At 32.3% G+C, this 72,089-nt stretch overlaps 1 protein-coding gene across 1 annotated transcript; it reads right to left on the minus strand.

Annotated features, from left to right (window-relative positions):
• Nucleotides 1-12,049: 12,049 nt before the first annotated feature.
• On the minus strand, nucleotides 12,050-41,198 carry LOC114332089 (uncharacterized). Its single transcript, XM_028281798.2, has 3 exons — nucleotides 40,994-41,198; nucleotides 27,374-28,233; nucleotides 12,050-12,785 (listed from the first exon to the last, which is right to left on the minus strand). The coding sequence occupies exons 1-3, from the start codon at nucleotides 41,073-41,075 to the stop codon at nucleotides 12,354-12,356; spliced, it is 1,374 nt and encodes a 457-aa protein (XP_028137599.1). The 5' UTR covers nucleotides 41,076-41,198; the 3' UTR covers nucleotides 12,050-12,353.
• Between the last annotated feature and the right edge of the window lie 30,891 nt (nucleotides 41,199-72,089).

A 72,089-nucleotide genomic window follows, 5' to 3' on the forward strand; every position in this document is an offset into this window, starting at 1 on the left:
AAATTCACCTCCAAATAGCTGGTGAAAACAATATCGAAACCGAAAATATCGCAATCAACCGGGGCCTGTTTCAAGGAGACTCGTTGAGTCCACTGTGGTTCTGTTTAGCTTTGAACCCCCTTTCCCAACTATTAAACTCCACTGACTCAGGTTTTAGCATTAAAAGCAATAATACTGTAGTAGCGAAGCTCAATCATCTGTTGTATATGGATGATTTGAAATTAATGGCTTCCACTCGAGAACACCTAGAAGAGATGCTAAAAACTGTAGAAACATTCTCTAATGATATTAGTATGCAGTTCGGTCTAGACAAATGCCGTGTTTTGAATATAGTCAGAGGAAAGGTACAGCCCGGTGGATTCGATATGCAAAATGGCCAGAACATCGAGGCCATGGGCGATAACGATATGTACAAATATCTTGGAGTAAAGCAGGCGCGGAAAATTGACCATAAGCAAATGAAAAATGAGATAACAACTGAGTTTATAAGAAGGGTAAAACAACTGCTTCGTTCACAGCTTAACAGTAAAAATTTGTTTAAGGCACTGAACACCTACGCTTGTTCCGCGCTTAGCTATTCATTTGGTATTGTTAAGTGGACAAAAACGGATATAGAAAATCTTCAGCGAAAAGTACGAACACACCTCACAAAGGCACAAAAACACCACCCTAAAAGTGCAGTAGAACGAACGACATTACCCCGGTATTTAGGAGGAAGAGGACTTATGGATATAGGTGAGCAATTAGATAAACAAATTGCTAATTTAAGAACTTATTTTCAGATGCAGGCTGAGACATCTACTCTACACCGCGCAATTTGCGCAGTAGATGACACAACACCGATCAAACTGAGGGAACCAGAAATGCGCATAAACCACCTTACTAAGGACGAAAAACTGCGCACCTGGATGGGTAAACCTCTGCACGGGCGACATCCCAATGAGGTTAGCCAAGACTATGTCGACAATACAGCGTCGAACTATTGGTTGACATCAGGAAAGATGTTCCCTGAAACGGAGGGTTCATTACTGGCCATTCAGGATCAGGTTATACTAACCAGAAATTACCTGAAATATATCGTCAAAGACCCTCAGGTTCAAAACGACAGATGCCGATATGGATGTCAAGCCCAAGAAACCATCCAACATATTACAGGGGGCTGCCAGGCATTTGCTGCAACTGAATACAAGGAACGGCATGACGCAGTGGGAAAAATCCTTCATCAAGAGATAGCTAACAAGCTGGGACTTCTCCAAACGGACCGTCTCCCATATTATCAATACGTTCCTGAGAGTATGCTTGAGGATGGCAACTACAAGCTATACTGGGACCGCAGTGTGCTCACAGACCAAACAGTGGCACATAATAGACCAGATCTCGTACTAGTTAATAAATTAACAAGACAAACAACACTAATTGATGTGGCGATACCTAACAACAATAATCTACGTAGTAAATTTACTGAAAAGATCGCCAAGTATAGAGATCTGGAAATTCAAATACGGACACAATGGAGAATGCAAAGTACCCAGACGATACCTATTGTTATGTCTACTACTGGAGTCATTCCGAAGACCCTCCTCGAAAGCATAAAAAAGCTGGGTCTCAATGAACATATTTATAAGACCATGCAGAAAGCTGTACTACTTGCGACGGCCAGAAGTGTAAGAAAATTTTTGGGAGATACACCTGCATTCCAAGTCACCTAGGGCTCGATAACACGGAAAGAGTCCCACCAGAGCTCAATCCTTTTGATACCGTAGGTATCTGGGATGAGTCAATTTTCCCCTCAGAGGGAGTGTGAGCCGTATGGCTAAATCTGGATAATAATTAATATTATAATGTTATTATTATACTTATGACATCCCTCAGTTAAGTTACTGAGAACAACACATCTTAAATTAGATTAATTTATTTCAACAATTTCCTATGTGTCATCTCCTATACTTTGACCTCTGCCCGCATCGTATAACATCTACGAGCTAAGACCATCACATTTGCACAAGAGTCTAGAATATCATTTCATACTTTGCTACAATCAATACGCAACCCCTGGAGCATTGTCTTTCTCCATTCGAACAAAACATCACCCGTTTCACATACGCATCTTCCTTCAGGATCCATTCCAAATTCGAAATCTTACTGTGTTTTAACCTACGTAACATGTCTGTTTAACCTATCACTATCCTAACAAACCAATTAGCATAATTTGGACGTACTAATATGACAACAACTAAGTTGCAACGAAATCCTTGTAACGGCATCATTTAACTACTTGTAACGCCGACCTGAAGATGATCTGTATATTGTAGAGATCGAAACCGGTCGTCAAAGTATAATTAAATGATTGTGAGTATGTCTGTGTTTCATTACTATATTTAATATGTATTTATTTCCGAAAAATTATTTGTGATTGAATATTTTGTTGTTGAAATTAATGTTTGGCTTGAATCACCAATAACTCACAAATTAAAGCAGTTAGGTATAGAGAATGTTTAAGAAATAAAAAAGTAGAATAACATATCATTTTATTGCAATAATAAAATATAGGGTGTTCCAAGAAATCTCAGAAAATACTCTTTCCGAGTTTCGACCAACCCTGTATAGTACAATTCAATATTTAGCTATACTAACAATTTTTAACAATAGTAGACTATATTAAAAACAATTTGAACATAAATAGAGTTTCTGATGTCAAACTACTACAATTCTACAGGGTGTGAATTTTGCTAGGAAATTAAGAAAAAAAACGTAATTATCTTTTAAACTACCCTGTATAACATTACAAACCTCATATTTTAAGAAAGAAGACATCCAGGAGAATCCAAAAATGTAAAAATATACAGGATGTTCCATTAAAAAAAACGAAGTTATAAGCAAGTTCCGGTATAACCGGAAGTAGCAAATCGATGAAAATATTTTCATTAAAGAGATCACTCTTCAAAACCCAATTCCAATTTTCATGATTCTGTTTCCTTTAGTTCTCGAGATATTTCTAATAGGACTTTTATCTGCCTCACCCTGTATACACCATGTTTTTCACTTTTTTACGTGCTATATTTTTGATACGATTTTTTTTTCGACCAAATACTTTTCGAGTTTATTTGCGAAAAACCGTTTGAAAACGTGGTTATTTTGTAGAACAATTAACATATTCACTCGCAAATAATAGTCTAAGAGCTAGTGAACCCTCCGACTAACGGTCTCACTGTAAGTATAGAAATTTGTATAGTGATAATTCATAGCGCACCAAGGCTAAAAACCATGACCTGGCAGGCATCAGCCCTGCACGTGTATCTACCAGGTGAATCGAAAAGTGCATATTTTAGGGGGAAAATAAACTTTCTCCTGTAAAGTTTAAATTTAAGTATGTGTTTGAGTAAGTCATTTAGAAGAAATGTGTACAGTGGCAGACGATTCTGAAGAGCATAAGACCTTGCCAGGCGAGGGGAAAGATTAGGAGTTTTCCCTAAAATTATTTTTTTTGCATCAAACAAAGTTTTTTTAGGTTTTTTGAATCATTCCAAACAGAAAAGGTCTTTAGTGATTTTTCTCTTAGGTTAATAGTTTTTGTTATATAAGCGATTAAAAATTTTGAAAATTGCGAAATCGGCCATTTGTAACCCTAAATCGAACATTTAACTAAAAATTTCAATGTTGCCAAGTAGTATGGTATAGTTAGACCTAAACCCAGACATCCAAAGTGAAAGTTATCCTCCAACACCAAATTGTTCTATATGGTCCACATAATGTTCAGAAAAAAGTCACACCATTTTGAGCGTCAGGTTTGGGGGGTGGGGGGAGAAGGGGGAGAAATCTGCAAATTCGTAGTTTTTTACGTTTTTCGTCAATATTTCTAAAACTAAGCGGTTTAGCATGAACAATCATCTACACAAAATCGTTCTACATTAAATTTGAAATAAAAAAGGTCCTATAAATAACCCTTCTAAAATGAACGGTTCCAAAGTTACGGAGGTATTGTAATATAATTGGTCCAAAAAAAGGCCTAACCCAGACATCCAAAGTAAAAGTTTTCCTTCAACACCAAATTGTTCTATATGGTCCACATATTGTTCAGTAAAAAGTTACACCATTTTGAGCGTCCGGTTTGGGGGGGGGGGGGGGGGAGATGGGGGAGAAATCGGTAAATTAGTAGTTTTTTATATTTTTCGTCAATATTTCTAAAACGATGCTTTAGCGTAGGGAATGTTCTATAGAAAAATGTTCTACATAAAATTAAAAACAAAACAGGTTCTATACATAATTGTTATAAAATCAACGGTTTCAGAGTTACGGAGGGTGAAATTGGAGGTTTTCGATACTTTTTATATTTACCGATTTCTCCCCCTCTCCCCCCCCCCCAAACCCGACGCTCAAAATAGTGTGACTTTTTTCTGAACATTATGTGGACCATATAGAAAAATTTGGTGTTGGAGGATAACTTTCACTTTGGATGTCTGGGTTTTTGGTATAGTTATATCATAAATATTGCCCAAAAAATATAAAAAGTATCGAAAACCTCGACGTTTCACCCTCCGTAACTCTGGAACCGTTGATTTTATAACAATTATGTATAGAACATTTTTTGTTTTAAATTTCATGTACAACATTTTTGTATATAACATTGTTTACACTAAAGCATAGTTTTAGAAATATCGACGAAAAACTTAAAAAAACTACTAATTTACCGGCTTCTCCCATCTCCCTCCCAAACCGGACGCTCAAAATGGTGTAACTTTTTACTGAACAATATGTGGACCATATAGAACATTTTGGTGTTGGAGGAAAACTTTTGCTTTGGATGTTTGGGTTAGGCCTTTTTTTGGACCAGTTATACTATACTACCTCCGTAACTTTGGAACCATTAATTTTAGAAAGATTATGCATAGGACCTTTTTTATTTCAAATTTAATGTAGAACCATTTTGTATGGAGGGTTGTTCATGCTAAACCGCATAGTTTTAGAAATATTGGCGAAAATCTTAAAAAACTACGAATTTACCGAGTTCTCCCCCTCTCCCCCAAACCCGACGCTCAAAATGGTGTGACTTTTTTCTGGACATTGTGTGGACCATATAGAACAATTTGGTGTTGAAGGATAACTTTCACTTTGGATGTCTGGGTTATGCCATCTTTTGGATCAACTATACTATACTAAAGGTAGGTTTTTTAAACTATTTTTAAACATTGATTGATGAAATCCCGAAGAGTTTTTTGCATTACAATATCGAAAACCCTTTGTTTTTTAATTGCTAATCAAGCGGGCGCGACACTGTAGTATAAGTTGGGACGTTTGAGTTTGCATAAATTCATTATCTCGAAAATGGGAAAATTTGAAAAGAGATCCTCAGACAGGATAGCTCATTTAAAAGGTTATTTAATTTTCAATTCAGTAATATAAACATTAACATAATTATTTATACAGTATGTACAAAAAAAATTTTTTTATTAAATTAATTTAGACAAAAAGAAGAAAAAATTTTTTGTACACCCTGTATAAATAATTATGTTAACGTTTATATTACTGAATAGAAAATTAAATAACCTTTCAAATTAGCTATCACACAACCCCTACTCTCATCTAAAAAATCCATCGATTACGTCATCACGCCCAAATGGATGACGTCACTGGTATTATATATATGCTAGAAAGTCCTAATTTAAGAATAAAAATCGACCTGTCTGAGGATTTCTTTTCAAATTTGCCCTTTCTCGAGATAATGAATTTATGCAAACTCAAACGTCCTCACTTATACTACAGTGTCGCGCCCGCTTGATTAGCAATTAAAAAACAAAGAGGTTTTCGATATTGTATTGCAAAAAACTCTTAGGGATTTCATCAATCAATGTTTAAAGAATATCTACCTACCTTAGCAACATTGAAATTTTCAGGGATAAAATGGCCGATTTCACAATTTTTAAATTTTTAATCGCTTATATGTCAAAAACTATTAACCTAAGAGAAAAATCACTAAAGACCTTTTCTGTTTGAAATGATTCAAAAAATCTAGGAAAACTTTGTTCGATGCAAAAAAAATAATTTTAGGAAAAACCCCTAATTTTTCCCTCCGCCTGGCAAGGTCTTATGCTCTTCAGAATCGCCTGTCATTATACACATTTCTTCTAAATGACTTACTCAAACACATACTTAAATTTAAACTTTACAGGAGAAAGTTTATTTTCCCCTAAACTATGCACTTTTCGATTCACCTGGTAGATACACGTGCACCGCTGATGCCTGCCAGGTCATGGTTTTTAGCCTTGGTGTGCTATTAATTATCACTATACAAATTTCTAGCCTTACAGGAAGACCGTTAGTCGGAGGGTTCACTAGCTCTTAGACTATAACTCGAAAAGTATTAACTTGGTGAAAAAAACTTTTATAGAACAAATGCTGCTTAGAATTAGTCATTTTATTCATTTCCGGACATATTTCGAACATATATTTTTCACCCTCAAAAGGGGGTGAAACTCACCCCTAGGGCAAAAGCACACATCCGCACAATATCACTTTTTTTCTATGACTTGTTAGCTATGTGTATGCCAAATTTCATGTCAATCAAAGCAGTTCTTTAAAATTTAGAGGTTTTGCAGTATTTTACAATAGGATAAAAAGAGCAAGGTTCTGAAATTGTTTTCTTGTGTCATGTCTAATTTAAGTATTACCTTTATATTGGATTTGCCACAATTATTGGTGTAATGAAAATTATCTCATACCGGAAATCGTTCTCAAAAGGAAAAAGAAAATTATTCTGAAAATTTCCGGAGTCGAAATAGAAACGTCAAAACATTAGTTAATTAAAATTGTAATTTTCATTCCACCAATAATTGTGGCTAAATGCCATACAAACATAATACTTAAGGGGAGAGGCGCAAAATGTCGCCTGTCAAAATTTTCAATGTTTTAAATGTATTTTTTAGAATCCTGAGAAAATTGAATCCAGAATGAAAGTCCCTTAAAATAAATAAAAAGTTTCTTTTGAATAAATTATTTGCAATTAAAAATCACACTAAATTTTTTCTTTTATTTTCACCACTGTAACTTATTAAAATAAATATTATAGAAGTTTTCAGGGACTTTCGGTCTTCAATAATAAAGTAATATTACATACTGCGTTTAAAGTTTTCAAAAATATTTACTTAGTTCATGTGGTGAGACCGCTCCCATCTGGAAAAAATTTCTGATTCGGTTTCTTTGTGGATTCCTATTCAAAAATGTCCCCTTTAAAAAAATCTGAAGGGTGCCGGGCAGAATTTTTGGGCAGAAATTGTTTAAACAATTTTTTTAAACAAATACAAAAGATCACCTTTTTTTATTCATAACATATATTTTTAAGGTTTGTGGGTCAAACAAGAAAGGTTATCTTGTAAATGTTCTCAACAATTGATAGTTTTCGAGTTATAGGCGATTTAACATCTGAAAAATGCCAAAATACGCATTTTCGAGGCCTAAAAACTCATATTTAAATTAGTATTTTTGAGGTTGCCGGATACTTAAATTGAAGTTTAAACATTCAGCTTCAAGATTCTGAAGAGTGATTGCGTCTAACCTTAATTTAAACCGTTGTTTTTTAATTATTAAATATGCATGTCCATCCGGTATTTTGCCGGTGCGGTGCGCTCTATTTCAAAAATCTCCAATTTCTCTCCGAAAAATATTTTTGCTAGATTCTTTGGGATATTCTAAATAAAATAATCTTTTTGACATTTTTCTCAAAAGTTAACAGTTTTAAAGTAATAAGCAAGGACCGGAAAAAATGCACCAAAAAATGTAAAAAAATGCGCATTTTAATGCAATTGATTTGTGAAAAATATGCAAGAGCCTTTATGAAAAATGCAATATTACAATGCAACATTAATAATCCTCAATTTATATCTATATGATGTTGGAATAATAACATTTAAACACAATAGTTAGTTTTGATCCACAAATGTTTAATACTTGTCACTTTCGGCATTTGGCGAAAAAATTATTCGTTACTCAATTTAAACTATATGTCAAAAATAATACGCAACAACGCACTGCGAATCAAAACACGAAATGAACTTCAGCTTTTATAAACAAATATTAAAATCTAAATTTCTGTACCTGCTTATCCCCCTACAAAGAGCAAACAGGTTTTTACAACCTATGTCAACTAATTGTTGTCCTACCGACCAAGTTATATTAGGGATTAGTCGGCTTAGACCCAAAAATAGATAATAGTATAAGAATATTAACCTGATTTAAACATTTTTCTTAAGAAATGGATTATACACAGTTATTGAATTTAGGACTGATAGTTTTTTAATTGGAAGTGAAAGTGAACCTTTAAGATTTAAAATATCGAATTAATGCAACTTTTCTGAATTTATCAAGAAAAAATGCAAAATGTTTAAAATGTTTGAAAAAATGCAACATTTTCTAATTTATCAAAAAAAATGCAAAAATATGCAAAAATGCAGTTTGAATTTAATCCGGTCCTTGGTAATAAGCTATTTAAAATCCAAAAATCCTTTTTTTGGCAATTTTCGGATTTTAAATCGCTTATAACTTTAAAACTGTTAACTTTTGAGAAAAATGCCAAAAAGCTTATTTTATTTAGAATATCCCAAAGAATCTAGCAAAAATATTTTCGGAGAAAAATAGGAGACTTTTGAAATAGAGCTCGCCGCACCGGCAAAAAATCGGATAAACACGCATATTTAACAGTTAAAAAACAACGGTATATATTAAGGTTAGACGCGATCACTTTTCAGAATCTTGAAGCTGAATGATTAATCTTCAATTTAAGTATCTGGCAACCTCAAAAATACTAATTTAAATATGCATGAGTTTTTTAGCCTCGAAAATGCGTATTTTCGCATTTTTCAGATTTTATATCGCCTATAACTCGAAAACTGTCAATTTTTAAGAAAAATTCCAAGATACCTTTCTTATTTAGAATGACCCAATTAATCTAAAAATATATGCTCCAGAGCAAAAAAAACGTGATCTTTTGTATTTGTTTAAAAAATTTTTTTAAACAATTTCTGCCCAAAAATTCCGCCCGGCACCCTTCAGATTTGTTTAAAGGGGACATTTTTGAATAGGAATCCTCAAAGAAACCGAATCAGAAATTTTTTCAGACGGGAGCGGTCTCACCACATGGACTAATAGGTCTGGATCCCGCGTATGAAAAAAAAGTTGATTAATAGCAAGCTGAAAATTTGTTAATAGCTTAAGGGTGTCTAGTTGGACAAACTTTGATATATGGGAACAGTGGAATAGGGGAAGTTTTAATTGTGGAACAGTTTAAAAATTTGGAACGGTCAGACCACGAAAACGTCAGATGTATTTTTTCCGACAGAACTTCCAATTAATTTGATACCCTTTCATAAACTCTCATGCAAAAATCAGGCTGCTATTTATCACCAAATGGGCATTATAATGAGTGGAACACGTAGAACATGTCAAATGACAGAAATTATGACATGTGATAAATAGCAGTCTGATTTTTGCATGAGAGTTTAATGAAAGGGTAACAAATCAATTGGAAGTTCTGTCCGACAAAATACATGTGACGGTGTCGTGGTCTGACCGTTCCAAATTTTTAACCTGTTCCACAATTAAAACTTCCCCTGTTCCAGTATTCTCATATATCAAAGTTTATCCGACTAGACACCCTTAAGCTATTAACAAATTTTCAGCTTGCTATTAATCAATTTTTATTTCATACGCGGGATCCAGACCTATAACTAGTTTTCTCAGGATTCCAAAAAAATGAGTACATTTAAAACACATTGAAAATTTTGACAGGCGACATTTTGCGCCTTTCCGGATAAAAAGAACTGAAACGAAAACGGACGAATATTGATTAATTAAAGAAAAAAAGAAAAGAAAATGAATAGAATAAAATAAACGGGGAAAATATTGATTTCATAGAAAAGGACTACAGGTCGACCGAAATAGGAATAGACGTGAACATATTTTCTCTGTCTATTTTATAGTAAGATCCTTCAACAAAACTCTTACAAATTTTATGTTTATAGGGCAGTCAATGAGGGTATGTGGCTCCGAATTGCATCCTACTATATCTATTTACGTGATATTTTCACAATAAGTAGGGAATAGCCCAAGAAACAAAGTCTACCCTATGCCGATGTGTGCTTTTGTCTTAGGGACGGTTCCCACCCCTTCTCGTGGGTGGAAAATTTTTTGCTTAAATAACTACGGAAGTTGCTAGAGAACCTAAGACTAAGCAAAAACTGTTCTATAACTTTTTTTCGAAAACTCAATACTTTTTCAGTTATTCCTGGTTGAAAATTGGCCATTTTCATTGAAACATAACACCTTTTTAAACGGTTTTTTTGCGAATACCTTAAAAACTATGCATCTAACTAAAAAAACCATATAAATCATTTTTGTAGCTTATAAAATAACAAAGAGATTCTTTCCTTTATGAATCTTCTAGTTATAACACAAAAAGAGATATGGTAAGTGAAAAAAACTTGTTTTCTTGGAGCATGCTCAAATCAGTGTATTTAACTTGAAATAACAGAGAAACTGTCGATTTTAGGTGTATAATACTATCAATAGCTTTTGTTGTGCTTGAAAAGATCTTTAAAATAAGCAACATTAAATGCCGATTACATTCAAACTATGGAAGATAAACTGTAAAAAATGTGATCACTAACGTATTTTAAGACAAAAATTGAGAAGAATATTTAACCCCTCATCCACAAGAATTTAAATGCATCGTTTTCCTTCTACAATACATTTTACTATAGTGTTCTTTTTATGTTCAAAAAGTTGGGCGGGTTTAAAATGAATGGTTTTTGAAAAAAATAAGATCAAATTATTGAGCGCATTTTTAAATTTTCTTAAAAATCTTCCTATTTCTCCATGTAACTCGAAAATGATAAAAGGTGCAAAAAAGATACCACACAAAAATGTAGGTTTCTTCTAGACAAACATTTTGATTTTATTTTTTATAACAGTATCTTTTATCATTTTCAAGTTACATGGAGAAAAAGGAAGATTTTTAAGAAAATTTAAATATGCGCTCTATAATTTGATCTTATTTTTTTCAAAAACCATTCATTTTAAACCCGCTCAACTTTTTGAACATAAAAATAACACTGTAGTAAAATGTATTGTAGAAGAAAAACGATGCATTTAAATTCTTGTGGATGAGGGGTTAAATACACTTCTCAATTTTTTTCTTAAAATTCGTTAGTCATCAATTTTTTGCAGCATATCTCGCTTAGTTTGAACGTAATCGACATTTAATATTGCTTATTTGAAAGGAGTTTTCAAGCACACTAAAAAGTATTGGTAGCATTATACACCTAAAATCGACCGTTTCTCTGTTATTTCAAGTTTAATACACTGATTTGAGCATGCACCAAAAAACAAATTCTTTTTACCTACCATATCTCTTTTTGTATTATAACTAGAAGATTGAAGAAGGAACGAATCTCTTTGTTTTTTATGAGCTACAAAAATATTTTATATAAGTTTTCTAGTTAGATGCATTGTTTTTAAGGTATTCGCAAAAAACCGTTTGAAAAGGTGTTATATTTCAATGAAAATGGCCAATTTTCAACCACGAATAACTCAAAAAGATATTTTAAAACATAAAAAAGTATTGAGTTTTCGAAAAAAAAATTATAGAACAGTTTTTGCTTAGAATTAGGTTCTCTAGCAACTTCCGTAGTTGTTTAACCAAAAAATTTTCCACCCCCGAGAAGGGGTGGGGACCGCCCCCAAGACAAAAGCACACATCGGCCTGGGATAGACTTTGAATAAGGAGATATTTTCAGGCTATTCCTAAAATTTCATTAAAATCCATTGCTAGTAGGATAGAATTCGGATGTAATAACCTGTTCTTGCTCTCATTGACTGCCCTATTAGTGGGCACTTGTTTTTCAATTATATTATAGCTGAAAAACAAGTGCCCATCATACAAAAATTTCGTAAGAAATTTGTTGAAAAATTTGACTATATATAAAGGAGACAAAGAAAGTATGCTCATGTCTATCCTATTCCGATCGGGGTGTACCTGCTCTAAGATAAAACAATGTAAAAATTTATTTCATAAAAATTTATTAGTGAATTTTATAAAATATACTGACAAATGTTAAAAAATACATATACACAAAAAACAAAATATCCCACATTTATATGCGTTTTACTAACTTACAACTAGGTACTTTTTATTAAATAATGGACTAGAAACGCAACAAGCACTTTAACATTTTACTAAAAGTAATTAACATTTCAACATACTTACTAAATTGCAGTTGATTTGATAAAGAAATTTTTACATGGTTAGAATTCGATAAAAATTTATAAAAAGGGATATTTTAAAACATAAAAATCTTTTATCCTACTTATATAAATCCATTTTGGTACATATGTTCAAGTAATGGCACTGTTCTCCTCTCGATTTCTTCTTCATCTGCCTCTTCCAAATGCTTCTTGTAATCCCTCTTTTCGATCTCAGTCAACATCAAATACAAATCCAGTTTGGCATCATCTTTGACGTATTTTGCTCTTAGAATTACCATTGCCATGATCCATCCAAACTTGGAGTAATCCTTCCATTCCTGTTTTAATTCTTCCAAGGAAATGAACTCGTCACATCCCATTACCGTGCAGGTATCAACTAGATTTTTGTGGTATAAGTTGAGGTAATGATCAAGATTATCGAAAACTTCTTTGCTTCCTCCCGAATAAATGCAATAGGACAGGTCGTAAACAGCTGATCCAACTTTGCATGTTTGGAAATCTATAAATTTCAAATCTTCTGACACACCAGTCTCCTGAAATTACAAAAAAAAAACAATATAAGAACATAACGTTAATTCAGTTCATAGAAGTAAAATTAAAACACACTGACGCAGTAGCTTTAAATTATGATTTTTTATCATATAATACTATATCATACTAGTGACGTTATCCATCTGAGCGTGGTGACGCAATGGATGATTTTTTAAATGAGAATAGGGACCATTTACTAGCTCATGTGAAAGGCTATTTAGTTTTCAATTTAATTATATAAACTTTAACATTAAACATACAATTTAACAATTACTGAAATATTGTGGAGTAGCAGTGAAAGAACAATTAATAACATTAATTAAAAAAGTCATTATCATTACCCAGCCTTAGAAGACAAACAAACAAGAACAAGGCCTTAGTAATTTCCGGAGGTTTGAGAGATGTGGTCTGGAATAACCCATATATGAGCATGGACAGCAAAGTTAGAATTTATAAAACTTGCATTAGACCTGTTATTACCTATGGTATTGAATCAAGAGAAGATACCAATAAAGCCAAAATAATGCTACGAACAACCGAAATGAAAACACTAAGAGCAATAGCAGGGAAGACAAAAAGGGATAGAATACGAAACAACATCATTAGGGAATAATGTGGCGTGCAAGATGTAGCAAGATGGGGTAGGCAAGGACAAAGAGAATGGTTCAGTCATATAAAAAGAATGGAAGAGCACAGACTACCAAGAATTGCGCTAGAAGGAAAACCAGCTGGCAAGCGTCCACCGGAGAGACCACCAAAAAGATGGAGAGATAGCTGGCAGTCTACCTCTCAAGAAATACTTCAACGTCGGAATTAACAGATCGACAGATCTACAACAAGGATAAGAAGAAGAAGAAGAAGAAGAAGAAGAAGAAGAAGAAGAAGAAGAGAAGAATTGACAAAATCGTAAATCACAATAAAATACCGGAATAATAGTACCTACATTATTTGACGGTTCTTGCTGTAAGTTTTAAAGAACCGTTTGGATTTACATAAAATTTGGCACACGCATAGCCAACTTGTCAAAGAAAAAAGTGATATTGTGCCGATGTGTGATTTTCCCCTGGGGGTGACTTTCACCCCTTCTCGGGGGTGAAAAACATACGTTCAAAATAAGTCCGAAATTCGATAAAATGCCTAATTCTATGCAACTTTTATTCTATACAGTTTTTTCACCAAGTTAATACTTTTCGAGTTATTTGCGACTTAATATGTTTATTTCTCAACAAAACAGACACGTTTTTAGACAATATTTCACAAATAATTCAGAAACTAAGTATTTTATCGAAAAAACCGTTGTTAGCAAAAGTATAGCTTGTAAAAAAGTGAAAAAAAATGGCGTATACATGAAGTCTCTAGACCCAGTAGAAGCAGAGTTATAACTAAAGAAAAATAGGTTCATATTCGCCAAACTTCAAATAAATATATTTCAACGTGAAATAACCAAAAAATTAAGCACTTTTTGGAAAAAACTCATTACAACTTTTTTAAAGAGTTTAAAAAGCTTTATGTCCATTTTTATAAAAAAATAATCTGGCATCAAATGTGGGCAAGTTACGCTCAAAATACAGTTGTAGGTCTGGATCCCGCGTATGAAAAAAAAGTTGATTAATAGCAAGCTGAAAATTTGTTAATAGCTTAAGGGTGTCTAGTCGGAGAAACTCTGATATATAGGAACACTGGAACAGGGAAGTTTTAATCGTGGAACACGTTCAAAATTTGGAACGGTCAGACCACGAAAACGTCACATGTATTTTGTCCGACAGAACTTCCAATTGATTTGTTACCCTTTCATTAAACTCTCATGCAAAAATCAGGCTGCTATTTATCACCAAATGGGAATTATAATGAGTGGAACACGTAGAATATGTCAAATGACAGGAATTATGCAGTGCCGCGCCAGCACGTGGTAGCGCCTGTGTGCAAAACATCTAATAGCTTCCAAAAATACGCAATTTTTTAAAAATCGTATCGTTAAATAAAACAATGTGAATAAAAATGGACAACTATTTATTGTAACCAAACAAAAATAACTAAAAATTCTCACACATGCAAAAGGAAAATAAAGTAAGTTAAAATAATTAAATAAAAATATTTGGAGTAACCACATAAAAAGGTAAAGATATACTCGTAGGTATGTACATAAACAAGAAATAATATTATAGAAGTAAAAGGCAGATATAGAGGACTAATTTTATTTAATCTTGCCCAAGTATACTTTAGCTCCTAGGTCATCTTCAGGGGCGTTTCGTCAAATTGGAAGGTATTAAAATGTCGTAACATTTGTGTAAATTAAATAATGGCAGAAATTAACATAATAGCACCGACTGGACAAAGGACAAACAGATTAAAATTAAATGCCGGTGCTACGTTAGGTACATATCTACATATACAATATAAAAAGATACCTTCTTAATTTGACGAAACGCCCCTGATGATGGTCTAGGAGCGAAAGTATACTTGGGCAAGATTTAATAAATTCTATTAAATATGAAATATGTAGGTATTTTATAAAAAAATCACTTTTTGCGCCTTGAGTTCGGAAAATCTTTTTGTAATATGGTGAATATCAATTTCATCTAATACTGACGACTCTATCGAGATGATGGATACATTTGTCAACCGCTCTTAACTGATACCTAGTCGATCTTAAATATTTTTTTAAGTTTCAGTTTAGAAAAAGATCGTTCAGTGGTGGCAACAGATATGGGCAGAGTGATCAGAATGCGAAGAGCTATTGTTAAATTTGGACGAACTGCAATTAATTCGTTTAAAAATATAAATTTTAAAATTTTACAAACATCATTATTTAATTCTTTTAACAAACGCTGAAGCCGTATAATTCCTTCAAATAAATATTCTTCCCCTATATCTAGATTCTAGATGATCACATCTCATTTTTTTTTCAAATTTGCACACAAAAGTTTTGATTGTGAGTTTTCTGTGCTGTCGTTCAAATTATGTAAAAATTTGAAAGTTTTAAAATTTTTATTTCTATTACATCATTTCATCAATGTTTGGTCGAGGTCGAGAAAACAATAAAAGAAATGAACTTTGTATTACGTGTGTGACATTTTAGGATCCAAAATCAGTTCGTCTTTATGTTCGTAATGGAACTGTCTGCTTTTATTCCGACGCCGACGCCGTGTGTGGCTGGTTGAAAACTGGGCTCCACATTCAGTTTCTTTGCAGTTTCATTTGCTGTAGTAATAACATAATTAAATTCGCTATCTGTCGTAAATTCAAGCAAGAATTGTTTTAACCCTTGTAAGCATTTAAGGCCTAAGGCCAGCTGCATATTCATTGGTTTTATTGTAAAATTTTGCTAACGAAGTTAAGTTTTATCGTAACTTCATACTTTCATACCATATGTGGACTGAGCATATGAATGTAAATGTTGATACATTTGATCTCCTAAACATTTTTTGGCTGCATGTCTTTAAATCTGCATAAACAATGCAGATTGTATTGTTGTGCCTACCTTTGAAGTTCATATATACAAGGTGGCAAGGTCGGTTAATGGGCAAGTGTTGTTTTGACCCGCGTAAAATTTTTGTAGCAACTCAGTGGCGCCCATTAATTGCTGGCGCCTGTGTGCGCCGCACATATTGCACACGTGGACGGCGCGGCCGTGGAATTATGACAGGTGATAAATAGCAGTCTGATTTTTGCATGAGAGTCTAATGAAAGGGTAACAAATCAATTGGAAGTTCTGTCGGACAAAATACATGTGACTTTTCGTGGTCTGACCGTTCCAAATGTTTAACCTGTTCCACAATTAAAACTTCCCCTATTCCAGTGTTCCCATATATCAAAGTTTGTCCGACTAGACACCCTTAAGCAATTAACACATTTTCAGCTTGCTACTAATCAACTTTTTTTCATACGCGGAATCCCTATTGGTCCGTTTTGATTTGGCATAAAAAATCGGGAAAATCACCCCCTCATTAACAACTTAAATAAAATTAATCGTTACCGCTTCACATGTTGCTTTATTTATGTTGTGTCTATATGATCTGTAAGTTCCATCGACTCAACGTGCTTATTTTTGAAAAAAAAATGGTTTTAAATCAAATTTTAAAAATTTTTAATTTTGAAAAAATGTTCTTTTTCAAAATAACTTAAAAATTATTAGTAATACCAAAAATCTCAAGAAGTAATAAAATGTACGTTTTGCTTTTCTGAATATTTTGGACTTTTTGTTTTCCTGTTAGACAAAAATCGGTTATGCTATGGCTGTTCAAAGTTTGCATACACTCGGGATTAGTGACTCATTCAAGCCATTTTAACTACAGCCTTTTCAAGAATAAGCACTTTAAACCGCTGAGACTTACAGATCGTATAAAGAATAAACAAGTTGGTAATTTGTGAAGCGGTAACGATTAAATTTATTTGATATGCTAATTAGAGGGTACTTTTCGCAATTCTTTTTATAAAAAAAATAAAAGGTACCAACAATGTTTTGAGCATAAATCATTTACTTTTAAGGTTAGAAGTTTTTTAAAAAACAAAACTAAACTTTTTTTAAACGCTTTAAAAAAGTTGAAACGAGTGTTCCCCGAAAAATGTTCCATTTTCTGGTTATTTCTCGATGAAATATTCGATTTGGAATTTGACGAATAAAAACCTACTTTTCATTAGCTACAACTTTGCTTTACTGGGTCGACAGACTTAATATATGCACCATTTTTTTCATTTGTTTATAAACATAAACTATATGTTTATTGAGAATATTTTTTCGACAAAATACTTACTTTTTGAGTTATTTGCGAAAAACCGTCTAAAAACGTGGTTATTTTGTTTAAAAATGAACAAATTCACTCGCAAATAACTCGAAAAGTATTGACTTGGTGAAAAAACTCTATAGAACAAAAGTTGCTTAGAATTAGTAAGTTTATCGAATTCCGGACTTATTTTGGACATATACTTTTTCTATCTGAGAAGGGGTGAAACACCCCCAGGGCAAAAGCACACATCGGCACAATATCACTTTTTTTCTTTGATTTATTAGCTATGTGTATGCCAAATTTCATGTCAATCCAAGGGGTTCTTTAAAATTTAGAGGTTTTGAAATATTTTACCGTTAAATAACGTACTATAATGGAGAACGAGCGAACTACTTCTACAATTCAAAAAAGGAGATCAAAAGCAGCCAGAAAACTACAGAGGTATCAACTTGTTAAATACTACCCTAAAACTTACAATCAAAATTCAACAAGAACTAATGAATTAGAGGATAAGTTTAACAGATGAACAACAGGACTTTCGTACTGGAAGATCGTGTACAGATGCAATATTCGCCATAAAGCAAATCAATAAGAAGCCACTAGAGCAGCGGTTCCCAAACTTATTTTTCCGTGGCCCGGTTATTTTTGTGGTCATCCTTTGTGACCCACTAATTTTTTTGCATATCCTGGCGTACGGATACAAGCAAACATATTTAAATATCTATTATAGTTTTATATACCTATTAATAAAAAATGTACACCCGCCTTAATAGAGAAGTTTGACGGGAGCATCACTGAGTCCTATGTTCTTTAATTTAACCATGGATGAAATCATAAAAAGCGTCAACAAAGGAAGAGCATACATAATGGGAAACAAAGAAGTAAAAATACTCTATCACGCAGAAGACGCAATATTAATAGCGCAAGATGAAGATGGTCTGCAAAGATTAGTCCACAGATTTAACATTAGAGCACGAAAAAAGAAAATAAAATACTCAATACTATGAAGGAAAAAAAAATGAGCTACTTTGGTCACATATTAAGAAATGAAAAATATGAGTTAATGCGATTAGTTATACACGGGAAAGTGGAAGGAAAAATAGGACCGGGGAGCCGACGCACGTTCTGGTAGAAAAATTTGAAGCAGTGAAGTAGAATAACCACAATAGAACTGTTCAGAACTTCTGCAGATAGAGTAGAGTGGGCCATGATGGTCGCCAATGCCCTTAAAGGATGAGACACATGCGGGAGAAGAAGAATAATTCTAAAATTAGTAATCTAGAAAGCTATTGAGAAAAAAACAGCCGCCAATAAAGAATTTAACCTGGTGTACGTAGACTTACAAAAAGCATAATGATAGCGTGCCTCTCAGCAAACTATGGTCAACCCTACATCAAACCAACATTAAACGGTCTTATCAAAGCAGTCCAAATTCTGTACAACGAAACGGCTGCAAAAATTAAAACTCTATCAAGGATGTCTGCGGTATTTAAGGTCACGAAAGGATGGAAGCAGGGTTGTTGTATTTCGCCTACGCTTTTTAAAATTTATCTGGAACAAGCATCTGGAATTCCCATGCCATTACATTTTATTTTCCTCAAGCTGAGGAAAAGAAAATGTAATGGCATGTGAATCCTTCTCAATGACGAGACAACACTATACACTTTATGTTTCGCTGATGACCAAATTCTGATTGCTCAAGATCATGACGACTTGAGTTACATGACGCGGAAGCTGATAAAAGAAAATAACAAATGGGGTCTCGAAGTCAACATTAAGAAAATTGAAGCCATGTCTATTGGAGGGACAAAGCAGTACATTGCATTAGACGATGGGGTAGAAATTAAACACTGTGATGAATACAAGAATCTGGGCATGAAGATAACTCAAGATGAAATACTCGATGCTGCTATAAAAGACAGAAACATACAGGGTAAAAAAGCCATATCCATGATGAACAGCATTCTGTGGGACCAAACAATAGACCTGAATCCCGGTTGCCAAAAAAAAGTTGATTAATAGCAAGCTAAAAATTTGACAACAGCTTAACGGTGTCTAGTCGGACAAACTTTGATGTATGGGAACACTGGAACAGGGGAAATTTTAATTGTGGAACAGGTTAAAAATTTGGAAAGTCAGGCTACGAAAACGTTCCATATATTTGGTCGGACAGAACTTCCAATTTATTTGTTACCATTTCCTTAAACTCTCATGCAAAAATCAGACTGGTGTTTATCACTAACTGGGCATTTTAATGAGTGGAACACGAAAAACATGTTAAATGACAGGAATCATGTTGGTTAGTAATAGCAGTCTGATTTTTGCACGAGTGTTTAATGAAAGGGTAACAAATCAATTGGATATTCTATCCGACAAAATACATGAGATGTTTTCGTAATCTGACGTTCCAAATTTTTAAACTGTTCCATAATTAAAACTTTCCCTGTTCCAGTGTTGCCGTACATCAAAGTTTGTCCAACTAGACACCGTTAAGTTATTAACAAATTTTCAGCTTGCTATTAATCCACTTTTTTTGGTACGCGGAATCCAGGCCTATAAAACGAAAAAACAGCTCATATACAATACCATACTTCAAAGGGTAATCACATATGGCAGTGAAGTTTGGCCACTGAAACAAAGAACGGAGAGAATGTTACTAGTAACAGAAATGGACTTCTGGTGAAGAGCAGCAGGCAAATCAAGAAAATATCAGATACCAAATGAGAGAATACGAGTAATGATGGGAGTCACACATACAATAATTGATGACATAAAAACAAAACCACTAGTATGGTACGGCCATGTACAGGGAATGCCAGATTACAGGTTTCATAAACAGATTATGGCATAGAAGCTGGAGGGAGGGAATCAAAAATGAACTAGAGGAAAGGAAAATCCCTCCAGGACTACGGTTAAACAGAGAAGAATGGCAGTTAGGAGTCGGAAGGCGTCGGAGAACGCTGTAAACCGATAGTAGTACAGTGGAACCCCGATAAGTCGGCCCCCGATAACCCGGAACTCCGGCTAACCCGGACCGATTTTTTCAGACAAACATTTCAACAATAAAAATGTATTGCTGTTACAAAATCTCGTGAACCTAATTCATTTATTTGGTGACGTCAATATATGAACGAAACGATTGAATCCGACATTACTGAACATATCAGGGTGCATATGGGACCCTGTCGCGCAATTCGCAGCAAATAAAATAGTCGTATGTTTTTGGCTTCATTTTATTTCGGTTATACATACGCATTTTCAAGGTTCACGAGGTTTTGTGCCAACATGTAATATAATATTTGAGAGATAATGGGTATTATTTGTGTAATTTCAACTACATATACCATAGTAAAAATGACTCATGGCACACCACATTCATTGTCGTGTTATCAAAAACAACAGGCACCTGTATTATCCTTTATTTATTTGAAACTGTCTTAGCATTGTTTAGAAAAGACTATTAAAATTATTTTTTTAACAATGGTCTTAGTCATCACTGTTATTAAATAACATAACATCAGAGAAGGTATTGTGTGTAGTAAAGTCGTATTGTTCGCTTCCGTTCTGTAATCGTTCGTAAATCTATTCAGATTTTGTGTGCGTGTTTTTTGTCTATAAGGGCAACAAAACGTAAAAATGTTGTAGTGACAATGGAAAAGAAACTAGAAGCATTAAGTAGAATTGATAAAGCTGAATCTTGCAGCATTATATGGTGTCGGTACATCTACAGTATCGGATTGGAAGAAAAATAGAACTAAAATCGAAAAAATTTTTTTTTAAAATGATAACAAAAGACAGTTTGGACAATCGATGCAAAGCTAATAAAGCTAAGAATGAGACTCTTGACGACGCTTTGTATATGTGGTTTTGTGTGGAATGCGAACGTGGTTTACCAGTGTCTGTGTGACAATTATAACGGAGTTTATCTGTAAGCATACCATATTTTATTAATTTTTACCATTTTCTCCGGCTAACCCGGATTTTCGATAACCCGGATCGGCCGCGGTCCCGATTAATCCGAGTTAACGGGGTACCACTTTAATAGCAATCTAGAGTATAATAGATAAGCATTTCTATGTTTGATTGAGTTGAAGAAAGAATTTGACAGAGTAAAGCTCAAATATGTAGCTATAATATAGCTCAAATATAAGCTATAATAGACAAGTTCCCTAGATATCATAAAAACTATTGCAAACATCTTCCAAAACAACAAAATGGAAGTCAGAATAGATACACAACTTATAGACATAGGCAGCGGAGTAAGACAGTGGGATTTATTGAGCCCTATGCTCTCCAATTTAATCATGGATGAATTCATCAAAAGCGTCAACAAAGAAAGATACAGAATGGGAAAGAAATGAGTAAAATCACTCTTTTACGCAGACGACGCAATATTGACAGCGCAAGATGAAGATAGTCAGGATCTTAGGATGAAATTGCTTCACTAAAATAATAGCAATCAGTAAAGAACCATTTAGATGCAAAATTTAAATTGATGGCATCAGTATTAAATAAATAATGGAAATAGAATACCTTGGAATTACACTGTCCAACTACGGAGACATGGACAAAAAGTGAGATATTGATTTGAGTACAAAAAGCTCATACACTAACAGGATGCCTAATAACACTATAGGCGAAATTGAGATGAAGTCAATAGTTTATAAAACCAGTGAAAGACCAATAATGACATTAGATGCATCAGAAATAAGACCCGATACAGCCATAACACAAAGACTTACGGGAATCAGCAGAAATGAGAATACTACAGAAATTACAGCAAATACGCTGATATATCGAAAAAGGGGTGAAGATATTAGAACAAAATGTGACATACAGTGCATAAACAAATTAAGACTAAATATAAAAAAGAATGGAATAATCATATATTCAGAATGGGAGAGACACGAGTGGTCAAAATAGCAAGGGATAAATCACCAATCAGTAGAGGAAGTAGGTATGCAAAGTCCGCAGATAGTGTGCTACTTTTTTTATAAACAAAATGGCGTCCGAAAATCGTGTTTTTTTTCAATTTTTGCTCTATAACTCCAAAGATTTTAGCTTTAGACCAAAAACACTCAAATAGAAATTCAACGTAATTAAATTCTACATAGGAGGTGTTTTTCCCGATTTACTACGACGAATATTTTTCCCGGAAAATGCGGGTTTTTCCAACAAAATCTTTAATTTTCAACTAAAATTTTAAATAAGTAGTTGTTTATCAATAATTAAATAACTTGGTAATATAAAAGCCCTGTTCATATATGTGATAATTCCAGAAGCCTATGGAAATTGAGTGAACATTTTAGCAACAATTGAATTGTTAATTAAAAATTTACGGTCACTATAAGAACCAGAATAATTATGATACATAAGAATTACTATGATTTTTATATAAAAAGATACTATGCCTATCTCATGTACTTTACAGAATTAAAATAGGACTATTTAAGCGGTCTCGGGAATATTTTAAAATTATAAACAATTTTTTGGCTTAAAAACAAATAAAATATCTCGGGAAATATTAAATTAAATTAAATCATGAAAACGGTATTGGTAAACAAGCGGCAGGACGCTTTATCTCAAAGAAAAACGTTTAATTTTGATAACTGGTTGCTGAGATACAACCGGTTAAAATTGACCGGCATTAACGGCAAAGATATAAACAATGTAATCATAATTTTCAAACCATCACCATTTTATTTTTGTCCCCTTTCTCCACACCAATTTTTTTATCTTTAAAATATTCGTAACATATATTATTATAATAAAAACTATCGATATTAGGAGTGAAAATTGCTAAAAATAGCAAAATTCCAATCAAAAATTAGGTTGGAGAAAATGTAATCTCAAAGTTCAAAATCTGTATACGTTAAAAAAATAGATTTTCTCGGCTTCCCATGGAGCAATTTTCTTCATTTTTTTTTTGTTCCCAAGTAACTCGAGTAGAGACATCTAACTAACGCATTATTAAATGTCGAACTTGCTTTTGTTTTGTTATAATAGATTAATTTTTTTATAAGAAAAGAAAACTACATATTTTTTCCAGTTGTAGTCTTTTTTTAGATAAACTTACTAGAGGTGTACCTTTTAACTTTAAGAACACAAATATTCTCATTTGAAAGCTGTATAATTATATAAAAAAATTTTATTTAAACAAATTAAAAAATTTTGTTATAATAAAAAAATTAATTTATTATAATAAAACAAAAGCAACTTTGACATTTAATAATGAGTTAGGTAGATGGCTCCACTCGAGATACTTGGGAACAAAAAAAGAATTATAAAAATTGCTCCATGGGAAGCCGAGAAAATGCATTTTTTAACGTATACCGATTTTGAACTTTGAGATTACATTTTCTCCAACCTAACTTTGATTGGAATTTTGCTATTTTTGGTAATTTTCACGCGTAATATCGATAGTTTTTATTATAATAATATATGTTATAAGTATTTTCAAGATATGAAAATTAGTTTAGAGAAAGAGGACCGAAATAAAAAGGTGATGGTTCAAAAATTATGATCCTATTGTTTATATCTTTGCCGTAAATGCTGGTGAATTTTGACCGGCTGTATCTCAGGAACAACTCATTACAATTAAACGTTTTTTCTTTTCAAAGAATCATCCTGCCGATTTTTTTCCAATACCGTTTACATGATTTAATTTAATTTAGTATTTCCCGAGATATTCTATTTGTTTATAAACCAAATTTTTTTTTATTACTTTAAAATATTCCTGAGGCCGCCTAAATAGTCCAATTTTAATTCTGTAAATTATATTAGATAGATACAGTGCCATTTTATACAAAAATTGTAGTTATTCTTATGTATCATAATTATTGTGGTTATTATAGCGACCGTAAATTTTTAATTAGCAATTCAATTGTTGCTAAACTGTTTATTCAATTTCTATCGGCTTCTGAAATTATAATCTATACGAAAAGAGCTTTTATATTACCAAGCTATGTAATTATTGATAAACAATTACTTATCTAAAATTTTATTTATCACCATATAAATCACCTGGAATGGACGGGATCTATCCAGCCTTCCTACAGAAGGGACAGGATGTGATTATCCCGTATCTAACAAAGATCTTTAAAGCTAGTTTGACATGGAGATATATTCCAACTGCATGGCGAAGGGTGAAAGTCACATATATCTCCAAGGTTGGTAGGGTAATGGACCAGACCCCCAAGTCATACAGACCAATAAGTCTATCCTCTTTCCTAGCAAAAACGCTGGAAAGATTGATAGACAGGTATATTAGGGACGATGTGCTGATGGAAAAGCCACTTAGCGATAGCTACAATACGCATACCAGCCAGGAAAGTCAACTGACTTGGCACTGGATGATCTTAACAGACTGCTCTCAAAGTCGCTAGATGACAAAGAGATAGCGGTGGCGACGTTTCTGGACGTGGAGGGAGCGTTTAATAACGTCTCCTTCGTGTCTGTAACGGAAGCGCTTAAAAGGAGAGGAGTTCCTGCCTTCATATGCGAGTGGACAAAGGCGACCTTAGCAAACAGGATCATGGTGTCCTCGTTAGGTGAAGCCACCATTGAAGCGAAGGCAGTAAGCGGCTGCCCACAAGGAGGAGTTCTATCCCCATTACTGTGGGCTACGCTTATGGACGACCTACTTAACACGCTGTCCAGGGAGGGTTTCTACTGTCTGGGATATGCGGACGACTTGGTAATTGTAGTTCGAGGACGCTTTACCAAAGTAATTTCAGAGAGACTTAAAGTCGCTCTGAGGATGGTGGACAGCTGGTGTGAGGAAGAAGGCCTGAAGGTTAACCCTCAAAAAACATCCGTTGTTCCCTTCACCAGGAAAAGAGCACTGCAAGGCTTACAGCCACTAGCGCTCAAGGGAGTAGAAATCCCATTCACAAGTCAGGCCAAGTACTTAGGGGTAATATTCGACCAGAGGCTGACATGGAATGCACACATTCAAAAAGTCACACAGAAGGCCATTATGGCCCTGAACAGATGTAGACGAATGTGTGGTAAGAATTGGGGGTTAAATCCTAAAATGAACCTCTGGTTATACACAAGGGTTATAAGGCCCATGCTAACTTACGGTTCAGTGGCGTGGTGGAACAAAACGCAACAGTCCGGGGCGATTCGATTGCTCAGTAGCACACAAAGACTTGCATGCTTGAGTGTTACAGGAGCCATGAGAACAGCCCCAACGGACGCGCTAGAAGTTCTACTAAACCTACCACCTCTACATATATACATACAGAGTGAAGCCAGATCAACAGTACATCGGTTGATCCAGGGCCAAGCTCCAATAAGTATGATGCAGGGAACTGATAACTTAAGGCTATACCAGGACATAAAGGCAGACCCCGTTCTAGGAATGCCTGTAGACCGAATGGTTACGAGGTATAGCTTTAACAAAAATTTTCAAGTCACAATACCAAAAAGAGGGGACTGGGAAACTGGTCCGCCGATAACGGCAAACTCAATATGGTATACGGACGGCTCCAAAACCGATATAGGTACAGGGGCTGGAATATATGGCTTAAAACCAAGGACGGAAGTCCGGGTATGTCTAGGGACATATGCGACCGTATTTCAAGCCGAAGTAGCTGCTATACAAAGGTGCGCTATGGAACTAATCAGTCGAAATCTAGATAACGACTCCATCGTTATCTATTCGGATAGTCAAGCGGCTCTGAAGGCTCTCAGTTCGGTACAGGTCGATTCATGGCTGGTATGGAACTGTTTGAGTGTCCTCTCTCAGGTGGGAAGTCGAAACAGATTGACACTTGCCTGGGTGCCGGGACATAAGGGTCATCGTGGCAACGAGAAGGCCGATGAATTGGTCCGAGAAGGCGCATCTACGCCACTGGTTGGTCCGGAACCCGTCTTTGGAATCGCAAATACGATCAAAAGAGCATCTATACAAAAATGGGCGTAACAGAAGTCTCTTGATGGTGGAACAACTCCCCAGGACAGAGGCAGGCCAAACAGTTCATCAAAGGACATTCGGCTAAATTTACAACAGACTTACTTTCGCGCAGTCGAAGCACTGTCAGAATCATAGTGGGTCTGCTGACTGGACACTGTAGACTCAATAGACACTTGAGTCTCATAGGCCTGACAGAAGAGGACACCTGTCGGTTCTGTCTGGAAGAAGAGGAAACCACTCTACACGTTCTGTGTCATTGCGCCGGTCTCGCACGAGTGCGGTTTCTAGAACTCGGTGAGGAAAAACCGGAAGCACCAGGCTACATGAAAAGGCCACTATCAAGGCTGTTAAGTCTCATTAAGAGGACTAAGCTAGATGAAGTGCTTTAAAAGAAAGGGGAAACACAATAGATCTACTAAGGTCGCAGTGTATCAGGCTCTATTGGCCGCCCCATTTTCTACATTCTACATTCTACATCTAAAATTTTAGTTGAAAATTAAAGATTTTGTTGGAAACATTCGCATTTTCCGGGGAAAATTTTCGTCAAAGTAAATCGGGAAAAACACGTCTCTATGCAGAATTTAATTACGGTGTGAATTTTTATTTGAGTGCTTTTAGTGTAAAGTTAAAATCTTTGGAATTATAGATCAAAAATTGAAAAAAACACTATTTTTGAGCGCCATTTTGTTTATAAAAAAAATAGCACACTATCTGTGGACTTTGCATACCTATATTATTAGTATATACAGTCATAAGATTCGATTTCAGCAATAAAATTTCTGGTAAATAACTTTTCCTAAAAATGTCCTATTTTCCGATAATCTGCCCAGACTATTTTCCGACCGGGCAAAATATGGAGTGACAACCTCAACAAAATGGAAGAAGAAGAAGAATATTAAATAAAAAAAGTCATAAGCAATTATAATAATGAAAAGTAACTTACCGTAAATTTAAATAACATATTATTACTCCAACAGTCTCCATGCAGGAATACGCCATGTTTTCCCTTATAGTTGTTCGACTGAATAAAGACATCGAGTCCAGTTGTATTATATTCTTTAATTTTATTTATAAGGTCTGGATTCTGAGGTTTCTCCGGTTTCTGTAGATATTTTATGCATTTAGTAAAGACGCCTGTGATCGAAACATTTAGTGGTACAATTTCCTTGGCTTGCTCCCAATACGGAACAAATTTCTGTGCTAGTTCATCGTATTTTCGTGGATCGCTCTTTTTAAGTACATATGACAAACCATGAAATTGTGCGTACTTTTTTACAATAAGTTCCATTATATCATTAGGTACGATTTCCCTTTTATTTATGTTGCGGAAACCTTTACTTCCTACATTTTCCAGTACAATGCATTCCTCTCCAGGGTTAACATTGTAATCGTAAGCCTTAGGGATATTATCGAAAAGAAGACGCCCAAGACGCCTTTGCTGTTGTTTCTCAAATTCTCTCCAAACAAGTTCGTAAAAATTGGCTTCATTTTTGTAAAAGAGGTTGACTGGAAAATATTCAAGTACCTTTTTATTAGTACTCGCCTGTTTAATGAGAAGTTCTAGGCGTTTATTACTATTTCTAGCATAGATATTTACAAAAAAGAGTTCTCCTGTGACACCTTGTCCTTTGCCAACTTGGCCGTAGCAGGTAATGTCTTTGTCTACAAACCCTTCATCTTGAGCGACTTTTTCTAACATTAATTTAGTTCTATCTTGTATAATCAATCCATTGTATTCTGCACGCGTACTCATCAGTCGACGCGAGGATCTTACTATCTCTGATACTCTCATTATGATGAATTCTGAAAAAAAATAAATGGTATTAAACTAAAAGTTATGATTATGGCGATTTCAACTATATGGCCCGAAAATTAATTGAAGAGTTAGACCAGGGCTCATCTGTAAAAATATTAGTAGGTACATTTGGATGTTAAGAGGTGACTCATATTTTTTTTCAGAAATTGCTTGAAAATAACTCATATATTAATTTGCAAAAATCAATCTGGTATTTATCACCAACTGGGTATTTTAATGAGTGGAACACGAAGAACATGTCAAATGACAGGAATCGTGTTGGTTAGTAATAGCAGTCTGATTTTTGCATGAGAGTTTAATGAAAGGGTAACAAATCAATTGGATGTTCTGTCCGACAAAAACCATGGGACGTTTTCGTAGTCAGACATTCCAAATTTTTAAACTGTTCCACAATTAAAACTTCCCCTGTTCCAGTGTTCCCGTACATCAAACTTTGTCCGACCACACATCGTTAAGCTTTTAACACATTTTCAGTTTGCTATTAATCAACTTTTTTTTGGTACGCGGGATCCAGGCCTATTTATATTGAAAATGTTTTCCGAAATACTTCTTAATCTCCGTAAAAGCAAAGGTAAGCGATAAAGAAATAAGACGTAAAATGGGGACAAATAGGAAAAACAGGTAAATAATAATTTATTGCGATTGAATTCAGGATGAATACAGCTACTCTACAGATCGCAAGAAGATGGACTCAACGATTAGAAAAAAATAAATGAAAATTAAAATCTTGACAACTTGATAGTTACAGATTTACTAAAAATATGAAAAATATGGAGAACTAGAAAAGTATTAAATGATGCTAACAAAAAAAATTTCATAAATAGTCAAATATCCAGCTTAGCCTCTTAGACCGGACAGTATCTTCGCCCCCGCTAGCGAAGTTATTCCGATTCGATTTTTTGCACAAACAAAAAGAGGTTCTATAACCACGGCACCGTCCGGCACAGGGTGCCGTGGTCGAAAAATTGTTTAGACAATTTTTTTAAAACAAATTCACAAAAATAATTTTTTCGTTTTGAACATTTTTTTTAGATAACTTGGCTTATTCTGAGCAAAAAAGGTCTCTTGTCATTTTTTTCTAAAATTGATTGTTGTTGAGTTATATGCGATTAAAAATTTGAAAATGCGAAAATGGCCATTTTCAAGGCTTAATCACTCGATTAAACATTATTATTATGAAATTCAAAAAGTGAACCAATCAAGTTTCAAACCCCTTCTTCAAGGTCCTGAAGAGATTTTTGTCATTATTTGATTACAAAGTTGTTATTTTTAATTATTAACAATTAGCGCTATAGTCCAGGATGTATCGTCGCCCCCGTCAGTAAAATTATTCCGATTCCATTTTTTTGCAGAAACTTACTCAAAACGAGGTCCTTATAATATATCAACAGGGTGCCGGGCGGTGCAGTGGTCTCAAAATTGTTTAAAACATTTTTTTTAAACAAATTCACAAAAATAATTTTTTCACTTCGAACAATTTTTTTTTTAAATAATTCGGGACATTCTGAGCAAAAAATGAATCTTATGATTTTTTTCTAAAATTGATTGTTGTCGAGTTATACGCGATTTAAAATTTGAAAAATGCGAAAATGGCCATATAACTCGACAACAATCAATTTTAGAGAAAAATCACAAGTAACCTTTTTTGCTCAGAATAACCCAAGTTATCTAAAAAAAATCGTTCGCAATAAAAAAAAATATTTTTGTGAATTTGTTTAAACAAAATTGTTTAAACAATTTTTCGACCACGGCACCGCCCGGCACCCTGTGGATATGTTATAAGGACCTCGTTTTGAGTAAGTTCTGCAAAAAATGCAATCGGAATAATTTCACTAACGGGGGCGACAATACATCCTGGACTATAGCGCTAATTGTTAATAATTAAAAATAACAGCTTTGTAATAAAATAATGACAAAAATCTCTTCAGGACTTTGAAGAAGGGGTTTGAAACTTGATTTGGTCACTTTTTGAATTGCCTAATTAGGGGAGTGCATTTAGATTTTCACTTCGGAAAAAATCAAACAAGATAGAACTTTCTGTAATTTCATTAAGAAATGTTTAATAAACAACATATCAAAAAGTTCTACTCGAGAAGTGGGTGCTTCATTTTTTATTAAACAAATGAACAGCGAAGTTAGATGTTTTTTTAAATAACTCCGAAAATATAATTTTTAGAAAAAAACTGACTTGCCCATTGAAAAATTCAGAAAATTTTACAAAAAAAACCTTATATAAAGATTTTTCTAAAATTAAATCTCTAGCTCCTGTAATTTTTTATTTATAACGCTAAAGTCACCCTTCTCACACACACTGGCGCACTGTAAACTAGCGTTGGAAGAAGTGCACGGTTGAGTTTTTTTAATGTAATTCTTTAACTAATGGATCAAAAGAAATTTTACAAATTGGATATGAAAGAAGATGAAATAAGCTATCTTATGGTTGTAATAAAAAGAAATAAAATGTATGGACATAGGTACGGTGTGGGCGGAAAGTGAGCCTTACATGAATTTTGTTTAAAAATGATTTAAAAATGTGTAACTAATACAATTTTACTTATAAAACTCTCAAATTTGCACAACTTAACTCTCAATCATCTTACTAAATGATGTTTTATTAAAAAAAATCTCAAAAATTTAATTCAAATAATACGATGTCTCAAAAAATGTAATTTTTGAAAACTTCGTAGTTTTACAGAATTCCCACCACTTTAAAACGGTATTACTCAAGTTTGAATAAATCTAATACAATTTTTTTGCTATTTTTTTTAAAGCTTGGGATGTAATCTTTAAAAAACACTGAATTATTTTAGTTTAAAAATGAAATAAACAATTTATTTTTGAGAAAACTTAGAAAGATAACAAAAATGTAATAAAAAAACCGAAAATTACCAGCTGAAAAAATGTATATACAGAGTGATCAAAACTTTTTTTTGTAAAACTTACCCAAAATACATTTAATAATAAGCTTCAACAATAATAAATGTTCAACAAAAAAATTTTTTTTAGCTCTTATACAGTATGTCTGCGTAAATTGGAACCTATTGATAACTTTTTAATATCAGTTTTACGAAAAAAAGTTATTCTTTATAAAATACCTTGCATCGTATATAATATAAGATGCAACCATCAAATATCAAATTTTGTTAATTTTGTACGAGGTATGTCAAAAATATGAATTTTACTCAAGAGTAAAGTACCTTTATATTTCACAATATCGAAAATTTTTATAAAGAAAAGTTGTTTGGAATTAAAAACTATGTTCCAATATGTAATTATATCCTTCTAGTCGAAAATTTGTTTTTCTTTAATATTCTTTCTAATACGTTTTAATTTTTAATATTATTGTGAAAATTATTTGTTTATCTTTTTTTAAGAATGAAATTCCATATTTGTTTGATTGAATTCTACTTGTTTTTCATTTAATTATCCGCCATTTTGGATCCGCCATTTTGAAATTAAAATTTTTAATCTTTAATTCAGATTCAACAACCTGTTAAAAATTAAGAAAATCAATGTTTTAGAAAAATGTTCTTTTTATGTTCTTTTATGAAAATCCGCATTTTGGATCCGCCATTTTATAGTTTATAATGTTAACATTTAAGTTCGGTTTATCAAAGCTCTCAAAAATAAATATATGTAGAAATAAATACATTTTGTAAAGAAATTATGATTTTACAACTATTTTTTAAGTTATCCGCCATTTAGGATCTGTCATTTTATAATTTAAATTATCAAAATTTGATTCAGGTTCAGCAACCTCTCAAAAATATCCACATATATGCAGACAAACACGTTTTATAAAAAAAATTCGGATTTTACAACTACTTTTTAAGGATTTTTAGGAAAAAATCCGCCATTTTGAATCAGCCATTTTGAATTTGCAAATTGTAATGTCAGATTCGGGTTCAGCATAATCAAAACTAAAATAAAAACATTTTTTATCAAAATAAAATGTTGAATTCACCCATATTCTTAACATTATTTATACAAAACAATTGTTATTGTTTAAACAATTAATAAACAATTAGCGGCGAAATTTGTGAGTAGAACTTTTTACTTTAACATATTTATAAACTAACAAAAACAGTTTTAGAAAAATATAACCTTGTTTGATTTTTTCCGAAACATTGTATCTTTTCGTTCTAATTGCACTCCCCTAAATAATAATGTTTAATCGAGTTATTAAGCCTTGAAAATGGCCATTTTCGCATTTTTCAAATTTTTAAGCGCATATAACTCGACAACAGTAAATTTTAGAAAAAAATGACACGAGACCTTTTTTGCTCAGAATAAGCCAAACTATCTAAAAAAATTGTTTGAAATGAAAAAATTATTTTTGTGAATTTGTTTAAAAAAAATTGTTTAAACAACTTTTCGACCACGGCACCGCCCGGCACCCTGTGGATACGTTATAAGGACCTCTTTTTGAGTAAGTTTGTGTAAAAAAATCGAATCGGAATAATTTCGCTAGCGGGGGCGACGATACTGCCCGTTCTATCTCTTCATCACGTGTTCATATACAAAAAAAGGGAACTATTAAAAACTACTTACCGATCTTTGAGAAAAAAGTCAAAACAAAGAAAACGACATAAAAACATAAAGACTTTGCATTGCCGGTCAATTATTCCACAGCGCTAAATATTGAAAAGGTTTGTATATTTTATAAACTACGTGTCAATCTCAGTAAAATCAAAAGTAAGCAACAATAAAATAAGAGGGAAAATAAGGACAATTTGGAAAAATAGATATAATAAAAATAGCAAAGAGAGGTAAATAAAAATTACCTACAGTTGAATTCAGGAAGCAGTGCCGCGCCAGTACGTGGTAGCGCCTGTGTGCAAAACATTTAATGGCGCCCAAAATTAACAATTACTTATTTTAACTAGTGGCGCACCCAGGGGGTTTTGTTGGGGGTTAAAACCCCTCTACGGCATATGTAAAATATATAACGAATAGTAGGAAAATGTAACTCGTCTTTCACAAACAATACAAAAAAAATTTGGTGCCCAAACCAACACCCCCCAGAAGATAATACTAGGTGCGCTACTGATTATAACCAAGTAAAAATAACTAGAAATTCTCACACATTCAATGGGAAAATAAAGTATGATAAAATAATTAAATAAAAATAAATCTTTGGCGTAACAACATAAAAAAACTAAAGATGTAATAATATGTAAACATGAAATAGCTATTTAATAAAAAATTAACATTTTGCGCCTTCAGTTCGGAATATCCTTTTGTAATATGGTGGATAGGTATCAATTTTAATTTAATACTGACTCTATAGAGATGATAGTGATAGATACATTTGTCAATCGCTCTTTACTAATGGTCGATCTTAAATAATTTTTTATAAGTGTCAATTTAGAAAAATATCGTTCACCAGTGGCTTCAGATATGGACAGAGTGAGCAAAATGCTCACTATTGTTAAATTTGGCAAACTGCAGTAGATTCGATTTAAACTATTAATTTTAAAATTTTACAAACATCAGGATTTAATTCAGGCCGAAGCTGTATAATTTCTTCAAACAAATCGTCTCCGGCTATAATATCTAGATGATCATTAGGATCACATTTTTTTTACAAATTTATAAAAAGTTTTAATAGGGCTTTTAATCGATTGTCATTTGTTTCGAGCTTCTGTCATATGTTGTATAATCTGTGTATAATATTAATATACACGGATTATACTACATATGACAGAAGCTCGAAACAAATGACTGTTGTTGAAAAGCCCTATTGTGAGTGTTCTGAAATGTTGTTCAAATTATATAAAAATTGCCAATTTCCAATATGGAAAATATTTCATTTAGTAAAATTAATGCTTGGTCGAGAACACAATAAAATAATTGAACTTTGTATGAGATTTTAGGATCCAAAATCAGTTCATCTTTGTGTTGTAATTGAACTGTCTGCTTTTATTCCGTAGCTGTGGCTGGTTGAAAATTGAACTCCTTATCCAGTTTCTATGCGGTTTCATTTGTTGTGGTAATAACATCATTAAATAAGCTATCTGTCCGAAACCCAAGCAATAATTGTTTTAACTCTTGTAAAGCATTTAAGGCATTTATTGTTTTTGCTTGTAAAATTTTGCTAACGAAGTTAACTTTGATCAGAACTTCATACCATGTCATATGTCATAACATAATATGGACTTAGCATACGAATGTAAATTTTGACATTTTATCTTCTTAACATCTGGTTTGATATTTTGAATCAAGATCAAAGTTATCCGAATGTGTTGTATCACATAAAGCATCATCAATTTCTGCCAAATTTTTGTACAATGGCTTTAAAGCATACATTCTGCTGGACCGGTGGCTTGATGACTGCATGTCTGTGCCTACATGATTTTTTTATTTATATGCAGATTGAATAAATCAATACGTAATGTGCCTACCTTTGAAGTTGAGTTATTCAGGGTGGCAAGGTCGGTAAATGTGTAAGTGTTGTTTTGACCGGCATAAAATGTTTTTAACAACTCTAGTGGCGCCCCTTAATTGCTGGCGCCGGTGTGCGCCGCACACATTGCACACGTGGACGGCGCGGCCCTGTCAGGAAGAATACAACTAGTTTACATGTCGAAAGAAAGAGGACTCGACGATTAGAAAAAATGAAAGAAAATTAAAATATTGAGAATTCGAGAATATCAGATTTGTCAGAAATATCTAAAATATGGAGAACTAGAAAGATATAAATAATCCTAACCAAAACTTTAATGAATAGTAAAATATCCAGCTTGCACCACGTGTTCTTCTCCGAAAAAGGGAAAAAGTATCGAAACAGTTATCTGTGCCAATTTATGGGAAAAAAGTGAAAGCAAAGAAAACAAAAAATATATTTAGGAACATACTTTGCCGGTACACTTCCACACAGCCAAATTAGTCCATGTGTTGATACCGCTCCCGTCTGAAAAATTTTCTGATTCGGTTTCTTTGTGGATTTCTATTCAAAAATGTCCCCTTTAAACACATCTGAAGGGTGCCGGGAGGAATTTTTGGACAGAAATTGTTTAAACAATTTTTTTTTAAACAAATACAAAAGATCACGTATTTTTTGTCCCGAAACATATATTTTTAAGTTTTGTGCGTAATTCTAAACAAGAAAGGTATCTTTCAAATTTTCTCAAAAATTGATAGTTTTCGAGTTATAGGCGATTTAACATCTGAAAAATGCGAAAATACGCATTTTCGAGGCTTAAAAACTCATATTTAAATTAGTATTTTTGAGGTTACCAGAACCTTAAATTGAAGTTTAAACATTCAGCTTCAAGATTCTGAAGAGTGATTGTGTCTAACCTTAATTTAAACCGTTGTTTTTTAATTGTTAAATTTGCAAAATCTCCAATTTTCCTCCGAAAAATATTTTTTATAGATTCTCTGGGAAATTCTAAATAAAATAAGTTTCTTGACATTTTTCTCAAAAGTTAATAGTTTTAAAATTATAAGCGATTTAAAATCCGAAAAATGCCAAAAAACGCATTTTTGGATTTTAAATCACCTATAACTTTAAAACTGTTAACTTTTGAGAAAAATGTCAAGAAACTTATTTTATTTAGAACGTCCCAAAGAATCTATAAAAAAAATATTTTTCGGAGGAAAATTAGAGATTTTTGAAATAAAGCGCGCCGCACCGGCAAAAAAAATCGGATGGACATGCATATTTAACAATTAAACATCAAAAGTTTAAATTAAGGTTAGCCGCAATCAATCTTCAGAATATTGAAGCTCAATATTTAAACTTCAATTTAAGTATCTGGCAACCTCAAAAATGCTAATTTAAATATGAGTTTTAGGCCTCGAAAATGCGTATTTTCGAGTTTTTCAGATGTTAAATCGCCTATAACTCAAAAACTATCAATTTTTGAGAAAATTTACAAAATACTTTCTTGTTTAGAATGACCCACAAAACTTAAAAATATATGTTTCGGAGCAAAAAAACGTGATCTTTTGTTAGTACGTTATTTAACGCTAAAATATTGCAAAACCTCTAAATTTTAAAGAACCGCGTGGATTGACTTGAAATTTGGCATACACATAATTAAAAAGTCAAAGAAAAAAAGGGATATTGTGCCGATATGTGCTTTTGCCCCGGGGGTGCTTTTCACCCCCTTTTGGGGGTGAAAAAGTATTCGTCCAAAGTAAGTCCGGAAATTGATAAACTGACTAATTTTAAGTAACTTTTGTTCTATAGAGTTTTTTCACTAATAGCCCAATAAATGACGGTTTTGGAGTGTAATTTCCAGGGGCAACTCCGAATTGCATGAAAATTTGGATTTAGGTTCTACTTACCCTCCACTTCAAAGTTGAATTTGTGCCGTTGGTTGCTTTTACTTGGGGGGTGACATTTACCCCTTCTCGGGGGGTGAAAAACGCGTGTTTAAAATAAGGCCGAAAATGGATAAATTGATTATTTTAAGCATCTTTTGTTCTATAAAGTTTTTTACGTAAGTCAATATTTTTCCAGTTATTCGCGATTTAAAATGTTGAATTTTCGACAAAAAAAATACGTTTTCAGACCGTTTTTCCCAAATAACTCAAAAAGTAAATATTTTATCGAAAAAAATATATTAAACAAAAGTGTAGCCTATAAAAAAACGAAAAAAATGGTGTACCAGTAAAGTCTACAAATTGAGTAGAAGCAAAGTTGTAGCTCATAAAAAATACGTTCTTATTCATCTAATTCCAAATCGAATAATTCAACGAAAAATCACCGAAGAAAGAAGCGTTTTTTGGAAAAATTCTTAATTAACATTTTTAAAGTATCAAAAAAATCTTATTATTTGTTTTTTACAAAAGTTTACAGCATCAAAAATAAACGAGTTACGATGAAAAAAATGGGCCCCTTTTTTTTGGTAAAAAAAATCGTGAAAACCTCCCTCTATTTAGTACCCTAAATGAAATTAATCGTTTGGCTTTACCATCTATTTTAATTGTATGTGTATTGTTTATATGATTTGTAAGTTTGATTGGTTTGAAGTGCTTATTTTTGAAAACATTTGATTTTATAATAAAAAAAAATTTCTAAAAATTTTTGAAAAATTTCATTTTGTCAAAATAACTTAAAAAGTATTAGTGATAAGAAAAATCTTAGAGAGTAAAAAAATGTAGGTTTTGCTATTATAAATATGCTAGTTTCATTTTGTTTCTCCGTAAGACAAAAATTGGTTAAGATATGGCTGTTCAAAATTTGCATACAATCGTGATTAGTGACCCATTCAAGCTTTCTAAATTATGACCCTTTCAAGAATAAACACTTTAAACCGGTGAGACTGACAGATCATATAAAAAATAGATAGGTAAGTAAATTGTTTGTAAATCGGTGGCGATTAATTTCATTTGGGGAGCTAAACACGGCGAGATTTTCATGATTTTTTACAAAAAAAAAGAGGGCCAACTTTATTTTGAGCGCAACTCGCTTATTTTTAATGCTAAAACTTTTGTTAACAATTAAAACAAAGCTTTTTGTAAACACTTTAAAAAAGTTTAAATGGGTGTTTCCCGAAAAGTGCTTAATGTTTCGGTGATTTCACCTTGAAATATTCGATTTGGAATTAGACGAATAAGAACGTATTTTTCATGAGCTAGAACTTTGTTTTTATTTGATTGATAGACTTTACTGATACACCATTTTTTGGGTTTTTTATAAGCTACACTTTTGCTAAGGATATTTTTTTCGATAAAGTATTTACTTTTTGAGTTATTTGCGAAAAACCGTCTGAAAACGTAGTTTTTTTGTCGAAAAATCTACATTTTCAATTGCAAATAACTCTAAAAGGATTGATTTACGTAAAAAACTCTATAGAACAAAAGTTGCTTAAAACCAGTAAATTTATCCATTTCCGGTCTTATCTTGAACATATGTTTTTTCATCCCCGAGAAGGGGTGACTGTCACCCCCCAAGTAAAAGCAACCAACGGCATAATTTCAACTTTGAAGTGGAGAGTAAGTAGAACCTAAATCAAAATTTTCATGCAATTCGGAGTTGCCCCTGAAAATTACACGGTATCGCCGAATTTCCCGTTCATTTACTGGGCTATAAGTCAATACTTTTCGAGTTATTTGCCAGTGAATATGTTCATTTTTCAATAAAATAACCACGCTTTTAGACGGTTTTTGGCAAATAACTCAAATAGTAAGTATTTTGTCGAAAAAATATTCATAGCAACAATAGAGCCTATAAAAAATTTTAAAAAATGGTGTACAGCTGGTTCCTAAAAAAACTGATACGACTCTTAGTAAGATTTGATCATTTTGAGCAGTGTATTTGATTGGTTTGACATTATATTATATTTATTATGACAGACAAATAATAAAATAAACAAACACACAACGAACAACTGATTACATGCATATAATATGTTAATTCTTAAACTGTAATAATTATTAAGGTCTAAATTTTTGATATTATTTTGAATTCTTTCAGCTTTCACACCTTTAAAACGATTCTCTTCTAATCTCTCCAAAAGCGTACGATCTTCATGAGCGGCAGATATTTTTGGTCTTCCAGACCCTTGCTTTCTTTCGAGAGTTTATTGTTCTCCCCATCTTTTATTAATATTAAAAACTGTTGTTCTACTTACGTTAAAATGGTTCTTTACGGTAGATAGTGACCAACCATCTTCTAATTTCGTTACAATTCTTGCTTTTAGTTCTTTGCTATCATGTGGAACCATTTTTTGAGGTTGAACAGAATACGTTATCTGACAAATTTTAAGATTTGACAGTGACAATATGTAAATAGTAAGTATTTATCCTTCAAAATACACTGCTCAATTTTCTACAAAATACGCTTTAAGAGTCGTACCAGTTTTTTTAGGAACCAGCTGTACATATCATGTTTCTATACCTAGTACAAGCAGAGTTATAGCTAATTAAAAATAGGTTCATATTTGTCAAATTCCAAATGGAATACTTTAACGTGAAATAAGCAAAAATGAAGCACATTTCGGCGAAAACTCATTTTAACTTGTTTAAAGTGTTTAAAAATAGCTTCATTTTTGTTTTATAAAAAAAATTTCTAGCATCAAAAGTAAACAAGTTACGCTCAAAATAAAGTTAGTCCCTTTTTTTTGGTAAAAAATCGGGAAATAACCCCCTAATTAGTATCTCAATGGAACTTAATCGTTACCATTTCACAAGTTTATTTATTCGTGTATGTATTTTTTATATGATCTCTAAGTTTCATCGGTTCAAAGTCCTTATTTTTGAAAGGGCTGTAGTTAAAAGGAGTTGAACGAGTCACTGATCACGAATATATGCAAATTTGAAAACACCAAATCTTAATCAATTTTAGTCTAACAGAAAAACAAAAAAATACATGATATTCAGAAAAGCAATGCTGACTTTTTTGTTTTTCGAGATTTTTGGTATCTAACATTTTTTAAGTTATTTTGAAAAAAAGCATATTTTTCAAGATTAAAATTTTTAAATATTTTACATTAAAATCAAATTTTTTCCAAAATAAGCACTTTGAATCGATTAAACTTACCTTACAGATCATATAAACACAACATAAGTAAACATAATTTGTGGAGCGGTAACGATTAATTTTGTTTAAGTTGCTAATTAGGAGGTGGTCTTCCCGATTTTTTTTGCCAAAACAAAAGAGACCAACTTTATTTTGAGCGTAGCTTGCTTAAATTTAATGCTAAAAACTTTTTATAAAAAGTATTCTATTTGAAATTTGGTGAATATGAATCTATTTTTCATTGGCTATAACTCTGGTTTTACGAGGTCCAGAGACCTAACGCGTCCACTATTTTTTTTTACTTTGTACAGGCTATATTTTTGCAAAAAACGTTTTTTTCGAAAAAATACTTACTTTTTGAGTTATTTGCGAAAAACCGTCTAAAAATGTAGTTATTTTGTTGAAAAATGAACATATTCACTCGCAAATAACTCGAAAAGTGTTGACTTGGCGAAAAAGCTCTATAGAACAAAAGTTACTTAAAATTAGTCAGTTTATCCATTTCCGGACTTATTTTGGACTTATATTTTTTACCCCCAATAGGGGGTGAAAGTCACCCCCAGGGCAAAAGCACACATCGGCACAATATCACTTCTTTTCTTTGACATGTAAGCTATGCATATGCCAAATTTCATGTCAATCCAGGCGCTTCTTTAAAATTTAGAGCAAAAACCGTGAAAGAATGGACTATGTATTTGTTTAAAAAAATTGTTTATAAACAATTTCTGCTCAAAAATTCCGCTCGGCACCGTTCAGATTTGTTTAAACGGGACATTTTTGAATAGGAATCCACAAAGAAACCGAATCAGAAACTTTTCCAGACGGGAGCGGTCACACCACATAGACTAAATATTGAAACATTTTTACAAATCGCTTGCCAAAAAAGCAAGTGAGGCGGTAACGAATTAAGACGGAAAACAGGGATCTAAAACCCATTACTTTAAATTTAAGCATAATATAGGTACCTATATAATACACATTTCTTCTAAAAAATTATATACAAAATTTTTTTATCATTTTTTTTGTCTTTTTTTGACTTTTTTTTAACATCTAGAATAGTTGTAGTACCAGAAAAGAGTGCTGTATAAAAATATATTAAAAACATATTTTTTGTAAAAGAAAAAAATGTTTAAGGAATAAATATCTATACAAAAGTAAAATTTTTGATTGCAACAAAAATGTTCAATAAATATCTATAAAAACGTCAAATTTTTGATTGCAACACCCATAATATAATAAAATAAGATGATTATAAAGAATAATTTTTAACTTACTGTAAATTCGTATGAATATGAATATGGGTAGGAAAAAGATTTTTAAAATAAAGACGAACCACAACACAATCCAACGGAACATTGAATGATTTGAAATAAACTATTTCTCCAGAATGAAGCTCAAGTAATTAAAATTAGAACTTTTTTGCTCAAACCAGAACGCCTGCTTTACTGTGTTTTTATATTGTTGGTAGGTACCTATAGTACTGAAATTCACATTAGTATTAAAGGTTAAATGAAAGACCAATATATTATTATAGTCCTGTCAATTATTAATAACGAATATAATTTTACAGTATATAGGGTGAGGCAGATAACTGGCCTATTAGAAATATCTCGAGAACTAAAGGCAACAGAATCATGAAAATTTTAATAAAGGGGTTTTGAAGGATGATCTATTAAATGAAAATATTTTCATCTCTTTGCAACTTCCGGTTATACCGGAAGTTGCTTATAACTTCGTTTTTTTAAATGGGACACCCTGTATATTTTTACATTTTTGGATTCTCTTTGATGTATTCTTTCTTAAAATATGAGGTTTTGTAATATTATACAGGGTATTTTAAAAGATAATTACGTTTTTTTATTAACTTCGTAGCAACATTCACACCCTGTAGTAGTTTGACATCTAAAACTCTACTTACGTTCAAATGATTTTTAATATACTCTAATATTGTTAAGTATCATTAGTATAGCTAAATTTTTAATTTTAGTATACAGGGTTGGTCGAAACTCGGAATGAGTATTTTCTGAGTTTTCTTAAATGGAGTTTTTTTGTATTGTAGAGAAATGATATTTTATAGTACTTTTTTATTTCTTAAGCATTCCCTATAACTAACTGCTCTAATTTGTGAGTTATTGGTGATTCAAGTTAAACATTAATTGCAACAAAAAATACGTAAAATTTTATTAGGTTGGCCGTGAAAATACTCAATCCCAAATAATTTTTCAGAAATAAATACATATTAATCCAGACTGGTCCTTAAAATTACCAATAATGGTTTAGCTATCAAAATACCTACGTAGTTAAGATTGGTGGTGCGATTAACAATTAAGCACAAATTAAAGCAGTTAGGTATAGGGAATGCTTAAGAAATAAGAAAGTACCATAAAATATCATTTCATTACAATACTAAAATACAATACAGGGTGTTCCATTTAAGAAAACTTAGAAAATACTCATTCCGAGTTTCGACCAACCCTGTATACTAAAATTAAAAATTTAGCTATACTAATGATTCTTAACAATAGTAGAGTATATTAAAAATCATTTGAACGTAAGTAGAGTTTTAGATGTCAAGCTACTACAATTCTACAGGGTGTTAATTTTGCTACGAAATTAATAAAAAAACGTAATTACCTTTTAAAATACCCTGTATAATATTACAAAACCTCATATTTTAAGAAAGAAGACATCGAAGAGAATCAAAAATGTAAAAATATACAGGGTGTCCCATTTAAAAAAACGAATTTATAAGCAACTTCCGGTATAACCGGAAGTGGCAAAGAGATGAAAATATTTTCATTTAATAGATCATCCTTCAAAACCCCTTTATTCCAATCTTCATGATTCTGTTGCCTTTAGTTCTCGAGATGTTTCTAATAGGTCCTTTATTTGCCTCACCCTGTATATCATGCGACTAAGACTAAAGACAAATTAGTGAGAAGGAACAGGGGAAATGAACAAACGATGATATTGACTGATTTTAAAAATTTGCAATCTATTAATTGCTATCAACTCTGACTCTGTTTTGACAAAAAACAGCAGAGGTTTTAGTCTTTATTTCAACAAAACAAAATATACTGCCCCGTAATTTGAATTTATTTTAGCATTTATATTATTATTATTCTTTTTTAGCTATTTTCGGTTGTAATATACACACCCTGGCAAAATTAACCGTTCATTTTGTATTTCTTTTATCATCATCATAAGTGGCTCGACAATATTACCAGCTTGAACTCGAATTAAGGACCCCTCATTATTTCAGGCAGTTTTCCAATTCTGTACTGTTTGTTATCCACATATTTATTTTATGCTATTACATGTCAACACATAGGTCTGTTGGATAGTAGTCCAGGGCGCATCTGTTTTGAGATGGACGTTGAGAGGTGACTCAAATTTTTTTGCAGAAATTGCTTGAAAATAGCTCAAATAATAATATTTGAGTTATCCTCCCACTCAAAATGGTCCGGAACATTGTTTAAATAATCAAAATGTCAAAATATGAAGGAAAAATTCGATTTTTTTATTGGTTTTTTGATTATAACTTTAAAACTATTCATTTCTGAGAAAAGTTGTACTAACATAAAAGTTGTGTAATTAAATTTCCTACAATATAGAATTAGTTAAACATTTAAAAAACGGTCCCCCTTGTTGCAAAATAGCAATGATTGCGAAAAAAACCATACAAAAACAAGTATTCGCATTTTACGTTTTTCAACCATTTATGCTACACTTAGGACCTTTATGTTTCATCCAGAAAAACTTAATGATACAGTTAAACAATACTGTAAATTTCATTAAGATCGATTTAACAGATTGTGCAAAATAAATTTTGCAATCCAGCTTTCGCAAAAAAAATTCATTTTTTAAAAATGTTGCAGGACTAAAAATTAAGCAGATAGCAAATTGAATTGTTTTTTGCTTATAGAAGTGTACTGTACCTTTCATGTGCAATTTTCAAAATTAAAATCGACTAATTATTACGGCGTCAGGAAATTTTTTAAATAAACATTAATTATTGGTGCTACGCGCAGGACAGCGGTGTTCGATTCACAGAAGTTGATTTCCACCATAATTTCTTTCAATCTTTATCTAATATATTATTTTCTTACCCTATATTTTGTTGTATTTTAATATTTTAATTCCACAAAAATCAAACTAATTTTATTATTGTTTGTGAAATATTATTTAAACAATTGCATATGTTTAAAAATAATAAACTTTTATTCTCTAAGTTAAAATATATGAACAAAGAAAGTTTTTGCTAAAAAAAGTGTTATTTCAAAGGATAGAGTATGTGTTTTTATTTTGCAATAAACAAATTTATTTATTTATATCGAAATGTAATAAAAATTAAAATGTATCAATCATTATCAAAGGTCATTGGAATGCCCAATCAGAGCAAACTATCCGCTGTCCTGCGCGTAGCACCAATAATTAATGTTTATTTAAAAAAAATCCTGACGCCGTGGTAGTTAATCGATTTTAGTTTTGCAAATTGTAAATGAAAGGTCCAGTACACTTATATAAGCAAAAAAAAAATTAAACTTGCTATCTCCTTTATTTTCAGTCCTGTAGTATTTTGAAAAAATGAATTTTGTTGCGAAAGCTGGATTGCAAAATTTATTTTGCAAAATATGTTAAACCGATCTGAATGAAATTTACAGTATTGTTTTACTGTGTTATAAAATTTTTCTGGGTGAAATATTAAAGTCCTAAGTGTAGCATAAATGGTTGAAAAACGTAAAATGCGAATACTTGTTTTTGTATGGTTTTTTCTCAATTATTGCTATTTTGCAACAAGTGTGACTATTTTTTATATTTTTAACTAATTCTATATTGTAGAAAATTTAATTACGCAACTTTTATGTTAGTACAACTTTTCTCGAAAATGAATACTTTTAAAGTTATAATCAAAAAACGAAGAAAAAAACCGAAGTTTTCCTTAATTTTTCGACATTTTGATTATTTAAACAATGTTCCGGACCTTTTTGAGAGGGAGGATAACTCAAATATTATTATTTGAGGTATTTTCAAGCAATTTCTGCAAAGAAATTTGAGTCACCTCTCAACGTCCAAATGTACTAATATTTTTACAGATGCGCCCTGGTCTATAGGGAGAGAAGCGAAAACATAATAAGATCATGCAATGTATAGGGTGGCCGGAAAGTCCCTTTACACTAATGAATTATTTTTTTTATACAACAGACGGAAAAAATAATAACACAATTTTGTTTGTAAGTTATTTATTAATTATTTATTTATCTAAAACATGGGTGTGAATACCTACATTGCCGCAACACAACTTGGTACGACGCCATGTTCGCATGCTCATACATCTCAGCATGTCCGGAGTTACTGACGAGAAAGCTGGACGCACTCCGTTTCGCAAGTCCTTATACGAAACATTATTCGAAACATCTGCATTTCTAACGTTCTCTTTAATGAAATTCCACAGTGAATTGTCCGGCGCTGTCAAATATGGACGTCTTGGAGGCCGAGAAATTGGAGAACCACGTCCAATCCATCGCTTCGGGAAGATTTCATTCAGAAGTTTGCGAACAACGAGAGGAAAATTGGAATAAGGCGCCATCTTGTTGAAAAGAAATAGTGTCAGCAGTGCCCTGAGCTGTCAATTTCAATAATAACCTTTCTTTGATTATCTGCAGATAAATAAGTGTGATAAGTTATGGAGCCTTCAAAAAAATATGGCACAAACAGATAAGTTGAAATAATTCCAGCCCATGCCATAACATTAGGCGGGGTTTTTCACTTCCTCAAAGAAATGAAGGTTGTCATTTGCCCAGAAATAAACATTTTGATTTCGAGAAATCGCAAACTTATCGGTGAACAGAACATTTTGTTTGTCACATGCTCTCGGAAAGTTTTGAAGCAGTAATTGACACGTTTCAATTGTAGACTCTCTTGTGGCCGCCATCATGTTTCAATCGCATCTATTGTTGTCTGTGTGTGTGACCAGACAGGTGCTCTTGAAGATGCGCATGCGCCGAAACGCAAATAAATCTTGGCTAGATGTTGAAACATTATTATTATTAGTGTAACGGTCTTTCCGGCCACCCTATAGAAGACATAAATGGATGGGTGCCAAAACGGAAACAGGAGTGGAACGATCACATTAGTAGGATTTCAAAAGATAGGCTAGTACGAATAGCACGAGATAAGTCACCAAATGGACGAAGAAGTATTGACACACCAAGAAAAAGATGGTGCGGTAATTTAAACAATTTAGGAGGCTAATATTGAAGAAGAAGCAGGCTTAACAGCCTACATACAAGAAGGAAGAAGAAGAAAAAACCTGTTAACACATGTGTCCTATTGGCTATGATCAAAAAATCAATGGGTCATGATAACAGAGATCAAATCCTGAATAGGAAGGTGAGGTCAAGTTTCAGCTAGCATCAAAATGAAGTAGGTACATATTACGGGGTGAGGCAGATCAAGAACCAATTATAGATTCAGGCATCAAGGGCATACCAAGGCCAAGGGTAACTGAATCCTGAAAATTGAAATTAAGGTGTTTTGAAGAGTGAACTATTTAAAGCAAATATTTTTATCTATTTTCTACTTCCGGTTATATCGGAAGTTGCTTACAACTTCGTTTTTTTAAATGGTATATTCGTACATTTTTGGATTCTCAGTAGTAATTGCACAAGAGCTCTAAAACTCTATATTAATTTTAGAGATCGAGTGCAATTTGTTGCGATTATTTCATAAATAAAACTGTCCAAAACCAAAATTTTATTGTAATTTATCTATGTAAGTACAAATTAATACAATTAAACAAACAGTTGTTATAAATATTAATTTGACGGTTGAAAGTCATCACTTTTATAATTTTTAAAACATTAATGTCACTGAATGTATTTTTTCGTAGCAACGAAGGACATCTGACGTAATATACTTGACGACGGGAAATTAACAAAAATTATCGATTTAATTTAGATTTCTGTAGCTTTCTATTGGTCAGAATCTCCTATGAATGGAATAATCGTCGATATTTTATTTCTCAAAATATGAGATAAAGATTATTACGTTTTTTATAAATTTTTATATAAAAAAAATTTTATTTTGTGCCATTTAATCTTATTTTAAAACCTTTTTGGTTTCTTAAGCATTCCCTATACCTTTATTTTTGAGTTATTCGTGATTGTTTTAATTTTTGATTTATTTGTGATTCTTCAAACATTAATTGCAACAAAAATGACGTGAAATTTTATTAGGTTGGCCGTGAAAATATTGAATCAAAATAAAAAATAATTCTTTTAAAATAAATACATATTAATCTAGAATGATCCTTAATTTATTAATATTGGAGATACCAAAATGCCTACGTTGTTAATATTGTTATGGCTTAAAATATTAATCACTCTTCATTATTATATTATTCATATTATTTATTTTATATTTTTTATTTTAGAGTAACAAAGACCAATGGAGAATAATTTTTATTGCAATGTCAATATCGTATACGGTTACATGCTTAATATTTGTTACACTGGCTTCTTCTGATGTATAACTTTGGGATTCAACAACCAAAAACAACAATAGCACAACAAAAAATATTAATAAAATACACGAAGGGAAAGAAGTTGAAGTATCTGTTTAGTTCGTATGTTTGTTGTAATTTTGATATATTTCTAGATATCGCACCTGCGCTCAACAGTGTCATAAGTCAAAAAAGCAAAGTATCGAAAAAACGAGGTTTAAAATTTGTGCTAGAATTTTTCCAAGTTTTAATTCAAAAATTGTTATAATTAATATAATAACTATTTCAGTCAGTTACAAAGGTTTTTGAAGCTTTACAAAATAGTTTATTAATTCTGCTAAAAGTATAAAAAAAAAATTGAGTTGTGACGCTATACAGATAAAATAACGAAAAATTTGCGAAATATTATTTATCAAAACTGGCTCTTGCAGTACCGAATAAAATATCATTATTATTATCTGGTTAACAGGCTTATACTTTTTAATGATGTAACTTTAAATACAATTAAAAACATTAAACAAAAAATACTGCAAAAATAAAGTTAAATAAGTGATAAATGTGTCACTTTTCTTGAGCACATACGCAGATTCTTTTGAATAAAGTAATCAAATATACTGTCTTAACCTGACAAACGACGCCCTATAAACATCTTAGGTAGATGGACAAATGCCTTGCACAAGTCGATATGTGACACTGTTTATGTTCGGTGCACCGTTGATTTTGATTAATCATATATAGTCCAGAGAAATAAGGTTTTTGTCGTGACACTTGAGCAGCCAGATTGCAAATGAATTTTTTGGGTACTGTATACTTAATACATTATAAATACAAAAATTCCCGTTACAGTTCGGAAGAAAAACTTAGTTATTAACAAATAAGTGTCAAATATGGCAGTTTTTTCATTTAAATCGGTACAGGTAAAAATAGGGTAATTAAATATCTTATTTATAATATTCTTTTTTTGTAAATGAGCCAAGGTTTACAATGGCACTTTTTGAATTTTGGTCCCATCATTTTTTGTTTCGGGAAGTGCAAAATAAGACTAAAATTTCAAAAATAAAAAATGTGCTATAACTTTTGCGAGAATGGCCTTAAGACTTTCATATTGCACAAAAAGTTGAGTCAAATATTCCATATAATGCACACAAAATTTTAAGACGTTTCGTTAATTAGTTTAAATTTTATTCAATTTGTTTATCGCAAAGAGCTTTTTTTTTCGCAATGTTATTGTTCAGAAAATAATAATGACATAGCAATTCTGTGGAAACCACATGCAAGAATAATAGTTATATTTTTAAAGTATTAAAAATAATCATTAAAAAGTCGTTTTTATCACTCCGACAAAAATTTAATAAAATAGAGTCATTTTCGGCTTCTAAACAATTTGAGTAACTTTGTTAATATTGACCATAGAATAAATCTCCTTTGGGATTTCAAAATTTTTATACCAATTTTCAGAAAAAACACTTTTTGCCTAGGTTAATTAGGTTTAAAGTTAGTTACCTTTATTATTTAATTCGCAGTTACTTCTATATACATCAAATTCTCCTGTAACATTGTTAGTTACCATACTACTCCGAAAGGGCTTGGCCGATTTTATAAAATTTTACACGTTTATCCTGTATGACGTTGAAGAGGTTTTAATCTAATTTTTATACCCATAAGTTATAAAGGGGGGTTGGCACCTGACATTTTTGAAGTTATTCTTCTTTAGGCGCGATTGAGAGTAAAATTTCATAAATCTGTGCGCATGCGCAAACAGACAGTAATAGTTCGTTGCTAATCTTTCAAGATAGGTATGTATGTATCTGTATCAGCGCAAATAAGTCATTAAAAGAATATATTAGTGTTTTTAGTAAATGTATATTTATTACGGCTTGGTCTGGAATAGACTAGCGTGTGATCGGCCTATGGAGGAGCGATACGGCAAGGGATAAGGGCTTCCGGCTTGGTGATACTCCTCCATAGATCCCTACCGAAGGGCGTTGATGCCTAAGAACGGTGTATATATATATTTATTATAATTTTTGGATGTGTCTTTCTCTGTAGTAAAATAATAAAATATTATGTATGTAGGTACAACATTTTTATATGTCTATTTGTCACCGTGTTATGTAATTATATCCGAAACTTACGTGTCACTTGAAGAAGCTCGGTGGCGTAGTTGGTAGAGCGTTGGGCCAATGATTGGAAGGTTGCGAGTTCCAATCCTGGACGATTCATATAATTTTTTAATTTTTGGTTGTTTTAATAAAAATTTTTTGAAAGTGGTAGATAAGAAAGTTAGTTCAATATTTGAATAAAATACAAATAACCTGTTAAATATATTTACTTCGTTGAAGTTATATAATAGAAGAATAACTTCTTACGTGCGTACAAAGTACACACACATTCATTTTTTTTTATTTTTTTGGACAAAATTATCTACCTTAATTTTATATGATGTAGAATTAAAAAATACATACAACATACAACAAAAATACATACATCTATAAAATTTTCCTGTCACAGTGTTAGTTTCCATACTCCTCCGAGACGGCTTGACCGATTTTTATGAAATTATATATGTATATTCGGTAGGTCTTAGAATCGGTCGTAATCAATTTTTTATATCCCTGAGTGATAAGGGGAGTTCCCCCTAACATTTTGTAATGTTAGGTGGGGTTGTGTGTACATAACGTACTCTATAAGACTACGAGTACATACAAATTACAAAAACTATGATCAAAGCCATCAACAAGTTCCAGGGATATTAATCGCAGCATCTGTTTGCAGAATCAGTTTCATTTGTTGAGTGCACGTATTTTAGTAATTCCTTTCCACCGACCACGAATTAATTCCGTTCGGACGCCAATTTTAAAGCTTTATTAACCACTCTGTTGAGGTTCAAAGTTTACTGAAACTTTTACATAGGTATAACCTATATATCTTCAACTTCAAAATGGCTCTAGTTAGGTTGCATAATTGTTATAAACAAAGTAGCCCTCAATTAAATAAAAAAAGTGGCTAACTTTGACCGTAATTAACCTGGGCGAAAATTTTTTTCTTTGAAATTTCGTATAAAAATACCAGTTTTTTTTAAATTCCATTGTATGTAGTTTTAGCCTACAGTAAATATTAACAAAGTTATTCAAATTGTTTATAAGTCAAAAATGACTCTATTTTAGTAACATGTTTTCTGAGTGAAAAAAATTACTTTTTAATGATTTTTTTAAATGCGTTGAAAATATGACTATTTTTCTTTCATGTTGTTTTCACAGAATTGCTGTATCATTATTATTTTCTGAACAATAACATTGCGAAAAAAAGCTCTTTGAAATAGACAAATTGAATAAAATTTAAACTAATTGACGCATCATCTTAAAATTTTTTATGCATTGGATGGACTGTTTGACTAAACTTTCCATGCAATATGAAAGTCCTAAATTCATTTTCGCAAAAGTTATAGCAAATTTTTTATTTCCGAAATTTTAGTTTTACTTTGCAATATCCGAAGCAACAAATAATCGGACCAAAATTCAAAAAACGCTATTTTAAACCTTGGCTCATCTACTAAAAGGAACATATTATAAATAAGACACCTAATTACCCTATTTTTACCTGTAGCGATTTAAACGAAAAACTCTCATTTTTGACCCTTATTTGTTAATAATTAAATTTCTCATCCAAACTGTGACGGGCATTTTTGTATTTATAATGTATTAGGTATATAGTACCCAAAAAACCCATTTGCAACCTGGCTGCTCAAGTGTCCCGAACATGGTATATTTTTGCCTTATTTCCCTGGTGTAATAATGACTCAAGCGTCATCTAACGACAAATACTTGAACTATAAACGTAACATTTCTTGAGATAAGATTTTGCCGTTTTATTAAACTGTTGGTACAATAAAATCGTTTGTTTTTTAGTAGTGACTATTTGAGCGGAGGTGTGATGAGTTTTTGACAATTGGATTTGTTTTATTTTTATATTTCGATAAAATAAATACCATACATAAATCTGTTGAATTCATTTCAGTGTGCGTTGGTAGGGCCGCCGAGAGGGATGAGCGGGCCCCCGGCAAAAAGTGAATAGCGAAAAAAATGATTTAATTTTTATAGAAATAAAATTATCAATAATAAATAATAAGAAACGTTTCAAATATACATTTTTTTAAATTTTGATTATATTTATAATACCGTAAAATATGTTGACCGCTGGGGTGAATTTGACCGAAAACATAGAAAACTATCTATTGTGATATACTTCAGCCACCCTGTATAATTTTTAAAATTATTTTTAACGATTCAAATTTATAAATATCTAAGAATTCATTTTTAAATAAAAAAAAAGAATTAATATTCCAAGGGTTGTTAAATCTACCGATATAACGAATTAAGCTAAAATGGTTTAAAAAACGGTCAAATTAACCCCACCTTTTTTTTTTTTTTTTTTTTTTTTTTTTTTTTTTTGGATTTGGGTGGAAATGTTCTAAACACCGTACCATACTTGGCGTGTGTTGGATTCAGAATAGAGGAAAACATCCGAGTCCATTTTCCCCCGTGTAGGGAGATCCTGCAAACGGATGCCCTCCTGTTACCCTGCCTACCAACTAAAACCACCCGTCTTCGTCAAGACACTCCCGTACGTGTTCAGTTAGCGAACGAAACTTAGGAGTGCCTTGCGCAGCCTAGATTGGTCGCAGAAGTTGTCGGCTCTTACCTAGGAGCGGTAAGGAGCCGAGGGAAAGAAAGTATGAATATAACATTTTAGTTTAAATGTTATTAGTGTCTGTGATGGACATGTGGAGCTAAGAAAAAAGAGGTGGCCCCCAAGATAGTAATATCAGTAATATTAACCTAAAAATAAGAAGAAAAAAAAATATATACATATATACACAAAAATTAACCCCACCTAAAAGAAAAATAAGTTTAACAGGCAAAAAGCATGTACTGTCAACTTCCCCCCGGATGGAGTGAACTTGACCAAAGGCATTTTTTATTTTTTTTTCTAAGTCATATACAAAAATGTAGCAAAATTTAAAATATGATTTTTATAGGATTAAAGGTCAAAGTCACCCCATTTTACGGTGAAAATATTTGTAATACAGGTGCAATCTTCGAAAAAATCGCATGATTTCACCAAATCATTCTCAATGCTCAAAGTTGCTAGGCAAGTTAACCGAGACTGTTTCATTGTAGACCTAATAGCATTTTTTATGCAAGAAAGACAACTAAAGGATCTTTTCGCCTCTGCGACTGTCACCGGTAAGGGGCAAAATATTTTTTAACTCAAAAACGACGTTACGGAATAATGATTCTAGTTTAAGATATTAATTTCATTAAGTAAATCAATTGGAGAAAGTTGAGATTATGAAAAATTTCATTTGTCAACTCTTCACTGATGTCTTTATAAAAATCGTGCAATCTTTTAACTATAGTTTTGTTAATATTGTTGTCATCTTCATCTCGGAATGTCCATACAATTTTAAATAGCGATTGAATTTTTCATTTGCCGCATTAAATCTTCTCGTTAAATTGCAATACTTTTTTAAATAAACTTACGTGCATAGAAATCGGCCCACTTAAAAATTTGGTCATTTTTGAAGTCTCGTATTTCCTAAACCTGTTGGCCGATTTAAGTGGTTGTTTTAATATTTATAGCCTTATTCTTTAATAATATTGCTGTAATAATAATATTGCTAAACAGGTAAGTGTTATTGTATACCGGGTGTAACAATGATAGTGTGTTTTTCCCTCAAAGTTCGGAACACCCTGTAGAAAATTTTAGCGTATATACAATATTGAAATTAAAACTCAACTGTAGCCTTAGGCTTTTTTAACATTTTTCTTTTTGATTCATTCGCTTATGTTGGATAATAAAAAGGTTAGGTATTTTACAACTAGCAACGTTCTTCATCAATACAGGGTTTTCTAAATAAGTGCGACAAGCTTTAAGGGGAAATTCTGCATGAAAAATAATGACGGTTTTATTTATAAACATATGTCCGCAAATGCTTCGTTTTCGAGATACGGGATATTGAATTTTTTCTTACAAACTGACGATTTATTTACTGCTCTAAAACCGGTTGAGATATGCAAATGAAATTTCATAAGTTTTAAGAGGTAATTTTTGTGCATTTTTTGGCATACAACTATGAATTTTATATTTACCATTGGCGTGCATAGAGGTCATATTACCCGGTCATAACCGTATGCACTCCAATGGTGAATATAAAATTCTTAGTTGTATGCCAAAAATTGAGTAATAACTACCTCTTAAAACCTACCAAATTTTATTTGCATATCTTAACCTGTTTTAGAGCAGTAAATAAATCGTCAGTTTGTAAGAAGAAATTTAACATACTGTATCTCGGAAACGAAGCATTTGCGGACATATGTTTATAAATCAAACGGTCATTATTTGTAATGCAGAATTTCGCCTTAAAGTTTGTAGCACTTATTTAGAAACACTGTAATGATGAAAAACGTTGCTAGTTGTTAAAATAACTAACTTTTTTTATTATTTAACATAAGCGAATGAGTCAAAAAGCAAAATGTTAAGAAAGTCTAAGGCTACAGTTGCGTTCTAATTTCAATATTTTATATACGCTTGAATATTCCACAGGGTGTTCCGAACTTTGAGTAAAAAACACACTATCATTGTTACACCCGGTATACAATAACACTTGTTTAGCAATAGTCTTATTACAGAGATATTGCTAAGGAATAAGGCTATAACATATTAAAAAAATCACTTAAATCGGCCAACAAGTTTAGGAAATACGAGACTTCAAAAATGACCAAATTTTTAAGTGGGCCGATTTCTATGCACGTAAGTTTATATGGAATAACACTAAACACGACCCTTCACCATCACCTCCACCGCAGGGGTGGAGGTAAAGGGTCAAGTACTCTGAAGGTGAACTTTGAAATATTAAATAAGGACCCCCTTTTTTATTGCATATTTGGAATTTCTTATTAAAAAATAAAAATATATTTTATTCGATACATTTTTTCGAATTGTTGATGGATGGCGCTATAATCTGTAAAATACGATTTATCCTTATACCCTAGGAAAATCTTGGAAATGGTCTAATATCTCGAGCAATACAGTTCCACATAAAAAGAACTAAAAAACACCTGTTTAATATTTTTCAAAAACCTATCGAGTGATACTAAATTTCACTCCTGCCCCACCTCCTGGGGATGGGACAAGGTGCGACGGTCAACTTTAAAATCTTATATGGAAACCCCCATTTTTATTTCAGAGTTGGATTCTGTATTCAGTATTATAAAAATATTCCATGCCCGTTCACTCCCGGGGGTATAATTAAGAGAAAATCAATTTTTTGGATGAAAATATTAAAAACAGTTAAAATAATTAAAATTATCTATATTTTAGTGCAATATTGTAATTGTATTCTTTTTAATTTACACGACTTGAGAAAACCTAAAAGAATATTAAAGATTGAAATTTTATTTAGAGCCAGTAAATTCATGAGATTGTAAGGGGGAAAAGGTTTTCTTGCATCAGCTGAATGTATAGTTTATTTCTATGTATGTTAAACTTGTTACATGCAAAAAAAATGTGATTTAAATCGCTTGGTATATTACATATTTCACATAAATCAGACTCTATCAGACCAATCTTGAACAAGCAAGAAGGGAAACATGCATGTCCAAATTTTAAACGGCTTATGGTAACTATATCATATCTCGACAAATCTTGATTTTTGTGCCAGTACTGCGTTGGGATCTCTGGATATAAAAGTGTGTAACTTGTCGGGTGGTTTACGCAATATTGATTCCATCTTAATTTCCAGCTATTCTTTAAATTATATTTACTTGTCGAAATGCATTCTTGTAGCCCAATATCATTTGAAATTCCCTCGCCGTTTAGACTACCATCTTTCGCTAACTCATTTACTTTTTCGTTATTTTGGAGACCGATGTGCGCTTTAACCCAAGTAAAAATTATATTGAATTGTCTGCTCGTTAGTTCAGATATTAGTATTTTTAAGGCTACTATAAAAGGATTACTGCTTAGAGAATTTGCATCTAGTTGGCTAGAGAAACTTTTTAGGACTGGTGAAGAGTCAGGCAGTATGTTTATTTTTTTGATATCATGGTTGTCAGCGTATTGGCATGCTTTTATAATAGCTATAGTTTCAGCGGAAAATATTGATGTCATGGGATTAAGTTTTAATTTTTTTTCAACATTAAGTTCTGGTATATAAAAAGCACAGCCTACTCCATGTGTTTGTTTTGAAGCATCCGTGTATACTTGTATATGGTTAGGGTATCTAGCAGTATAATTCTTAAGGATGCATTTGCTAAGTAACATATTTTCAGAGTATATCGGAATTTCGATTTTTGAGATCTCTAAGGACTTAAAAAATTCGAATTTCGGTGGATTTTTAATAATGTTACTGATATTACAAGTATTTCGAAAAGCTGTGCAAAAAGTGTGAGACGGCTTTTTTGACCAATACTTTATTGTGAGATCGAAAGTGTTTAACATAGAAATTTTATGGATCAAATTCGGGTCTTTTATATATGATTTTAGAACAAACTTTTCCGCTAACATTTGTCTTCGGAGATCTAAAGCTTCCGCTCGCAAAGGTTCATTAGGGGTAGAGTCACCTCTAGTCGTTTTAAAATGTACAAACTAGCCGATCCATAGAAAAGACACCCATAGTCCAAAACTGACCTGATGAAGGACTTATAAAACATTAAACATGTTTGTGGGTCTGATCCCCACCACGTTTTCGAATAAGTTTTAGAAAGTTTATTCCTTTGCTAACTGTTGTTTCTATTTTGTTGATGAATGGTTTCCAGTTCAGTTTCTTGTCTAAAATAATGCCGAGATAATTTACTATATTTTCAATAGAAATGTTTATTTCATTAATACTGTGCATTTATGTTTAACTTCAGATTCTGTATACATTTTTCGATATTTTTTTCCGTGCTATATATGACAAAGTCATCAGCATATTGTATGATGTTTTAATTATTAGTTTTTGCATGCATTTCTCTAGTATATATGTTAAACAGAAGAGGAGACATGACGGAGCCCTGTGGTAAACCCACCGAAGCTAAACGGGGGCCTATTAATGAGTTGTTAACCGACCTAATATATATTTCTCTATCCAATACCATTTGGCATAACATATTGCAAATTCTAGGAGGAATGTTTACCTTTAATAGTTTTTCCCGCAATATTAATGTATCTACGCAATCATAGGCACCTTTAATGTCGAGAAAACCTGCTCTTAATACTGATTTTTCGAATAACACAACTGAATATCTAGAACCAAATGGGATACTGCATCTATCTATAGTACCGAAACCTTTTCTGAATCCAAATTGTCGTGCAGGCAAATAAGAGTTAGAATATAGATGAAATTCAAGTCTGTGTTTAATGATACGCTCAAATGTTTTCCAAATACATGATAGTAAGGAAATAGGGCGGTAAGAGTCGGCATGGTTAGGATTTTTTTGATGTTTGAGTATTGGGATTACTATAATTTGTTTCCATTTCTGAATAGTGCCGTTTTGTAACCAAATTTCATTAAATATCCCAAGTATAAATAATTTTGCCCTGCTAGATAAATACCAGATCATATCGTAAGTGATGTGGTCCAAACCAGGAGCTGAGTTGTTTGAGTTTTTTAATGCAAACGTCAATTCATTAAAACTAATTGGCTCGTCAAAGAGTGGATTGGGAGACCCGTTGTCGCAGGGTAAATTTTTAATATTATTGCATACGTAATCCGGTGAAATTTTTTGGAGAAATGGTTCTTGCCACTCGAAATTGTTACATTTATAAGTAGATATTGGGATTCTTTTCATTTTTTTGGCTTGCTGCCAAAGCTCAGTTGCAGAGGTGTTTTTGTTCAACTTAGTAAAATACTGCAAACAGTAATTTTTAGCTTTAGATTTTAGAAACAATTTTGTATTAGCTATTTCCTTTTTCACAAGTAGAAAATTTTCTACTGTACTATGTATTATTTTTATACATGCGTATTATTTTTTTCCTTCGACCGACTGCAAAGTTGCATTCCTCGTCCCACCATGGTGGCGGCAAACGTTTATTTTTAAAAGGTTTATTAAGAGGGATTGATTGATTAGCCGCAAATTCGATACCTTTTAATAGAAATTCGTATTTTTCATTAGTATTGAGTAAATTAGGCATGTTATTGTAATATATGTCAGAAAAGCAATGATATTGTTGCCAATTGGCCTTTTTTGTATTCCATTTAGTTTATATATTGTATCATCCTGTGTTACTACAGATAAATTAAGTTTCATGATAATGGGAAAATGATCGGAACCCAGTGTGTCTGACTTAACTGACCAGTCTATTTTGTTCACGATATCTGCAGAGCAGACTGTTAAATCTATTGCGGATTTGTAACCGAATCTAGAGATTTTTGACGGTGAACCGTCATTGAGGAGAACTAGAGGTGACTGATTTAAAGCATTAACAAAATTTGTGCCAGAAGTATTAACTTTGTATGACCCCCATAAATCATGATGGACGTTAAAATCACCTCCAATGATGGATGTGCCATTAGTATTGTTTAAAAGATTGTTATAATTTTTTGTTGATACTGTGATATCAGGTGGGCAGTAAAGGGATATGAAATAAATATTAGAATTGTTGCATTTAACTACCACTGCACATGCCTGTAAACCCTCTGCCATATTGCTTAGAGTGAGTTTGTTAAAACTAAATTTATTTTTTATTAGTATTGCAACTCCAGTTGTGCCATTAGCTTGATCTTCCCGGACAACCGAGAATCCCGAGAACTGATAATTCCGGTTTGGTTTAAACCACGTCTCGCTAATCAAAGCTATATCAATTTTATTCTCATACAATGCTTTAATTAAACTAAGTTTATTAGACACCGCTGAACGGGCATTCCATTGCATAATATTAAGTGTGTTAGTACTCGTCATCATATATATTTTCGGCTTGTTCCGATGCAATATTTTTAATATAATTAATATCAATGTTTGAAAGGTCTTCGACAGAGTTAACTTCTTTAATCACCTTTTGAAATATAACAAAGAAATACTTTATGAATTCATCTCCAGACAAATCTGGTACGGGTTATTCTCTAGGAGGAATAGTAATTTATTTTTCAGGACCAAAGCTAAAAGGAAACATGGGCTGGAATCTCGGATCCGCTACGGGAGAAGAAGCTTTACGTTTTTTCTTTGGATTTTCTTCTGCTGACGGGTGTTCTCGTCTTTGTGAACTAAGCGAAGAAGTGGATGCAGAAGTATGTGAAGAAAATTGTTTTGATTGAAACTGAGATGTTACTCGGGGTTGTCGAAGGGAGGGTAATTCTTTATCGATTGTGTTAGACAACAACTGAAAATTGTTCTGCAATTTGAGAGAGTTAGCATACGAAGTTATATTGAGACGTTTTGCTTCGGAAAATGTTAAATTTTCTTCAGCCGTTTTCTTTTTAATCTCATATTGTTTCATATGGGTTGGGCAATCTTTTGAGATTGATTTGTGTGTGCTATTTTTGCAGTATATGCAACAACTATCTTGTGGGTCACGACAAGAATGTATTTCCCCTTTTTCTTTACTGCAGTTTATGCAAAGTTGTGTTGCACTACGGCATTGCAGGGTCACGTGACCATATAACAAACATCGGTGACATTGAGTCACCCTGTATATATAAGGCTCTACCGGGCATGAAACAGAATTAATATATATGTGCTTTGGTAAAACATTTCCCTCGAATGTAACAATTACCGTTTGTCTCGGAACAAAAATTGTCTCACCATTTGATATAATTTTGCGTTTAACTCTCTGAATTTCAGTTATAGCTACATGTGATAAAATTTTTTTAAATAGATATTGTTCATCAAAGGTGGTGTCAACGTGTTTGATAACGCCTTTTCTAGACAATAAGTTATTAAGTATATACGCTTTTAGGTTTTCTTTTTCAAGAGTTTTATTATTAATTAAATTATTAGCATATCTGATAGTTTTTAATTGTACTCTAATTCTACTTTTTCCTATACGGTCTATCTTAAGAATGTTTTGAATAGCAAGTTTTTGGTGGAGGATATGTCCGACGGCCATTTCGTGAAGCTTTGAAATATTACGGTCGTTGGTACTCTCAATAAAAACATAAACAAAGTTCGAGTAAATATGTGGTTTTTGTAAATTAAAGACCTTACTTTTTTTTGCAACGTTTGTTCAGACCTGCTTTCCTTATCGCTGTTGTTTTTACCGCTGGTGTGTTGATCGCTATTTTCGATGATCATAGAATCCTGTGTGTCGTCATCTTCTTTCCCCCTGTGTCGGGGGGAGAATCGTCGGACATTTTAAAATTCACTAAACTTATTCACTGATATTCACTGATTCGTAAAAATAACGAGTGGAGAAAGATATTTATCACACACACTACACTTTTAAAACAAGAGGCACTGTAAAACACTGTTTACTGTTCGACTCTCGCAAGCGTACTGCGGATGGATGGTTTTATTATCAAGAAAAATAACATTTGTGAAATAAAAATCTATGAATGATAGTATGTATGTATATTTTTTTTCAATGAAATATCGTCGTTTAAATTAAAATAATAAAATCCTTCAAATTACTTCTTATTCTTTCCTTAGGACTTAGGCACTAAGGCCAGACAAGCGATAATTATAAGATCAGTAAAATTAAGCGCGAAAAATGGGTCCTATCCTATGTTGCTATTTTGCTGCTCGATATTTTACAGCTCGTCTGGCCATCCACTACTCTCACCCTGGGACCCATTTTCGCGCTTTATTTTACTGCTCTTACGTCGCCGTAAATTATCGCTTGTCTGGCCTTAGCCTTAGCGAAAAGCCACACGGGCGATAATTTACGGCGCAGTAAGAGCAGTAAACACGAGGCATTGGTTGACTAACTCCCTATTTCATCTACAATTATTGGTTAGTCAAATGCCTCGTCAGATTTACTGCTCTCATGTTTGATAACAATCAACAGATTTGTGAAAAATAATAAACACCTGTTTTTTAGTTTTTTATTTGGAAATGTATTTCTTTTGGTATTAGATCATTTTCATAATTTTTCTACGGTGTCACGATAAATCGTTTTTTTTTCGATTATAGCATCATCTATCAGTAGGCTTACTATACTCCCGGTCAAACCGGGACGGTCCCGGTTTGAGCTCCCTGTCCCGGCGTCCCGGCCGGTTTGCATTAGCGTCCCGGTCAAACTTGAACAACACTCCTCCCATTGATCAAGGAGCATCTAAAGTGCTCGAAACACAAGACCAGCGCAAGTTCCACTCTCTCTTCCCAAGCTATTCTATCACTGTTTTTCAAAAATGCCGAACCAGAAAAAAAGCACTTTCCAGTACTGCTAAAGAGCTAAAGAAGGTATCCCATGCAGCAATCCACGATATAATTTTTAAAACACCTGTTTGCTCCTCTAAATTAATAGCGAAGCTGTTTGAGCCTAAATTTGGGTCTGTGCATACCAAGTGCGAAGCGATTATCACGGGAGTGATGGAACTGATGGAAAAAGATCACAACGAAAGAATTACACAACAAGCTAAAAGAATGCAATTTTTTGAGCATTTCAACAGATAAATCAAACATACATGATGTTAAATTGGCACCGATAGTTGTTAGGTACTTTGTACCGGAGAAAAGCGTCTCTGTAAAGTTACCCGATTTCGTCTATTCCAGGCTAAAGTAAGGTTAACTAAAAGGCATTGGTTGCAGCGCACACATCGTTCACAATACAATCCAACATGCATTTGATGGTCTTCCTGCCGAAATAGCGGCTATCGTAAAAATATACGAATATTTTTGTATACCGTACCTACTAGGTCTGGATCCCGCGTATGAAAAAAAAGTTGATTAATAGCAAGCTGAAAATTTGTTAATAGCTTAAGGGTGTCTAGTCGGATAAACTTTGATATATGGGAACACTGGAACAGGGGCAGTTTTAATTGTGGAACAGGTTAAAAATTTGGAACGATCAGACCACGAAAACGGCACATTTATTTTGTCCGACAGAACAGACTTAAACTCTCCGAACAGAGATTAAACTCTCATGCAAAAATCAGACTGCTACTTATCACCTGTCAGAATTCCTATCATTTGACATATTCTACATGTTTCACTCATTAAAACTCCCATTTGGTGATAAATAGGAGGCTGGTTTTTGCATGAGAGTTTAATCTCTGTTCGGAGAGTTTAAGTCTGTTCTGTCGGACCAAAATACATGTCCCGTTTTCGTGATCTGACCGTTCCAAATTTTTAAGCCGTTCCACAATTAAAACTTCCCCTGTTCCAGCGTTCCCATATATCAAAGTTTGTCCGACTAGACACCCTTAAGCTATTAACAAATTTTCAGCTTGCTATTAATCAACTTTTTTTTCATAAGCGGGATCCAGACCTATACACGTTAGAAACTTAAAAGAGTTTTGTGAGACAGCTGACATCGAGTAAAAAAAATTAGGGAAACATGGAAATACAAGATTTCTGCCTTTATTACCAGCTGTGGAAAGAATCCTGCAGCTATACGAAGGCCTGAAATCTTATTTTCTTGTTGAAGTAAGCTGCCCCTGTATTGCGACAGTTCTTTACAACAGAAATTGAAGCACTTTTTACTTTTGGTTTGTTGGGGCAGTTAAATAATGTATTCAACAAAACCACTGAGTCTATGGAAAAAACTAACTCAACTGCGACAGATGTAGGTATGGAGTTGACAAAGTTAAAAATTAATCTTCAAAACAGGATGGAAAACAAGTTTCTTTCTCAAACAGCTAAACAACTCTTAAATAAATTGAGAAATTCCATAAAAAATGCCGAAAACTTTATGAGTGATGTTCACGCATGAATGAGCGAATCTGCTTGAAAAATTAGCTTACTGGAGTAAAATGGGAAAAGCAGCAGAAAGTATAAATAAAATAAAAAAAGAATGTGTGTGTACTTTGTACACACACATTGTACCAGGTACACATAAGAAGTTATACTTCTACTACATATTATGTGATTTTTAAGACAATACCAAAAATTTAAAAAAATAAAAGAATAAAACGCACACAAACACATTGAAAAATGCCACAAAGAAAAAATGATTTCTGAACGATAATAATTGTTGGCAAAAATTTTAAATACGCATTTTCTGAAAAAAAAATTATATAACAAATATACTTACAATCATAAAATGCATAAAAAAATAAAAAATAAAAACTTGCATCGGGAATCGAACCCGTGAATTTCGTGGCGCTTTGATTCGTAATCGAAGCCTAGACTCACTCGTCCAATTCCACATTATTTGTCATGTGGAAAAATAGGGTAACTGAACGTTTTACTGTTTGACAGTTGTTTTGAATGTAATTAAATTATGTAGTTTAAATTTTGTGGAAGAAAATATCAAAAAATATAACAAAACAATAAGAAAACAATATATTAGATGAAGATTGGTAGAACTTTTGTTGGTAATCAAATTAAGTAGGTAAATCAAAGCATTACATACCTACTAGATAAATAAATCTACGCCAAAAAATCATAATTTAAAAATAAAAATCGGACCTAATTTGGGATTTCTCTCTAAAATCCCCATTCTTGAGAAAATAAATGTACAGTAGAGCGTCGATTATCCGAACGTCGATCAACCGAACGACCGCTTATTCGAACTATCGACTCCCGCGTCCCGCACTCGAATACCGAGCAAGCGTTAGTAATTGACGCTTAAAATATCTTCAATTTTCTTCAATATTGTATCCAAAAATAATTATGTTGTTGCAAAGACTGCACTTTTTGTTTAGTTGCTAGTTGTCATTATCAAGATATAAATAAATATGTAGGTATATAAATATAGCTTTTATTCACTTGTGGATAAATATGTATGACTATAAATATGTATCAATATATTGTAGTTCGATTATCCGAAGAAATCGGTTTTCCGAACACCTATGTCCCCCAATTAGTTCGGATAATCGACGCTCTACTGTATTTCAACCTAATCCAAATGTATAATTACAATATGATTATAATAAAAACTACTTACCAAATTAGAATGAGTTTTCCTTGTCCAAAATAGTCCAAAAGTCCAAAAATATAGGTATTTAAAAAGGCAGTATAACTATTAATTAACTTTTGTTTGTTGTTTCTTTTCACACAAATTTTAAAACGCAACAACCATAAATAATCTTACTACAGCTGTGCCACAGCCGCCATATTGAATAATTTTTGACCTGTCATTTGAACATCCAATCAGAACAAAGTTATAATGAGCATCCGCCGGGATCATAAGTTTTAACATATAAAAATTCACCCTCATATCGCCGGTAAAGAAGTATAACTTCAAAAAACTTCAATCGAAAACACAAATAATGATTGATAAAGTGTTACTGGCAAAAGACTTCTTCCAAAATTCTAATAGTTACTTCTGAGAAATAGGGTGCCAAATGAAAACCATGAAAAACACAAAATAAGCGAAAAGCAAAACGAAAATGAGACTCTTCCTCTTCTGTGTCCCGGTTTGGTTTTTCGTAATTATGGTAAGCCTATCTATCAACAATTCTAAAAAATGTTTCGAATACACGTTAATTCTTTTTCATGAGAAATGCTAATCTGCAATAAAAAAGGGGGGGTTCTCTTTAAGATTTCAAAGCTGCTCCCCGCCACACTCCCAGGGGATGGTGATATAGGGTCATGTTTGGTGTCATTCGATATATTTTTAAAACATATTGAGAAGGTGCTTTTCAGTTATTCGCTCCGATGCAAATTTCGCGAAATATTCAACCGTTCCGCTTCTATTATCACAGACTATACAGTGGTGAATGCGCTAATAAGTGGCAAATTAACGCAAAAGATGGAAAACGTAATACGTTGTGTAATAAAAAAGATGAAACTAGTAAAGTTAGGAAATTATCGATAGAAACCTATAAATTTACATTTCCACTATCGATAGTGTGTAACAAAAAAGAAAGCTTCTGTTAGAGTGAAAGTAAAGAGAAGATAAACTCCAACAGAAGTAGAAATAAGAAAAAACTAATGAGTAGCAAAATTAACAAAAATGAAAAGAGAAAGAAAACCAGATGTAACTAATGGAACAAAAAATGAGAATAGAAAGAAAATAGCTTCTCGTTGGAGAAGCTGAAGTAACAAAATAGACACTTTTGCAGTAATACTTGTATGGGGGGAAAGTATAAGATGAAGAAAGTAGAAGAAAGTGAGATAGATGGACTGATAATAGAAGTGTATGGAGAGACAGAGGCAAACTGAATTGAGTTAGGCTAGCGATATAAGCAAGAGAACGACAACTTGACACTCGAGGATTGATACGCCCAATTTGCATGCCTGTCGAAGACGGTAGCTCAAAGTAGATAGTGATGATGAGTAGAAATGAAAATAAGGAGCATAGATGCTCAGAAAATAGATATAATAAATAATAATATAGTAAAAATAGAAGAATATAGTAGATAAATAAAATAGACTAAGTTACGGGCACCAGAAGATGGGATCGACCAATCTCCCAGGTATCTTACACTGCTGTCAAAACTATATTATTATATTTTTTATATCTATTTTCTGAGCATCTATTCTTCTTATTATTTCCATTTCTAGTCATCATCACTATCTACTTTGAGCTACCGTCTTCGACAGGCATGCAAATTGGCCGTATCCATCCTCGAGTGTCAAGTTGTCGTTCTCTTGCTTATATCGCTAGCCTAACTCCATTCAGTTTGCCTTTGTCTCTCCATACACTTCTATTATCAGTCCATCTATCTCACTTTCATCTACTTTCTTCATCTTATACTTTCCCCCCATACAAGTACTACTGCAAAAGTGTATTTTGTTACTTCAGCTTCTCCAACGAGAAGCTATTTTCTTTCTATTCTCATTTTTGAAGTTATACTTCTTTACCGGCGATATGAGGGTGAATTTTTATATGTTAAAACCTATGATCGCGGCCCATGCGCATTATAACTTTGTTCTGATTGGATGTTCAAATGACATGTCAAAAATTATTCAATATGGCGGCTGTGGCACAGCTGTACGTAGTTTGATTATTTATGGTTGTTGCGTTTTGAAATTTGTGGGAAAAACAAAGTTAGTTAATAGTTATACTGCCTTTTTAAATAGTTTTCATATACCTATATTTTTGGACTTTTGAATTACTTTGGACAAGGAAAACTCATTCTAATTTGGTAAGTAGTCTTTATTATAATCATATTGTAATTATACATTTGGATTAGGTTGGAATACATACATTTATTTTCTCAAGAATGGGGATTATAGAGAGAAATCCCAAATTAGGTCCGATTTTTATTTTTAAATTATGATTTTTTGGCGTAGATTTATTTATCTAGTAGGTATGTAATGCTTTGATTTACATACTTAATTTGATTACCAACAAAAGTTCTACCAATCTTCATCTAATATATTGTTTTCTTACTGTTTTGTTATATTTTAATATTTTCTTCCACAAAATTTAAACTACATAATTTAATTATATTCAAAACAACTGTCAAACAGTAAAACGTTCAGTAACCCTATTTTTCCACATGACAAATAATGTGGAATTGGACGAGTGAGTCTAGGCTTCGATTACGAATCAAAGCGCCCCGAAATTCACGGGTTCGATTCCCGATGCAAGTTTTTATTTTTTTATTTTTATTATGCATTTTATGATTGTAAGTATTTGTTATATAATTTTTTTTTCAGAAAATGCATATTTAAAATTTTTGCCAACAATTATTATCGTTCAGAAATAATTTTTTCTTTGTGGCATTTTTCAATGTGTTTGTGTGCGTTTTATTCTTTTATTTTTTTAAATTTTTAGTATTGTCTTAAAAATCACATAATATGTAGTAGAAGTATAATTTCTTACGTGCGTACAAACTACACACACATTCTTTTTTGTTCCATTAATTACATCTAGTTTTATTTCTCTTTTAATTTTTTGTTAATTTTGCTACTCATTAGTTTTTCCTTTTTTCTACTTCTGTTGGAGTTTACCTTCTCTTTACTTTCACTCCAACAGAAGCTTTCTTTTTTGTCACAATTGGCGCCCAACGTGGCCCCTAGAACGCCCAACAATATATAATAGACTCATATTGTGAAATATATGTCTTAAATAGTTTTATTGTTTTATTTTATAAACAATTGTAAACATGCTTCCTTCCGAGTTTAACATGCAACAACTTTTTTGTTTATAAATATTTTTTAATTTAGAAAATCTCATTTTAAAGAAAAATCTTATTTTCAAAAAGAAAGCCGTTTGTTGAATGTTTCCATATACAAAGCGTAGTTTTTCCACAATATTGAATTGAATGAAAAAAAAGCTTTTTATTTAAATGTTAATAAAAATGCCTTTTTATATATTTGTTAGATACTTAGTACCGTATATACAGTATGTCCCTGTAAGTTGTATCCATATGGATAAATTTTATTATTAATTTTACAAAAAAAGGTATTTTTCATAAAAAGCTCTGCATGGTCCAAAAAATAATATTTAACCATCAAATATCAAATATTTTGAATATTATACGAGGTATGTCAAAAAGTTTGAGTTGCACTCAAGAGTTAAGTAGCTTTATTTTTCACAATATTGAAAATTGTTACGATGAAAAGTTGTTTGGAATTAAAAAATATATTCTAGTATGCAATTACATCCTTATAATTGATTTTTTTTTAATTATGAATAACTCATTGTTAACAAAAAGTTCTGCATGGTCTAAGACCTAAAATACAGCCATCTTATGTCAAGTTTTATCAATTTTATACGAGGTAGGTATGTCAAAAAATATGAATTTCGCTCATGAGTAAAATACGTTTATTTTTCACAATATCGAAAATTGTTATTATGAAAAGTTATTTCGAATTAAAACTAAATATATGTATGTAATTACATCCTTCTAATTGAAATATTCTGAACTATAAAGGTAGGTACTTTACTTTTGATCTAAATTTATCTTTTTTTACATACCTCGTAAAAAATTGATAAAATTTTATATAAGATGGTTGTATTTTAGGATTTAGACCATCCATAACTTTTTATTAAGAATAATTTTTTCGTAAAATTAATAATAAAAGAGTTATCAGGATTGAAATAACTGAAAATAATGTTAATTATCAATGTTTCCAAAAAATTTTTTCTTTCAATTAGAAGGATGTAATTGCATATTATAATATAGTTTTTAATTCCAAACAACTTTTCATAATAGCAATTTTCAATATTGTGAAAAATAAAGCTACTTTTCTCTTAAGCGAAATTCAAACTTTTTGACATACCTCGTATAATATTCATAAAATTTGATATCTGATGGTTGAATCTTGGGTTTTGGACCATGCAGAACTTTTTATAAGGGATAGGTAACTTTTTTTCGTAAAATTAATAATAAAAAGTTTTCCATATGGATAAAACTTACAGGCACATACTGTATATACGATACTTTCCCCAGATATCCAGTTAAAAAATATCGGCCAGTAATTTTTCGATTTTTCAAGTGGTTTTTCGGCTTCGTTTACAGGGGTATACACCTATAATTTTGATGGAACTTTCCGGACATTATACATGGTGTCCAGAAACTCTACCGACAAACGAAGACAGGAGATTCCTCAGGTAATTTTAAGACAATTTAACCAAATTCACCCAGTCCGAAAATGCTTCCTAAAGGAGTTAAAGCTCTTTGAAAATGGCGCCTTGTAACTAGTTTCTCTTAAATACCTCCAGAACGCTTCTCGTTAGAAAAACAAAAATTTGTACGCCTATTTATCTTCCAGAGATAAATCGATTCCATCCATTGCGAATTTATAGTACCAGTCATATGCGTCCGTTTTGGGTAGGGTAACGGTTATTTTATCGCATAACTTTTTTATCTTTACATTTTAAGCATCTTTCACTTTGGATTATTAAATTGTGAGGTATGCCAGTACTAAAAAGTACTCTTGATTTAATTCGGTAGGGCACACCGTTTTCTAGAAAAATCGATTTGAAAATTTTTAGTCTCTTGAATTTGAAAGAAAAATTTTTTGAAAAAAAAACACGGTGTATTTTACCAACTTGAAGCAAGAGGAACGTTTACTACTAGAATACCTCATAATTTAATAATCTAGTCTCAAAAATGCTTAAAAATTAAAGACAAAAAAGGGATGCGATAAAATAACCTATGACCTACCTAAAACCGACTGATATGACCGATGCTAGAAATTCGCAATTACTGAAATCGATTCATCTCTGGAATATAATTGAACGTACAAGTTTTCGTTTTTCTAAATAGTTTTTTTTTGAAATTTAAAAAACGAAAAATTTTAAAATCAATTTTTCTAGAAAACGTTGTATCCTATCGACTTAAAACAAGAGTACCTTTTAATACAAAAATACCTCACAATTTAATAATCCAGAGTCAAAAATGCTTAAAAGGTAAAGACAAAAAGTTATGCGATAAAGTAGCCGTTGCCCTACCCAAAACGGACGCCTATGACCGGTACTAGAAATTTGCAATGGATGTAATCGATTTATCTCTGGAAGATAAATATGCATACCGATTTTTGTTGTTCTAAATAGTAGCGTTCCGGAGGTATTTAAGTAAAACTAATTACCAGACGCCATCTTCAAATAGCTCTAGCTCCCTTAGGAAGCATTTTCGTACTAAGTGAATTGGGTTAAATTGTTTTAAAATTATCTGAGGAATCTCCTGTATTCGTTTGTCGGTAGAGTGTCTGGACACCCTGAATATACAGGGTGAGGCAAATAAAGGGCCTATTAGAAATATCTCGAGAACTAAAGGCAACATAATCATGAAAATTGGAATAAAGGGGTTTTGAAGGATGATCTATTAAATGAAAATATTTTCATCTCTTTGCAACTTCCGGTTATACCGGAAGTTACTTATAACTTCGTTTTTTTAAATGGGACACCCTGTATATTTTTACATTTTTGGATTCTCTTCGATGTCATCTTTCTTAAAATATGAGGTTTTGTAATATTACACAGGGTGTTTTAAAAGATAATTACGTTTTTTTATTAATTTCGTAGCAAAATTAACACTCTGTAGAATTGTAGTAGTTTGACATCTAAAACTCTACTTACGTTCAAATGATTTTTAATATACTCTACTATTGTTAAGAATCATTAGTATAGCTAAATTTTTAATTTTAGTATACAGGGTTGGTCGAAACTAGGAATGAGTATTTTTTGAGTTTTCTTAAATGGTATTTTAGTATTGTAATGAAATGATATTTTATGATACTTTTTTATTTCTTAAGCATTCCCTATACCTAACTGCTTTAATTTGTGCTTAATTGTTAATCGCACCAACAATCTTAACTAAGTAGGTATGTCGATAGCTAAACCATTATTGGTAATTTTAAGGACCAGTCTGGATTAATATGTATTTATTTCTGAAAAATTATTTAGGATTGAGTATTTTCACGGCCAACCTAATAAAATTTTACGTATTTTTTGTTGCAATTAATGTTTAGCTTGAATCACCAATAACTCACAAATTAAAGCAGTTAGGTATAGGGAATGCTTAAGAAATAAAAAAGTACTATAATATATCATTTCACTACAGTACAAAAATACAGGGTGTTCCATTTAAGACAACTCAGAAAATACTCATTCCGAGTTTCGACCAACCCTGTATACTAAAATTAAAAATTTAGCTATACTAATGATTCTTAACAATAGTAGAGTATATTAAAAATCATTTGAACGTAAGTAGAGTTTTAATGTAGAGGTGTGAATGTTCCTACCAAATTAATAAAAAAACGTAAGTATCTTTTAAAATACCCTGTATAATATTACATAACCTTATATTTTAAGAAAGAAGACATCGAAGACAATCCAAAAATGTAAAAATATACAGGGTGTCCCATTAAAAAAAAACGAAGTTATAAGCAACTTCCGGTATAACCAGAAGTTGCAAAGAGATGAAAATATTTTCATTTAATAGATCATCCTTCAAAACCCCTTTATTCCAATTTTCATGATTCTGCTGCCTTTAGTTCTCGAGATATTTCTAATAGGCCAGTTATCTGCCTCACCCTATATATTTTATCGCCAACCGTCACTAAAGTCATTTATTATTGTACTCATTTGACGCCATTTGCGGCAGTAAAGTAACACTTTATTGTACTGAAAGAAGAATTTGACTTTACCTGCCGCGGTTAATCAAATTAACCGAGATTGAATGTAAGTGGTCGATGGCAGTAATCGATTATTTATTTGAGTGAATTTAAAATTTATTTACTTTAATTATTGAAAATATTGTACACAATTTACGTTATTATTAATTCAATTTATGCCAAAAGTGAAATTTTGTAGTATTTTGCAATTATATTCATATAAAATTAATCAAAATTTTACCGATTTAGTAATTATTCAATATTGATAACTATCTATCGATTAAAAATCGAAAGCAGCATGCAGAAGTCATCTGTCATCACTGTCATATTTAAAAAAATTAAATTGAAAATTGTATTTATTGTAATAAAAGTGTTAAAACGAATATCAAATTATAGTACAGTAGTGCTGCTTTGGAAATGGTAGAAATTACAGACATGTAGGTACGCCACCTGAAATACGCAAGAAATCGTTAGAGGCAGTTTCAGAGCTTCTCCCAGTAAAATCCTTCGAAAAATACAATAGGCAATATGACATATTTGAAGCATGGCGTGAAAAAAATAGTATTACAAATTATAGTGAAAGTGTTTTAATAGCATATTTCTCTGAATTGTCTAAAGAATATTCTCCATCGACTATGTGATCCTATTAATCAATGTTAAAGGCAACTTTGACCACAAATAAAGACATAGATATAAGCAATTATAAAAAACTTACATCTTTTTTGAAACAAAAAGGAAGGAATTACATTCCCAAAAAATCAAAAACCCTGCCTCAAGAAGAAGTGCTAAATTTCTTATTAAATGCACCTGATAACGATTATTTAATGATGAAGGTAATTCAACAAAAATACAATTACTATTACATATTATATTGTACGTAAAGTTCTTTTTCATATCCTTGAATCTACCATGATTTATGTATAATGTCTTTTCATTTGATGTCAATTATTTTCTTTACATTTTTTACTTGCCTATTTGTTCTTTTTATTGCTAATATCGGCCGTGTCTAGCAAGTGGTTTCGTAGGCTAGCGGTATGTGTATCTAGTTACGGACGTGTCAGTACTTGGTTCGAATCCCCCGCAAGGAAAACTTTTTTGTTTAATATTAATGGTTATTGACATACTTAGACTATTATAAGGACTTATGCCTGGTTGCACCAACAGATCTTAAGCTCCAGCTTAGCTAAGCTCTACTTGTAGATAGGGCCTCCTTGAGTATCACTTACGTTGCACCATAATTTTAGATTCTTACCTTATTATCAATTATATCTATTATTATATTATGGTAGACTTATTGTAATATATTATAATTATATTATATTAATTCTTATGATATTCTCGACTTAAGCTTAAGATCTGATGGTGCAACCGGGCGTTAAAAAACGATTAAAAATAATTAAAATAATTAATCCGGCTGTTGCCCAATGACTTCACCCGACAAATCCCGACAAGTTACCCCAATGACCTCACCCCGACAAGTCGGAGTCACGCGGGCTGTTGTATCGAAAGGCAGTCACGCGCGATGCTGTGTCGCGAGGGTCCAAAGTTCAAAGTGTCCTGAAGTGGCTACCCATCTACCCGAAGATTGTATGTATGTACATTGTACATTAAAAGGATTACACAAAATATGACTATTTATTTAGATTTTCTACGATTAAACAAGGAAAAAGCAACTTCGAAAGGCTGTTCTTTTAAGTACTTCTTACGTGCATACAAAGTACACACACTCTTTTTTCATTAGAAGGATGTAATTAAGTAAGTGTTAATGTT

This window comes from Diabrotica virgifera, chromosome 6 (genome assembly GCF_917563875.1).
Source record: "Diabrotica virgifera virgifera chromosome 6, PGI_DIABVI_V3a".
In the NCBI taxonomy this organism is placed as follows: domain Eukaryota; kingdom Metazoa; phylum Arthropoda; class Insecta; order Coleoptera; family Chrysomelidae; genus Diabrotica; species Diabrotica virgifera.

Coding starts and splice junctions, on each gene's coding strand:
- LOC114332089 (XM_028281798.2), bottom strand. CDS start 41,075: ATGTTCCGTTGGATTGTGTTGTGGTTCGTCTTTATTTTAAAAATCTTT. Junction 28,234..40,993: donor CATATTCATACGAATTTACA/GTAAGTTAAAAA, acceptor ATTTTTTTTCAG/AATTCATCATAATGAGAGTA. Junction 12,786..27,373: donor ATATGTTATTTAAATTTACG/GTAAGTTACTTT, acceptor TTGTAATTTCAG/GAGACTGGTGTGTCAGAAGA.